General features: G+C 40.9%; 1 pseudogene; it reads left to right on the top strand.

Moving 5' to 3' along the window:
* Window positions 1-39,139: 39,139 nt before the first annotated feature.
* On the top strand, window positions 39,140-39,714 carry LOC144313320 (large ribosomal subunit protein eL21 pseudogene; annotated as a pseudogene).
* Window positions 39,715-72,089: the final 32,375 nt, after the last annotated feature.

Genomic DNA, 72,089 nt, shown 5'->3' with positions numbered 1-72,089 from the left:
CTGTTGTGAGGACCAGGTGAGTTAATTCGGGTGAAGCACCTCGTCTAGCACTGGGACCTGGCTGCCTCTTTGGCACGTTCATGGGCCACTCTCCCCGCAAGCAACCAATATCTAAACATACCCTTCTTTTGCTTTCTTCAGAGCCTCCCGACATGCATGTTCCTGCACAGAAACACTCTGTGCCTGGGAGCTTATGATCCTCCTTCACAAGTTGTCAGGCCGAGAATAGCAGAAAAAGATACAGGGGTCAAAGTTGACCCCGTGCACACACACACACAGAGCAGGTGAGCAGGTTCGTGCGTGCATATGCACACGTACACACACGTACACATATGGTCCAGGTCAGCAGACTGTGCTATTAGGAATAGAGGCAGCATCTACACGAAATCAGTGCTCCAAGAGGAATGACACAAGACCCCAGGATAGGAAGAAACCGTTTCCCTCTGTCGGCAGTTGGCCTTCATAAGAATATCTCATCCCTTGCTGGTTTCTGACATTTTGTCTTTTACACTTTGTTTTTATTCTTTTTTAAGATTTTATTTATTTATTTGGGAGACAGGAAGAGAGGGAGAGAGCCCAGGAGCTGGGGAAGAGGCAGAGGGAGAGGGAGAGACAAATTCCTCACTGAGCTGGGAGCCTGACACAGGACTTGATCCCAGAACTCCAGAATCATGACCTGAGCAGAAGGAAGATGCTTAGCCAGGCTCACACACACCACCCTCCTTTTTCTCATTTTGTCTTTTTTTTTTTTTTAAGATTTTATTTATTCATGAGAGACACACAGAGAGAGGCAGAGACACGGGCTGAGGGAGAAGCAGGTTCCCTGTGAAGAGTCCGATGAGGGACTCGATCCCAGGACCCCGAGATCACGACCTGAGCCACCCAGGTGCCCCTCATTTTGTCTTTTTTTTTATTAAATATATTTTATTTATTTATTCATGAGAGAGACACACAGAGAGAGGCAGAGACACAGGCAGAGGGAGAAGCAGGCTCCATGCAGGGAGCCTGACGTGGGACCCGATCCTGGGTCTCCAGGATCACCCCCTGGGCCAAAGGCGGCGCTAAACCGCTGAGCCACCCGGGCTGCCCTCATTTTGTCTTTTTTAATGCAACTGTGAATGTACTGGGGAGATAGACTCCTTAGCCTCTATATAAAACGCTTTTAATTCCGTGGTCTCTTGCAAAGCAAAGCTCCCTGGGCAGAAGTCAGTCTCTTACTCTCACCTTGAGGCCAACCATATGCTAAGTAAGGAGTTTACTGGTATCCTCACTGCTCAGGCCCCAAGGTCTCTGACTTCACATTAGACTTAATCTACCTCTTAATCTTCCTCTATGCTCCTCCTGCCCCTCCTCCCTCCCCCATCTGCCTCTCCCCACTTTTGATTCCCTTGAGCCACCAGGTCCCCATGTACACTTGCCTCTTCCTACCACCCCCATCAGCAGTTTGCTCTGAAGTCCACAGAGCCAATTCCTCAGTTGCTTAAACATCTGCCCCGCTAGCTACCCTACAGGGCTTCACCCTCATCCACCCGCCAGCCACACCCCCGGGACCTCAATCCCATACCTAAGGGCACCAGCGCCCCCTAACTACACCCAGTCCCCATACCAAGAAGGCAACATACCGGAGGCACCAGCGTGCTTAACATAACCATTAGACTTTTCTCATCTTCATCTTTTCTTGCCTTTCTTGGAAAAGGGATCTTTCACGGTAAGCAAGCAGGGTTTACGTTGCCTGTCTGTCCAAGAGAAGTGCCCACGAGACCACATGGGGACAAGACTTCATTAGGCAAGTGTGAGAGCCTCACAAATGTCAGGCACTGTCTTCACTGGGGCCTCCTGCTCCTGGGCCCTGGTCATCGGTGAGCCCCCTCGGCTCTGGACAGGCCGCTCCATCCCCAGGCACTGGCTGGCCCCGGGCCACCCCGCCGGTGGGAGAGGCCAGGCCGGTGGTCAGGTGAGCGCTGCCAGCACGGGGTACGTCTGAAGATCCTTCTGTTGTTTTCCTTCAAATAACTTCCAAAGGGGAATATCTTAGAAAAATCTGAGAGCATTCAAAGAACAAAGATGTGAAAGTGGCTGGGAAATAGGACCCGTGAGGAATGGGGGAAAGAAGGCAAGATTCTTAGTCTGAGGAAGAGAAGGCCCAGAGGCCATTTCACAATGGCGCGCAAGGTTTACAGGGATATTCCTCAGAGGCTGGAGACCAGCTGTTCCCTGTCTCCGTGAGGACCGAACAAAAGGAAACGCGCTTGGGCTTCCACATGAGTGATTTCAGTGAGAAAACAATCTCTGGTGATGAAGGTTTCGGACCTGGGATAACTTATGGAGGGCGAGCGGGGCCTCTCCTCCTCTGGAGTTCTTTGGAAGCCAGGGGGCCCATTCGCCTGGCCAGGTCGGGGCGCCCCCGCAGCGGGTGGAGGGAGGAGAGGCCCACGCAGGGTCTCACCGGCCCCACGGCCACACGGGTCCATGGCCTCCTCCCCCGGCGCCAAGACTCTGCTCTTTTGTCCTCACAGCATGTCCAGCTGCCTAACTGGGTTTTGGAATTTGGCCCTTGTACAGTTGAGTCAGGGGAGAGGTAAAGGAGAAGACGTGCAAGGAAGGAGAAAAAGGAAGAGAGATGGATTCATTGTCCAGGGGAGAGGGCAGGAGACACTGCAGATAACTAACTGCAGGGCCTTGGTAACTGTCCTTTTCCTAAGGAAGAGTCTCTCACTTTTTCATATGAAAATCAGCTTCCATATAAATATACTAATTGGCCATTCTTCTCCTTTCTTTCCCGGTTTGGTGGCATCCCTTTGTAGGCTCCCTTTCCACCTTCAATATTAGCCAATTTCATTTTCCCGAGCAACAAAAGCCAAAGACAGATTCTTACTGTTGCATTCAGCCCCAAATCCAAAGCCAAAATCTTTTTTTTTTTTTTCTTCAAAGCCAAAATCTTTGGTGTAACATTACCTGGCACCTAATTCCTAGATACTTGTCTTAGTTTTAGTTCCTTAAGACCTTCGAGGGTCTCTCCAGCCTTCAGCTTTCTTCGTTAAGTCCAAATCAAAGGGATGACTCCTATGTCCCCAGAGCCAGTGTCTTTGGTTCAGGTGAGCATCCAGGGATAGCAACACCGGCCTGCTACACTGACGTGTCCCCTCCCCATGGACAGCAGGGCCACCAGAGAGCTGACCAGTGATAGTGGCACTTGTCATGTGGGAAAGTGGCCCTGTGTCTGTCTCTGGGGTCTGCTCCCACTCTAAGCTGGCCCTGAGGGTGACTGAAAAGAAGGGACCTCTATCTTTGAGTTGCATCCAGTGTCCGATGGTCTCCCCCTGGAGTGGCCACCCTCAGAACCCCATAGAAATTTTAGGATTATTTATTTCAACTCTATGAAGAAAGTCCATGGTGTTTTGATAGGGATTGCATTGAATATGTAGATTTCTCTGGGTAGCATTGATATTTTCATGATATTGATTCTTCCAATCCATGAGCATGGAATGTTTTTCCATCTCTTTACATCTTCCTTGATTTCCTCAGGCAGCTGCACTCCCAGGTACCAGGCTGTAAACTCCACCAGAGCCGGGCCTTCTCTGTCTTGGTTATTGTGTGTGACCCTGGTGCCCAGAAACAATACCTGGCACACAGTGGAAGAGCAGTCAGTACTCATAGTCCCAGAACAGACACCTGAGCAGAAGCAGGCCTTGGAGACCATCCATTCTTGGCCTTCATTCCAGGCAAAAAAAAGGTCAATCCAAGGCCTTGCCCAAACTTGTCATGATCCTTGAAGACCTATCTGCAATGTCATATTTTCTCACCCTGGAAAGAAATACCTTTTTGGATGAATTAGTCCATACTGAAATATTACTGGGTACTAAAGGGATAATGTGTGTGTTTCTCTCTCTCTCTCTGTCTGTCAAGTGTGTTCCTTAATCCCCATTTCTCTCTCTCTCTGTCTCTCTTTCTGTCTCTCTCTCTCTCTCTCTCTCTCTCTTTCTCTCCGCTCCCCCGCCATGGACTCCAGACTTGAGACTGACCTCCCCGCCAGCCCCCTCTTGCACTAGCCCCTCCCTTGCTGGGCAGTGGGCACTCATCCCCAGATTCAGAGGAGAAACTCCACCATGTCTGAATTCTTGAGCTGATGCCAAGAAACAGCCAGCTGGAGCAGAACCGGTTGAGATTAGAGCTTCATGCATCTGCCAAGGATAGACTCTGCTGGCCGCCTCCAGATCTCATCGCCACAGAGCCCTACCCAAGTAGAGTGAACCCAGAGCTAGCCCTCACAAGACATAGGAAGCAAGAGAGAGATGCTCAGGGGCCCCAGGGAGCCCTGTCATCACCCCAACCTGGGACTGCGTGAGCCAGTGACCAAGGAGCCAGGCTCTGTTCCAGGAGTCTGTGCCGAGGTGAGAGCCAAGGCAAAAACAACCACCTGGTGGCACTTCCCCCAGTGGTGCTCCCAAAGTTGGCTGTGTGTGCCCTAAAACCACCCCAGAGCTTTCGCATATTGGACCTGTTGTGCTCTGGCCCAGATCTACGCACTGTATCAGCATCTCAAAGGGTGGACCCCAGAATCTGCATTTGTGATTCCGACAACTCCAAGTGATTCCAACAACAACGTTTGTGAATGGACCTCCTTTCTACAACTTTTTTCTGCCCATGAGGAGGGAATTTGGATCATCAAGTTTACCCCAGTTGACTGTCAGTGGCACTAAGCCTTATCTGTCATTTCCAGGATGAGCCTAAGTCTGTACTCCTGAGTCATAGGTGAGTGGACACCCCAAAGCAGAATCCCTGCTAAGATGAATTTGACTCTTCCTCTGTTATGAAGTAGGAGATGAAAAGCAATTGCAAAATTTCATTTATTCAAGAAATCCTAACAGCCTCTCTATCTTGGAGAAGGATAGCAAAGGTGTGCAAGCCACATTCTTAATGTCAGGAGCTGGGCATCATGGTAGGAAACTGGACACGTAGAGGGCTGAGCAAGAAGAGGATGCTGGGGGAAGCCACCATTCCTGGGGGAAGCAACTTCTACTGGGACTGTGCTCTGGGGGGATTATGCTCCATCAGAACCTGCAAAGTCTCTCTTTTTTTTTTTTTTTAAGATTTGTTTATTTACTTGAGAGAGAGAGAAAGAGAGAGAGAACCCATGCAAATGGGAAAGAATCTCAAGAAGACTCCCCACTGCAGGTGGAGCCCATCACAGGACTTGATCTCACACTCAGTGAGATCATGACCTGAGCCAAAACCAGGAGTCAGATGCTTAATTGACTGAGCCACCCAGGTGCCTCTTTATTTATCTACTTATTTTAAGATTTATCTATTGAAAAGTAAGGTTCTTCATACTGTACCTGCAGGCCTGGTCCCACGCATGTTCCAGGTGAGGAGGCATTTAAAGATTCCTGGGGTTGGCTTTCTGTTTCACCGCTTGGCTGGCTCCAGCCCTCTGCAGTACCTTTCACCCAAACCTGGGCTCTTGGCTGATTCATGGGATGGAGCTCTTGTTGTTTTACCTCCAATCTAAAGATCTGATCTCTTTCAGTGGCCAAGGTGTTTTAACACCTGCCCCTGACTCCAGTTCCTTCTCTGGCTTCTCTTGCCCCCTCTCCTGACCCTGAGTCCTCGTCCTTGTGCCCCATAGTCTCTGATCCACTGCTAGACTTCATCCACAGTCCACCACCAATTCCCTCTGTCCCTGTTCTCCCCTACTTGCCACAACCCCATCTTTTGCCTCTTGCTGGCTCTCCATGACCCTAGCCACCTGCTTGCACAAATGTCCCTCTTCCCTGCAGCCCCCATCTCCTGATACCACCCTCTCTGCCTGCTTCATTTCCCTCCCTCCTTCCTCCTTATTCTGCCTCTAATGGAACCCTCTGATGACAAATCATAAATTGAAAGGGAACACTTAGATTTTATGTATAACTCTGTGTTTTCTTTATTAATCGTTACTGCCATGCAATTAGTCGCCCTTTCAACCAATGATTTCTCCTAAAACAAGGCTCTTCTTTAAAAAAAAAAAAAAAAAAAAAAAACACAATGCTCTTTTAATGTTTTTATCTCTATAAGACTTCTGTTCCTTGATAATAACGGCCGTTGCTGCTTCTTTTTAGACTTAAGGGGTTAGAGGTGTTCATTTATAGCAATTCTCAACCTTCACCAGGCCTCATAATTACCTACGATGCTTTTAAAAAACACAATGCCTGGCCTCCACCTTCAGACATTTCAGTTCAATTGGTCTGAAGTTGGGTTCTGCATCAATATTTTAAACATAATTCCCAAGAGATGCTAATGCACAGCCAGGCTTGAGATTCACTGATTTATAAGAAAATCATTCATGATAAATGTATATTCAAACAGTCAATTCCTGGAAGTCTTGATTTAAAGCAGTGGCTCCCAACCACATCCTTTTGAGGCAAAGGGAAAGATCTTAAAGCCCTCCCTACCTCACCCCTTCTGAATTACCAGTAAAAGAGAGCTCTATAATAATTGAAAGGCAACAATCACATGATTTCACAGTGTAGCACACCACCTTACCTGAAAGGTAACCTAGAAATTTTTTTAATTTGTTAGTGTTTTATAAGTTATTTAAAGAACACAAATTGATTAATAGTATATCACCAGTGACCTATCCCCGTAAATGTTAGGAGAATTATATATTATCAACTTCAGTAGTAGACACGTGGACAAATAGCACCAGAGCAATAGCATATCCATGTGTGGATTAAAGATGAGTTACTGGAAAATAACAGGCCAAAAATAGTGTCGATGAAACTATGCACCATAAACACTCTTACCATCCCCAAACATCACTCAAACTAGCAGGAATTTATTACTTAAAAGCATGACTAGCAGCATTTGAAAGCACAACCACATGTACACCAACGACGTAAGGCATCTTTTCCCCAGTTTCCAGGAATTCCTTGAGTATCACCTCAGTACTCGGTTCATAATGTTACTTACATGATGCACGTAGCAGCCAACATCTTAGGATATTGATGTTGTACCGTCAGTAAATGCTAATAATGAAATAAATTTGACATTAAACATAGCTATTCCTTCTAAGCTTTTATTTTAATTCCAGTTAGTTAGCAGTGTTCTATTAGTTTCAGGCGTACAATAAAGTGATTCAACACTTCCATACAACACCTGGTGCTCATCACAACAAGTGTATTCCTTAATCCCCATCACCTGTTTCACCCATCCCCCCACCCTCTCCCCTTTGGTAACCATCAGTTTGTTCTCTGTAGGTAAGAATCTGCTTCTTGGTCTAATTCTCCTTTTTTCTCCCTTTGCTAGTTGGTTCTGTTTCTTGAATTCAACATATGAGTGAAACCATGTGGTATATGTCTTTCTCTGACTGACTTATTTCACTTAGCATAATACCCTCTAGATCCATCCATGTTGTTGCAGATGGTAAGATTTTATTCTTTTTGATGGCTGAGTAATAATTCATTGTGGATCTATCCCACATCTTCTTTATCCATTCATCAATTGATGGACACTTGGGCTGCTTCCATATCTTGGCTATTGTTAATAAAACTGCTATAAACATAGGGGTGCATTTATCCCTTTGAATTAATGTTTTTGTATTCTTTGGGTGACTAATACAGTAGTACAATTACTGGATCATAGGGTAGTTCTATCTTTAACCTTTTGAGGAACTTCTATACTGTTTTCCACAGTCGCTGCACCAGTTTGTATTCCCACCAACAGTGCACGAGGGTTCCTCTTTCTCCATCCTCACCAAGACCAGTTGTTTCTTGTGTTGTTAATCTTAGCCATTCTGACAGGTATGAGGTGATATCTCATTGTGGTTCTGATTTGCATTTCCCTGATAGTAAGTGATGATGAACATCTTTCCATGTGTTTAGGGGCCATTTGTATATCTTATTGGAGAAATGTTTGTTCATGTCTTCTGCTCATTTTTTAATTGAGTTATTTGGTTTTGGGGTGTTGAGTTGTATAAAAACATAGCTATTCTGAATTACTCAGTAGGTTAGTGGTAAGTAGCTCTAGAAATTAAACATAAAAATGAAAATTTACGGGATCCCTGGGTGGTGCAGTGGTTTAGCGCTTGCCTTTGGCCCAGGGCGCGATCCTGGAGACCCGGGATCGAATCCCACGTCGGGCTCCCGGTGCATGGAGCCTGCTTCTCCCTCTGCCTATGTCTCTGCCTCTGTGTGTGTGTGTGTGTGACTATCATAAATAAATTTTAAAAATAAAAAAAAAATGAAAATTTACAAAATGCTGCCTCATTTGCCCAAAAGAATTCCCCCAAAACACATATATTTTTTCATCTGTGTTAATCCATAAGAAGAACACACCTGATCAAGGACCACAGTAGGAGATTCCTAGTCTTTTGAGGGATAAGATTATCTGCCTTTTGAGACAGGAAAATACTGTTTCTTCTTATACATATTCAGGTACAAATCTGACCTGCCTGGTTACAAATACTTCCAAAAGCAAACATTTCATTCTAATGAATGTATTCATTTATTCACCTGATCTTTCAGACAAAAAAAAATCAGATCTTAAATAACTGAGAAGATATACATACAAAATGAGAGGAAAAAATAATTTTGAATAGGAAGTTTTTCAAAGGCAAACTTGGCATAGCCCGAATGACTTACCTACATTTTTGATAGAAAACAGCTTTTCCCCAAAATGGTAATTTCTTAACATTGAGAAATAGAAAACAATTAGCCTATCAAAAATAGGATCAGTATAAACTCAAATATCCAGACCAAACAGGACCAGTCAGATCTGAATATAAGAAAATCCAAGGGTGCCTGGGTGGCTCGGTTGCTTGTCTGCCTTTGGCTCAGGTCATGATCCCAGAGTCCTGGGATCAAAACCCATGTCAGGCTCCCCGCTCAGTGGGGAGTCTGCTTCTCTTCTGCCCCTCTCTGCCCCTCCCTGCCACTTGTGCTCTTTCTCTCAAATAAGTAATATCTTGAAAAACAGGATATCCAGAAAACCTTACAAAATCTAGTCTTTGAGTCCCTTTGCAAAGACACTTGAATTTTTGAGGCTTAGCCAAAATGGAAAAATAAAGGCTTAATTTTTTTTTTCATTCTCATTCTCTCAATTTCCAAAAACAAAATAGCTGCCAGTTCCTGGAACTTTAGAAGCTTGCAATTTGCACATAATTACTTTAATAAGTATAAAATACACCCTATAAATATAACATAATGTAAGATTATTCTAATTCTGCAAGTTTAAAGCTAAGATGAGAATGGCTATTTTTAAGTTTCTAGAGAGCAGGAAGTTCATGCAGTTTCTATCTCAGGATTGTCCGGTACCTGGCCCAATACTTTCTCTAATGCAGAAATTACCGAGTATATGGCTTCAACTAACTGATGTGCTTTGATGCTAGTAAAGCAGGCAAGACCCCTATGCATCTTCCAGAAGTCACTATGAGCCCAACAGCTTGGCAGCAACCCCATCCCTTTCCTTAAGTAAGAAACATTTGCAGTCAGTTACCAGCATTTAATAGAGCTTTGCCTTGACTTGCTCCAAGCAGGGAGCCTGATGTGGGACTCGATCCTGAGACAGTATTCATCCTTCTGTGACTGGCTTATTTCATTAGCACATACCTTCAATTTTCAACCATTTTATGGCATGTGTTGGAACGTCCTTCTTCTTTAAGGCTGAATAATATTCCATTGTATCCATAAACCACATTTTGTTTATCCATTTATCCATCGATGGATACTTGACTATTATGAATAATGCTGCTATGAACATGAATGTGCACATAGCCATTCAAGTCCCTGCTTTCAGTTCTTTTGGGGGTACATATGGTAGGTCAATGTTTAATTTTTGAGGAACCGCCAAACAATTTTCCACAGCAGCTGTGCTATTTTGTATTCCTTCCAGCAGTGCAGAAGGGTTCCAACTTCTCCACATCCTCATCAACTTTGTGATTTTCTGGTGGTGATGGTGTTTTTTTAATAGTCATCCTAATGTGTGTGACGTGATATCTCATTATGGTTTTAATTTGTACTTCCCTAGTTATTAATGAAGAGTCCTTCTTTTAGGGAACAAAAAGGAAAAATATAGTTCCAAAGATTTAGGCTGGAAGATGGTCCCAGGAAATGGAAGCAAACATACAGAACCACAATAGAAGAGAGAATGATGCAAGAATGCAGATGCACAAATGTTAATCTCTCAAACAGTTTCCAAAAATAAATATATTGTTATCTTAAACAAAACAAAATCAGGAAGGTATCACTGCCCCCAAGGTATAGAAAGAAACTGAATTGCCATGAAAAAGGTTACAATGCACACAAGCTATATGCAGGCAAAAAATCAAGAAGTAACTACGGCAACCGGTTCTCTCTCTCTCTCTCTCTCTCTCTCTCTCACACACACACACACACACACACACAGAAGGATCAATTTATTCATTTACTACTTTAAAAATTCAGAGGAAATTCAATCTACCATGAGATCACTTTCACAGTGATGAATCAAATTGATAAAAACCTTCTTGCAGCTTGCTAGAAGATAGGAACAAAAATTTTTTGGTCACTTTAAAAATCTAAACCTTGTTCTGTGTCAGCCAACATTCTTTGCCCAGAAGATTTACAGGTTTGAGGTTAAGCAAGACTCCTTAGGAGAGGGATCGGGATAAGGGATTAGCAGTAGGAAACTTGGCATCAGGTGAGGGAATGTTTCAGAAAAATGCCAGTGTCTAACTTCCCCATGTACACAGAGAGGAGTGTACATCCATAATACAGAGGCTTTAAGAAGGTGGACTAGTTTAACCTAACAGATAGGTAAACACAATTAGAAGCAGCATTTTAAAACTCATTTCTACTACTTCTGTACAAAATACAACATAAAAAAATGTTGCTCTGGTCACTGTATATACACAAACTCACCATTACTTTTTTGTTGTTTCTTTTATTTCTAAGGTGCAGCCACCTTGCAGGATACCACATTATTTGGCCAGAAATTTAACTCTTGTGTTTCTCCCTCCCTTCTCAAATCACACTATTGTCTGAAGAGGTCAAAAGTAAAGCCTTAAGAATGTTCCGGGGTTTGCATTTCCTGGCAAATTAAGAGACAGATGTTCCATAGGAATCGCCATTAGTGATGCCACTCGGTTGCAATCTGATGTTAAATCAAAATTCTCCTGTTCAAAAAGGCTGTTGCAGGGGTGCAGGGATCACACACCTGCGGTGACTCCAGTGAGCACCGGGACCCTGAGTGTGTTCTCACGGTGGCTGCACTGACACAGTGGTCTTTGTCTGTAAAATGAACCTCAACCCTTGAATGCTGGGCTAGGGGATAATTTTTTTTTAATAATAAATTTATTTTGTATTGGTGTTCAATTTGCCAACATACAGAATAACACCCAGTGCTCATCCCGTCAAGTGCCTCCCTCAGTGCCCGCCACCCAGTCACCCCCACCCCCCGCCCTCCTCCCCTTCCACCACCCCTAGTTCATTTCCCAGAGTTAGGAGTCTTCCATGTTCTGTCTCCCTTTCTGATATTTCCTACCCATTTCTTCCCCCTTCCCCTCTATTCCCTTTCACTATTATTTATATTCCCCAAATGAATGAGACCATATAATGTTTGTCCTTCTCCGATTGACTTACTTCATTCAGTATAATACCCTCCAGGTCCCTCCACGTCGAAGCAAATGGTGGGTATTTGTCGTTTCTAATGGCTGAGTAATATTCCATTGTATACATAGACCACATCTTCTTTATCCATTCATCTTTCAATGGACACCGAGGCTCCTTCCACAGTTTGGCTATTGTGGACATTGCTGGGGATAATTATGCTGAGAAGAGATACTAGGAGGTTAGGACCCTCCCAGCAGTCAAAGAGCTGGGTGAATGTGAAATATCAAGGAGAACCTGAGAACCATCCTACTGAAGAAGAAATGGTCTCTGCTTTCTAGGCAAGCATTAGAATCCATTTACCCGCCTCAAAACCAGCTCTGCTCCTGTTGAGTATTCCCTCCTTCCACAACCAAGATTTCTTTTGGGATAAACTTCCTCCAGCCAATGAATAATGGTTTTACCAGAGCTCTTTGAAAAGGGCTTTCCTAGGGTACCTGGGTGGCTCATTGGGCTGTGTATGGGATTCTTGATTTTGGCTCAGGTCATGATCTCAGGGTCCTAAGATTAAGCCCCATGTCAGCCGGCTCAGCAAGGAAACTGCTTGAGAGTCTCCCTCTGCCCCTCCCCCCATTCGCCCTCACTCACTCTTTCTCTCTAAAAACAAATATATATATTTTTAAAGCGCTTTCTTTGTACATGCCTCCAATGGTCACCATTAAAAGATAAACTGAAGCATACCAAAAATTTTAAGAAGTTATTGAGCATGAATCACTTGGAATCAGGTGGCACCAAACCAGAAGTGGTTAGGAGCACCCCTCTGACAGGAGCCAAGGGAAAGATTTTTATAGAGAAAAGACAGAAGCAAAGAAAGGAAATTATTTGATTGGCTGCAACTTAAAGCCTAGTTGGCTGTTTATGATTGGCTGTCCTGATATTTCAATTTCACACCCTTGAGGTGTTCACAGGCTCAGATTTTGGTTTGCTCAGGTAGGCCACCACGGCATTAGAGCAGCCTCAGCCAACTGGTCTCCTTGTGTAACTAACGTAACATCCTTGATATCAAGCAGTCGGAAAACAAAATAAATAACAGCCTTGTGTGTAGTACTATTTGAAATGCTAATCATTTAAGAGCCTATGCCTTTATTATAAGAATCAGCTAATAAGCTATTTTGACTGAGGGTGATTACCAGACAAAAAGTAGCTTGGTTAGAACAGAATTCAAGAAAAGGCTACATGCTCAATTTTGCCTTCTCTGCGCAGAAGAGTCATTGCTGTATTCATTAGGTAGGATTATCCCATTTGAGAATCCTTTTTTTTTTTTTTAAGATTTCATTTATTTTTTTGAGCGAGAGCGAGCACGAGCCGGGGCAAGGGGCAGAGGAGAAGCAAAGTCCTTGCTGAGCAGGGAGCCCAGTGTGGGGCTTGATCCCAAACCAGGAGATCATGACCTGAGCCAAATGAAGACGGTTTACAGACTGAGTCACCCAGGTACCCTGAGAATCTATTTATTTTTAAACAGTAGTCATTAGGGTTTTTAACCTAAGACCCAATGAACAGAGCAAAAGTATCGTTGGCACCAAGAATTCCATAAACACCAACTCATAGTAATAGGCAAGGTTACCTCCAAAACAATAATCCTCAAACTTCTTGCATGTTAGACTCAAGTGGTATATTGATTTAGAATTCAGATTCCCAGGTCTGGTCCCTGGAGACCCAGACTCAGACCATCTGTGGGGATGAGACCCAGGAATCTGCACGTGCATTCAGCACCCCCACCACACACACATGATCCTGATGCAAGTATTCAGAGGCTTACCCTTTGAGAAACACTGCTCTGAACAGATGGGATGATTCCCAGACTAGCCTGACCTAACCTGGCAGTCAGTATTCATGACTATGGTGAGCCATAGGATCTCTTTTCAGAGAGTAGAATGTCAGAGGCAAACATTGGCAGCAGCCCCTCAGCCTGGGCCAAGGGAAAGAGAGCCATGATCTCACCTTACAACTCTCCCTTTCTGGGCAGGATGACAAGTATCTCCCATTGTGGAGAGGGACTCATCAGATCATCGTAGCCTGGCACCATTAAACATCTGAATAACAGAACTCCCCTCTTTCCAATTTCTGCAGTCGCTAAGCTACTTCCTCTATAGAATTTGACTTTCCATGTAGCCTGCCTTTGCTATTGGCCATAGGTTGCTGGTATTTGGCCCAGCTTGGCCCTTTTAGTAATAATAAATTGGCAGTCAGTTTGCTTTCTCCGTCCTTCTCTGAGTTTGGTTCATGTGACTTCATCCTTGAGGAACGTTCTTCTCTCCACAACTCGTGGATTGATGAATGAGGCTTCCTTTTTTTTTTTTTTTTTAAGATTTTATTTATTTACCCATGAGAGAGAGAGGCAGACATAGGCAGGCAGACATAGGCAGAGGCATAATGCAGGACTCGATCCCAGGACTCCGGGATCACAACCTGAATCGAAGGCAGATGCTCAACCACTGAGCCACCCAGGTGCCCCTGATGAATGAAGTTTCTGCACTTCCAAGGCTTAGAAGCACACTCTCAACTATAAACCATTTTCCAATAAAATGACAACCTCTCAGGCCTCCTGGGAACATGCCTGGCCACACCTGATCTCACCGATGACCATTCCCTTCCTTCTGAAACCTCCTCACCAAGAAGCTGATGAGAGTGATCAAATCCATTTGTGAGGAAGGGACTCTGTGCCATTTAGCGTAAACTATAACCAAGGGCCAAACTAGGTCCTGACATTAGTCCCCAGTCGCCTCTCTGCAGAGCCAGGGTAAGGAGCAAGCCAGACAGGCAGGTGAGAATGGACAAATGTCAAGTTCTGGCATCAGCTCTGCTTCTCATTCAGGAACAGATGGAACCTGGATCAGTGTGGCCAAGAGAAAGGGCTGTTGCCGTCACCACTGTCCCCTGCCCCCCGACCCGTGCTTATGTCTTCCAGGGCTGGTTGCCACCCACCCCTCATGCACAGTATCATGGGGTAGGCTGGAAAGGGTAAGTGTATATGGAAAAGTTGAAGCAAGTTGTCATTTACTGAAAGCACCGATGACTCAGGGGTGCATGTTGGAGTCCTTCTCTCCTACATAACGCCCCACATTCCAGCCAGGTGCCCTCAGGGTGACTCCCCAGTGGTTATAGGCATGCCCTCCTCCTTTGACTCTGATCCAGCAACAGACTGAGATCTTCCCAGTGGATCTGGATGCTTTTGCCTTTTCTTCACCTCCACCTCTTGGAGGTGGGAGATACAGGATGTGGGGTGGAGGGTGCAGGGCAGGGAGATTTGCTCCCTGACTTCTGCCTATTGTCCTGCCAACTGTCTACAGCTTCTGCCTTGTGTATCCATGTTGGCCGCAAGGCGCTCTCAGAGGTTGGCTCTTCACTTCAGCCTCCCTTTTGCGGCCTCCCCTGGTCCCTACTTTCCTTCTCATTCTCCAGTCCACAGATACCTTTGCTAAGAGTCATAGTAGCCAAAGTGCACTGAGTGCAGACTACACGTCTGGCACTCTTTAAATGCTTGACATGCATTAACTCATTGAACCCTCATAGCCCCTTGAGGACATTTACTATCATTTCTCCATATTAAAGCTAAAGAAACTGAAACACAGATGTGCTAAGGCTCTTGCCTGAAGCTTCACAGCCCCCTGTTCTCCACAAGACAGCAGAAGAGCTTCCTCGTTCAAACGAACTCTGAGTTGATCACAGAAAGGAAAGACCTATCTACTGCCTTGTAATGGTTCTAGCCTGCTATTCTGAGGGTTGACCACTGTTAGAATAAGTCCTTTGAATTTTTGCTGGAAGGCAGGTAGAGGAAAGTGTGCATGGGCTCTGAAGTTGAAATCATGGTTAAGCCACTTGCCAGCAATGTGAACGTTTTGGGTTTTTTTTTTTTAAGATTTTATTAATTCATGAGAGACACAGAGAGAGGCAGAGACATAGGCAGAGGGAGAAGCAGCCTCCCTGCAGGGATCCCAATGTGGGACTTGATCCTGGGACTCCAGGATCACGCCCTAAGCAGAAGGCACATGCTCAACTGCTGAGCCACCCAGGCACCCTAGCAATGTGAACTTTGAGCATCCATGTTCTGATCTATAGAATGGGAACAATATGATAATACTTACATCACTGAGGTATTTGTGACTTCAAAAGATAGCGTACATAAGGCACCCAGTGCAATGCCTGGCACCTAGAAGATACTCAGTCACTATAAGAGGGATTTTTTCCATATATGCACACTAAAAAAACGCCCCTTGTTTAATCACTTTACCCTCTTGTTTTTTTTAAGATTTCATTTATTTATTTGAGAGAGAGAGAAAGAGAGAGAGAGAGAGAGCATGAGCAGGGAGAGGGGCAGAGGGAGAAGCAGAATCCCTGCTGAGCAGGGAGCCCAATGTGGAACTCAGGATCATGACCTGAGCCAAAGGCAGACGCCCAACCAATTGAGCCATACTCCACCCCTGCTCTTTTAAATAGCATAGCACATTGTGCCTCTGTCTCAAATGGTACTAATCATATACTCTAGATTTCAACTATTCATGCTCCTGATTTATCCGCCCCCTGCCATACTCCCAGAGGCAAGAAATATGTTTACTCATCTCTGATTTTTCAAGGCTATCCAAAATATATTATTGAATAAAAACTGCAAAGAGCAAGGTAGAAAAAATAGATAAATAACATTTATTTGTATTTTTAAATAATATACATATATATATAGACATGTGTTTATGCATTCAAGATTTTTGGAAGGATAAACAAGAGACAATTATCAGAATTCACCTCTGGGGATAAATGGGGAAGAAGAAACGAAGACTCGCCTTTTATATTTTCTGTTTTATTTTTTACCATGTCATGCATTAATTTTATAATTAAAAAGAAAGTCATATACATGATAATATATAAATATTATATATAATATATTATAATATACATAATTATATATTATTATATATTATATCATAAATTTATATTATAAATTTATATTAAATTAAATGTATATTATAATAATATAAATAATAAGAATATAATACAAATAAATAATATATACTATAAATTATATAATATATGATATATAATATAAATAATAATAATATAGTAATATAAAAATATAAAATATTATTCACTCGTCTGAAAATATAGCTCAAGAGAGAAAATTTGAGAACCTCCAAATCTAATTGAACTAACTAGGGCATAGGGAGCATGGTGGGGTATGACTCGAGCTTAGAACTCTCCGTGATGAGAATGTTTAGCAGAACAAGGATACTCAGCGTGGAGGCTGCTAAGATCAGAGCCCCATAGAGCAAGAATTGTCCGTATTCATCTAGTACTTTCCAGGTAGAGAGCCACTAGTTTTGAGAACATAAATATACTGGTTTCTGAAAAGCTGACCCCATGATGAAGGAGCGCTCCATCAGATTTACCACCATCTGGATGCAACATTCTCTAGGACAACCCAAATCCCTTCACTCTAATTTCATGCTTGCCAAGTGTATTGCTTAGTGTAAGTTATGCTGTGTAATGGATAACTCTGAAATTGTATTAGTTTAAAGCAATAATGTTTATGTCTCTGTCAGGTCACATTCCAATGATGGTTGACTGGGAGGGCACAAGTAGGCTCTGCTCCACAACCATTCAGAGACCATTTAATATTGTGACCTCCCCTAAATCCTTAGGGTGCTGTCCATCGAGGAGGGGGAAGGAGGGAAGCTGGGGAAGGAGAGGATGGAGAAAGTACACCCACTCTTAAGACTCGTGACCTGAAGATAATTCCTCACTTTTGCTCACATGACCCAAGAACTCCTCACATGACCCAGGCCAAAAAAGGGGAGGGGGGAGACATGGGTGCAAATGATTATCAACAGTTACTCTCCCAGCAAGCAATTTCCCAATGAATAATTTAGCTTGTCTAATACTCTAAATCTAGAAAGGAAGAGTCTTGAACAATTTAAAGGAGCCTTTCCATCTCTAGGGAGCTATGTCTCCTCTCTTAAACTACACGTTATCTTTATAGTTTATAATTCTCATCCCTTAAGAATGTATTCAACTCAGAGCACCTGGGTGGCTCAGTGGTTGAGTGTCTGCCTTTGGCTCAGGTCATGATCCCGGGGTCCTGGGATCTAGTCCCACATCAGGCTCCCCGCAGGGAGCCTGCTTCTCCCTCTGCCTATGTCTCAACCTCTCTCTGTCTCTTTCATGAATAAATAAATAAAATCTTAAAAAAAAAAAAAGAATGTAATAAACTCTTCACACACTAAATAAGATAAATGTTTCTGGATCTATAAACCTGAGGACATAACTTTGAACCATGGTGGTCTCACCAGGACACTGCAAACCTGTGAGGTCCCTTCTAGCTGGCCAGATGACCAACTCTGTAATCTCTCTGCCACTTCTTTCTAAAGCCTCAGCCATTCCAAGAACTGTCAGTTTCTACCTGTGGAAAAGTATGATTTGGGGTTTACCTGAACAGGGAAATAATCTTTCTGACTTAAATTCTTTGCAAGTGATAAAAGGGCAGGCAACGGGTGAAGTCTTCACACAGGCCAGGTGTATTGGTCTCCTTGGGTGGCTGTAGCAAATAACACAAACTCGGTGGCTTATTACAACAGAAATTTGTCCTCTCACTACTCTGAAGGCCAGAAGCCTGACATCAAGAGGCCAGCGGGGCTGCACACCCTCCAAAGGCTCTAGAGGAGAATCCCTCCTTGCCTGTGTCAGCTTCTACTGGCTCAAGGCATTCTTTAGCTCCTGGTGACATTGCTCCAGTCTCTGCCTCTGTCTTCCCACAGCCTTCTCCCTGGTGTCTCTCTGTGTTCCCCTTTTCTGTCTCATTTTAGGAGACTCATTTGATTTAGAGCCCACCTAAAGCAGAGTGATTTCATCTCCAAGTTCTTACCTTAATTCCATCTGCAAGGGCTCCTATTCCAAGTGGGGCCATACATACCCTGAGGTTTCATAGATGCATCTTTTGGAAGGACACCATATAACTCACTATATGAAATAAAAAGCTTTCTTGCCCACCATGATGTTCCAGGCAAATAGGCCCTTAGCAAACACTGATTGAGTACCCTGGGATTCTTGCTTAACTGATGCCATATTGCATCTGGTGCTTGGAGGGGTAGCTAGGGTTTGCAAACAGTCCTGCCTGGACACAGGGCAAACTTCAAATCACAAGTGCTTTCCCTTCAGTTCTAAATATTGAAATTGTTTTTCAGTCTCCCAAACTTAAAAGATTCTCCTGCACTTTGCTACAGTATCAAATCCCAACAGAGGACCCGGCAACCAGCCGTTTTGTAACTATGAGCTTCCACATTCACTTAAGACAGGAGATGCCAAGCAAAGGCCTTGAGTGAAGTAAGGGAGGAAATCCTGCATTGGACCACGCTTGGGAATTGGGGTTGTAAAGAGAACGTGGCAGGTGGCAAGGAGGCCAACAGGGCAGCATCCATAGACTAGATAGCAATCTTCTTTGTTTTTTAAGATTTTATTTATTTTTGAGACAGAAGGAGAGAGCATGAGCATGCAGAAGGAGAAGCAGACTCTCCATTGAACAGGGAGCCCATTGAGGGACTCCATCCCAGGACCCCAGGATCATGACCTGAGCTGAAGGCAGATGCTTAACCGACTGAGCCACTCAGGTGCCCTGGATAGCAATCTAGAACTCAAGATTTTGGGCTTTGTCAATGGAAGCTGAGAGGTCACCTGTCATCTATTCAGATATCAGATTGTCACCGCATGCAATACAGTTTCCCATGGCAAATGTACTCTTCCTCCCGTTTTGGTGTTATCACACCATCAGGAGTAAAGAAACCACTAGATCTGTACTGATACTCATGGTTATTGGAAATAGTAATGAGAAAGACAAACAGAATAAGCTTAACATGATGTGACACTTCTAATTGAATTGTATTGCTTCTTCACACCCCTCCTTTACCATTTAGATCCAGGAACCCTGATATATATGCAGACAGGAGGAGAATATCAATCTCCACATCCAGTGAATTCATGCCTTCTTCCATGTGTCACGAAACTTTTGTATTTCTAAATTCAACGCATGGCCACCAGCCCAAAAAAAGTTTGTCCGACCATGCTTTCTTTCCAAGAACCTTAATTCTTACCTCATGGAGCATGTAATTTCATTCTCATGGCATCCTAAAGATGCAACAGATTTCTGTGATCCTTAGTTTTCAAACAGAAAAATGAAGACATGCAGCGGGGCGGGGTAGGAGTGTAACAGAAGCAACTTACCCAAAGTCACACGATCAGCAGCAGAACCAGAACTCAAGGTTGTTCTCTTGGCCAAACTAAAATGTCTGCTAAAAGATCTGATACAGAATAAGTTAAATGATGCCACAACAAAGAAATCTGACAAATCCAGGGTGTATTTATTAGATAAGACAAATGACCTAGTTTAACCAACAAATCAATGAAAGTAGGGAATGGGAGATAAGCACCAATGTAGGAGAAAAAAATCAAATACAATGTGAGGACTTTGGACAGTAATTTGAAAAAACCAACTGTAATACATTTAAGGAGGGACCTCTGGGTTGCTCAGGGGTTTAGCACCTGCCTTCAGCCCAGGGCATGATCCTGGAGTCCCAGGGACAAGTCCCACAACAGGCTCCCTGCATGGAGCCTGCTTCTCCCTCTGTCTATGTCTCTGCCTCTCTCTCTTTCTCTCTCTCTCTGTCTCTCATGAATAAATAAATAAAATCTTTAAAAAAAAATACATTTAAGGAAAGACCAGAAAATCTAATACGGACTGGCTACCAGATAATATTAAGGAATTCTTATTAATTTTAATAATAGTTTAATAGATGTGACAATGGTATTGTGGTTCTTTAAGAAAATGTATTTAATTCATTTATTTTTATATAAATACAATTAGCCAACATAAAGTACATAGTTTCAGATGTAGTGTGCAATGATTCATCAGTTGCTTATAATACACATTCTGGCTGGTGTAAGGTGGTATCTTATTGTGGTTTTGATTTGTATTTCCCTGATGCCAAGTGATGTGGAGCATTTTTTAATGTGTCTGTTGGCCATCTGTATATCTAAACAAATAATCCAGCCAAGAAATGGGTAGAAGACATGAACAGACAATTCTCCAAATGTATTTAATTTTGAGAATAAAATTAAATAGTGCCAGGGCTTTTCTTTAAAATTCACTTCTTCTTACCTAGAAAAGCTTCAGTGAAGGAGCACTTTCCAAGCTAGAGAGGAGAATGCCTTGATCCTCAGCTTGGAAGTGACTGTATCAGGTTGTCATTTATCAGCTGTCAAGCAGATGGTGGCTTTGAAGAGAAAAGTGCCAAGGAGATGGTACCCAATAGGAACTCAAGACACGCATCTGGATAAAAAGTAGGTCAGTCTCAACCTCAAGCAGTGGTGTTAGAGAAAAATACTAAAAGACAAGAAATTGGGGGGGAAAAATGGGGGGACTCAACGACTGATTGTAAGTCTTGTTCATCTAAGAGTCCATCTGGGATGGGTGATGGCATTCTTCCACACATGGCCTCCAAGGTTGTCTGAGGTGTAGCCAAGCCAGACTGCAAGAAAAACGGAAAGAGCAGAGTTCAGGGCCAGAGATTTCCTCCTAAGCAAGTGAATGGGAAATTGTTACCAACATTTCTGGATATATTCCATTGCTGAGAGCTGAGTCACATGGTCACACTTTGCTGCAAAGTTGAGAGGGGAGCTGGGACATGCAATCCCTGGAAATGCACCACGATCCCACCATGATCCCACTATGAAGAATGAGACACAGTGGAGTTTGGAGGACAACGAATAGGTTCTCTTCACTTCGTGGATACCTTTATGGGTAATGCCTGACTCCCTTTTGGCAAAACAAAGTACCCAGCTTATTATTAGACCAGATTAGTATGTATTCCAAATTGGCATTAAGAATTGATTAAATACTGGGATCTGTGGGTGGCTCAGTGGTTTAGCGCCTGCCTTAGGCCCAGGGCATGATCCTGGAGTCCCAGGATCGAGTCCCACATCGGGCTCCCTGCATGGAGTCTGCTTCTCCCACTGCCTGTGTCTCTGCCTCTCTCTCTCTCTCTCTCTCTCTCTCTCTCTGTGTCTCATAAAAAAAAAAAAATTGATTAAATACTAAAAAGAAAAAAAAAAGAATTGATTAAATACTTACCCTAGCTGATGAAAATTACCATTATTCTGTTAACATATAATCTGTTTTCTGAATTAATTGATACCACATTAATACTGAAATAAATAGACGGGAATCCCTGGGTGGCTCAGCGGTTGAGCATCTGCCTTTGGCTCAGGGCCTGATCCTGGGGACCCAGGATCGAGTCCCACGTTGGGCTCCCTATGTGGAGCCTGTTTCTCCCTCTGCCTGTGTCTCTGCCTCTCTCTGTGTGTGTGTCTCTCATGAATAAATGAATAAAATCTTTTTTAAGGGATCCCTGGGTGGTGCAGCGGTTTGGCGCCTGCCTTTGGCCCAGGGCGCGATCCTGGAGACCCGGGATCGAGTCCCACGTCAGGCTCCCGGTGCATGGAGCCTGCTTCTCCCTCTGCCTATGTCTCTGCCTCTCTCTCTCTCTCTCTGTGTGACTATCATAAATAAATTTAAAAATAAATAAATAAATAAAATAAAATAAAATCTTTTTTAAAAAATGAAATAGACATTAAGAGGCAGTGCACATACTTGATAAACCTTTGTCTTTCTTCTGTTTTGGGGTAGAACTTAATTCTTAAAGTGTGTATGTGAGTGTAGGAAGCAAAATAGTAGTAAGCTAGCACAATGCCATATAAGAAAGAGAAATACAGGAAAAGATTGTATTTCATCTACTATAGTCCTACCAACTATTTTCATAGTGGTAGCACGCATAAAACAACTTTTTTAATTATGAAAAACACTCTGATAATGACTCACTTAATTACACTGTAGATTTTTTTCTCTGTGGCAATTATGATGTTTTACATTTTATTGCAGTAATTCTGTGTAATTCCCTTTTCCTTATATTTTTCCTTTATATTTTTCTAATGTGTTCTAAAATTATTTTTGCGTGTAAGATTGCTTTGTAAAGATACCTACATAGTGAGTGAAGATAACCATTATCTTTTTTCTCCACTATCTTCTCATCAAATAAAAGCAAGCCAAGAGTGATGGAACAGTTGCCAAAGAAACAAAAGACATCTTGGGTATTTCTGTGCCGGGATGGCTCACAGCTTGCTGTTGCTAAAAGCAAATAAGATACGGCCAAGAAGCTGTGCTGTCTTTGCTTAGCTGGGAGGAAAGTTCAGGGCATGTATAAAGTTCAAGGTAACCTTGAAGGGGAGCACAGTGTAAGCATCCTGCCCTGTCCCACGTACAGGAATAGAGTGTGCAATGAAAGAATCCATCTTCCCCAAACCATGAGAGACTCCTAACTCTGGGAAACAAAGGGTTGCGGAAGAAGAGGTGGGGGAGGGATGGGGTAACTGGGTGACAGGCACTAAGAAAGGCACTGGATGTTATACTATACGTTAGCAAATTGAATTTAAATTAAAAAATTAATTTAAAAAAAAGAATCCATCTTCTTGAGTAAAATGTGCCACCCCTGTCATAAACAGAAATAATACTATAGGAAATATTGCTCCAACCCAGCTAATTGATTGAGCTTCTGGAAACAGAGGATGTTTTAGAACTGTTATGATGAGAAGCGATATTTGTAATTTACAGGTCAATGAAGCAAGTATCATGCACGCTCAGATGTGACCAGGCCTCTGTCACACACATGCTGGCAAGTTAACCTGGCTGCGTCTTATCCTGTGAAGCAGCTAAGAATGCCCCAAGCACCCCGCAAGGCTGGGAGGCTCCAGAGCTGACCCCTGAGAGAAAGTTTGAGAGCAGATATGGGAGAAGTGCCTTAACCCGCAACGTTATCATTGCAGGTTGTTAACAAGATATAGTAAATATCTCTCTACATGCACTTCTCCATGAACCTACTGCACAGCTTATTGAATTAATTCCCTGCCACACTATGCAGGGTGCCCGAGATCCCATCATGAACAAGGCCCAGTTCAGCAGGAGCCTTCTACAGCCAGATGATGGCAGTGCCTGTGGAAGAGTCTAGGCCAGATGTCAGAGGAGGAGCCTGAACTTCCTGAAGATACCTACCTGCCTGAAGACCAGGAGAGGCTCCTGGCCACCGACGCTGGAGCCGAGGCAGACAGGAAGCAAGGCAATTCCTCTAGCATGCATGGAACCCCACAAACGACGAACAATTGGAGTGTGACTTGCTGGATAACCCTCATTTTTTTACAACTTCATTGAGAAAGGTGAAGAGTTATAAACAATGGCTACCATTCATCAAGCCAGGCCCTGTGCCTAGCATACGTATGTACATATACATACATATGTATTTGTCTGCTTGGGTGGCCATAACAAGATACCACAGACTGGGTGGGCCTCAACCAAGATTCCATTTCTGGAGGCTGCAAGTCCAAGATTAAAGTGCCATTGGGGTTCGTCAGAGGCTGCCCTCTCGCTATCCCTCTGTGCACACGTGGCCTTGAGGTCTCTGTGTCTTAACCTCTTCTAGGGACACCAGTCGCATTGGATTAGGGCCATCCTACCAGCCTCACTTTAACTTACTTCTTTAAAGGCCCCATCTCAGGGCAGCCCCGGTGGCTCAGCGGTTTAGCACCACCTTCAGTCCAGGGTGTGATCCTAGAGACCTGGGATCGAGTCCTGCCTCGGGCTCCTTGCATGGAGCCTGCTTCTCCCTCTGCCTGTGTCTCTGCCTCTCTCTCTCTGTCTCTGCATCTCGTAAATAAATAAATAAAATCTTAAAAAAAAATAAAGGCCCCATCTCCAAATATGGTCACATTCCGAAGGAATGGGCGTTAGAGCTTGAGCATATGAATTTTGGAGAAACACAATTCTGTTTAGAACACATATAGAAGTATGTATGTATTTCAATGTATAGTTTAATCTCGAACAACCCTGGAATGATCTGTTTGATAGATGAGGAACTGAAGCTTAGATAGGTTTCACAATTCACCCTATGTCAAACGGTTGTATCAGAACTGTACACCCAGGGGCACCTGGGTGGCTCAATTGGTTAAGCGTCAACCTTCAGTTCAGGTCATGATCTCAGAGTCTTGGGATCGAGCTCTAGCTACATCAAGCTCCCTGTTGAGTGGGGTGTCTGCTTCTCCCTCTCCCTCTCCCTCTGCACTCTTGCTCTCTCTCTCTCTCTCTCTCAAATAAATACAAAAAAAAAAAAAAAACTAAAAAAAAAAAAAGAACTGTACACCTGGGACTGTCTGTTATGTACACTGTAAACAGAAGATTTTAATGATTTGAATCTAAAGGATATGGAATTATGTGGCTACTTTCTTTAAGTTTTGGTGTCCCTGACAAAGGAATTAGGCTAGGGTCAGGGTCCTACCATGTTGCAGACATGAATTATGTTACATTTCCACACCCCAAAAAAATTATCTTGGGAAGGCAACCCCTAATCATGACTATTCTTTAGTGGGTAAGCATATTTAACCTCAGGAGGATTTAGAATTACGTACAGAAATGTTTGAGAAAATGAAACTTGTACTACTAATATCTTGATATTAACGAATATGTAGATATTAGTAGTGCAGTACTCAAAATACTTAAAAGAATTTGGCCTTTTAATTATTTGTCAACCTTGTAACTCCTATTAACACATATAACTGCATTAATTTAGACTTAACCGTTTTTTTTAAATAGTGTTATATTTCTTAGGGTGTTTTTAAAGTTTATTTATTTATTTAAATAACCTCCACATCGGGATCCCTGGGTGGCGCAGCGGTTTGGCGCCTGCCTTTGGCTCAGGGCGCGATCCTGGACACCCGGGATCGAATCCCACGTCAGGCTCCCGGTGCATGGAGCCTGCTTCTCTCTCTGCCTGTGTCTCTGCCTCTCTCTCTCTCTCTCTGAGTGTGACTATCGTAAATAAATAAATTTTAAAAAAAAATGTTTAAAAAAAAAAAAATAACCTCCACATCGGCTTGAACTCACAACCCTGAGGCTGAGTCTCATGCTCTTCCGACTAAGCCAGCCAGGCACCCCTAGACTTACAATTTTAAACTAAAATTTTATGAAGTTGGTACTTAGAATTAAGGCCAGCTATATTTATGCTTATATATTAGGCTTATAGGAACTAAACATTTAAGAAGGTTTAACAGACATCTGAAGTACTCTAGAAGGGAATCCACCTATTTATTGGTCATAATTGCAGTTTCAAATATATAATAGTTCAGAGCTGTCTATGGGACAAAATATTAATCAAAGCTTCCACTTCAAATGTTGAGATGGATTCATAAAAAGAATCATAATATTTCTAAATTGGCCTCCACAGAAAGAACTTGATTTTTTTTTTACATGTAACCTAAATGAATGAATGGACACAGGTACAAAAGAGGTCAGAGAAGTAGACAGAGGCCAGATCACAAAGGGACCCTGTTTTAACCTGTAGACACCCGTGAGACATTGAAGAATTTTCACTGACTTGATCTGATGTGCCATCAAGGAGCTCATGCCGGGGAAGCTAACATGAACCATGACCAAAGACAGGGAAACAACTGAAGTCCAAGTAAGAGATTTTAGAGAGTGAGGGGCACCTGGGTGGCTCAGTGGTTGGGCATCTGCCTTCGGCTCAGGTCATGATCTTGGGGTCCTGGGATCGAGTCCTGCATCAGTCTCCCCACAAGGAGCATGCTTCTCCCTCTGCCTATGTCTCTGTGTCTCTCTCTCTCTCTCTCTCATGAATAAATACATAAAATATTTTTTTTAATTTTTTAAAATAACAAATAGGGTATAAATGAGATTTTCCAAAGACAACATGTCCAAGGTAGGGGAAGAGAATAGGGCGAAGGATAAAATCAGGAGGAAAGACAACAGTGAAAGTAGAAGGAGCAGAAAAAGAATCAAGTCCAGAAAGTGTAGCCCGCGGAGTAGGAGGGAATCCAGGCAGTGAGGTGTCAAGCTCTCAGCCCAGGGAGGCTTTCCGAAGGTGCAAGAAGATGAGCCCAGGTGTCAAAGAGAGGATGAGAAGAAGCACGGTGCAGACCTGCTCAGCCAGGTATGGGAAGAGCATCCCACTCTCCCCTTTGTATCACTTCTGATAAAATAATGCAGGGCAAGGGGTTTTCTCTGCCTTCCAATTGCCCTGGGTTCTGCTCGCAGGCCCGAAGGCTGGTGACTCCCTGACCACCCAGTGGTGACCCCACTGGGATCACCTCTGCCTTGAAAAAACTCTGCCCTTTCTGGACTTCTGTGATTTGGCCCTTTTGCATTTATTCCTCTCCTCTCCCCCACTCTTCTCTTCTTCTTTCTCTCCCTCCTCACTGCCGGCCTCTCTTCAGGCTCAGGGCTCACCCCTCCACCGGCCTTGTTCTCTGCTCCCAGAATAATTCTGCTGGCCTGATTTAATTTCCTTCTTCAGTTATAATTTTTCAGCTGATGTTTCCTAGAAATTACAAAATGTTGCTATCGTAGTTGCTCAATACATCATCGCAGGGAAAGAACTGCTGGGTGTATGTGTCCCACATTCAGCATCGCAGATACAAAGTGCTACACACACCTCATCCATTATTCTCCTATTCTCCTTTTTCTATTATTTTCAAGTAGCTGTAGGCAGCTTGGTACTCCCAAGCCTCTGGGACCATTGGCAGGAATAATAATGACTTATCCAACTGCAGCAGCAAATCCAACTGCACAACCTCTATTTCTGCGAGGGAGTGGAAAATTGTGTACAGCCCTGCCTGCTTGAGCTCACCCCAAGAATATACTCGAGCTGCTGAGAGGTCACATGGTCAGCACGGCCCAGGCAGTGGGTTACACATCATTAGCCGCTTATTTCGATGAGAGATAGTTCTACAATTTTATCATATTTCATCGATTCTAAGACTTACATACTTTTCAGGTCATAACATCCCAGAAATTGAGGTGTGAGGGCACCTGGGGGGCTCAGTGGTTGAGCATCTGCCTTCGCCTCAGGTCGTGATCCTGGGGTCCTGGGATCGAGTCCTGCATTGGGTTCCCTGCAGGGAACCTGCTTCTTCCTCTGCCTGTGTGTCTGCCTCTTTCTGTGTGTCTCTCATGAATAAATAAATAAAATCCTAAAAAAATAAAAAAATAAAAAAAACGAAAAAAGAAATTGAGATGGATCTTACAGGTACACTTAGCAGCACATTTCTGTGTTATTGGAACAGGAAATAATAAGTCTTCCAATCTATGGTACCCTAGATTTAATGGAGTTTGGGTATTTTGAAAATAAGATGCAAGAGTAAATTCGTCTCAGTCTGGAAGACAGTAAAGGGCTGGGTTGAAACATCAGCTCTGCCACTTGCTAGTTCCAATAACCTGGAAAAGTTTCTTAGTCTCTCTGAGCTTCCAATTCCTAATGTGAAAAATTGGGTTAAGCTCTATCTGCTGCATAAGGTTTTGTGAGATTTGTGTGGTGAGCTCTCAGAACGTCAGCTACATCCTAGTCCTCTGGCTTTTTCAAAAGAAAAAGCTGTAAGAAGTGGAGGAACTGTATTGGATTTTTATTTTGGGATTTTGTTGTTATTGTTGCTTTTTAAAGATTTTATTTATTTATTCATGAAAGACACAGAGAGAGAGAGAGAGAGAGAGGCAGAGACATAGCCAGAGGGAGAAGCAGGCTCCCTGCAGGGAGCCCGAAGCGGGGCTCAATCCCAGGACCCCGGGATCACAACCTGAGCCAAAGGCAGATGCTCATCTGCTGAGCCACCCAGGCATCCCCAGATTCTCATTTTGGGTGAACTAGGCAAACAAATTTTTCATCACCATATGCAAAGAGCGAGAATAAATAAATAGCCTGCAATCCAGAGCTGAATAGAGTCTTGTAACAGGCTGAGGGAATTCTCATGCTGGTAAATCAAGAGCAAAGTTTCCACAGGCAGTAAGTAGGTCAGGGCTGCTCCTTCCTCCCTACCACATGCCATGAACACACACACAGAGTTGTGTGTTAGGCCGGGATTCACCCGGTAGGAGATCCACCTGCCCTCTGAGAGAGCCCCATCTGGTTTCTACTAAGATACTCTAGTCAGGCAAACTGAGGTGTTTACCAAAATACCTGGGCTTCTGGGTTTTGTTTTTTTTGTTTTTTTTTTTCAGTTGGCTGGTTAGGTTTTGTTTTGTTTTTTCTTTCTTTCTTCCTTCCTTTCTTCTTTTTTAATTATGTATTTATTTATTTACTTTTTTGTTGTTTTTTCCTTTAAGGAAGAAATTATAAAACTATACAATATAGCCTGATTTTAGTAAATATGCATAAATTCATAGAAAAGGAACTGAAAGGATATATGCCAAGTTGCTAACTGGATAGTAGGTGTGAGACTTTCCTATTGTCTTCTTTTCATTCCATTTCTTAATTTGTCAATAATTGAAATGAACTGCTTTTGTACAAAAAAAAATGTTTTTAGTCTTTCTATTGTATAAAAGGAGAAAAGGTGGCTGGTTTTCTTTTTTTTTTTTTTTTTAGGTGGCTGGTTTTCTTTTTTTTTTTTTTTAATTTTTATTTATTTATGATAGTCACAGAGAGAGAGAGAGAGAGAGGCAGAGACACAGGCAGAGGGAGAAGCAGGCTCCATGCACCGGGAGCCTGACGTGGGATTCGATCCCGGGTCTCCAGGATCGCGCCCTGGGCCAAAGGCAGGCACTAAACCGCTGCGCCACCCAGGGATCCGTAGGTGGCTGGTTTTCAACAGTGTTTAGGAGAGATTCTCTTCAGCTAGTGTTCCCTAGAGGTTATTTTTATGGATTTGAACACACTTAGGAGACATTAATTCTGTGTTTCTCATGAAGGCTAATAAGTAGTCCCCTGCGGGCGATGGCAGGACAGGCACATAGTGGTAGTACGTTCAGACTAACTAATGAAAAGTTTACTCTAGCAACTCAGAGCAAAATAGAACTTTGTAGGCAGGCACTAAGGAGCCCAATGTAGAAGAGATGAAATAATCGGCTTACACAGATACAACTTGAGAAAACTATTTTCCTTTGGCGTACATAGAAGAATTGTCTTTCAAAAATTGTCTAGCAGTGCAAAGCAATATGAATCTGCCTTCCAACATATCTAACCAAATAGTAAATAGTAGTAGTTGAAAACGAGAAATGACTCCTTTCCTAATCTTGTACGTGTATCAGTTCCTGTATAAGATACGCAGCTATAACAACAGGAACCCAGAATAAGGACTCAGATGATAACAGCTAATTCCCCTTTCCTATGGTTCCCAAGGTAAGCAGGTAGTTCAGGGTACTGGGTTCAAGGCAGCCATCTATCTCATCACTCTGCCATCTGGGAGGGTGGCATCTGTGTGGTCAGATTAGCTCACCATCACATCTGCATCCCTTCCCAGGGGAAGGGAAAAGAGAGGAAGTAGAAGGCAAGCAGTTTCTCAGAATATGATGGAAGTTGCGGCACCTGCCTGGGTGGCTCAGACAGTTAAGCATCTGCCTTCAGCTCAGGTCATGATCCCAGGGTCCTTGGATCAAGCCCCCACATCAGGCACTCTGCTCAGCAGGAAGTCTGCCTCTCCCTCTGCCCCTCCCTCCACTCATGCTCTTTCTCTCCCACTCTGTCTGTCTGAAGTAAATACATAAAATCTTTAAAAAAGAAAGAAAAAGAAAACAGTGGAAGTTGGCCACATCACTTCACTTACAACCCAGTAGTGAGAGCTCAGTCATATACTTTCACTGGCATCAAAAAAACCTGGACACTATGGTCTCTACCTGGGCACCATCATCTCTACGTGGGCTGAAGCTCAGGAGAGGGGTGTACACAAGGAAAGATAGGGCACACTTGGGAACTAGTAGACAGTTGCAGTCTCTGCTACATAGAGCAGTTTTTTTTTAAAGATTGATTGATTGATTGAGAAAGAGAGAGAGTACATGAATGCAGGAGAGGGAGAGGGAGAGAATCCCAAGCAGACTCCTATTGAGCATCGAACCTGACCTGGGGCTCGATCTCACAACCCCGAGATCATGGCCTGAGCCAAAACCAAGAGTCAGGTGTTTGACCAACGGAGCCACCCAGGAACCCCACGGTGGTATATTTCTATGTTGAAACTTTGCATTCTTTTCTGTCCACCCACTTTCAAAACTGCAGCAGGTAAGCAGTGCCAGCAGCCACCAGAAACCAGAAAAGGCAAGGAACAGATTCTCCCCGCAGCCTCTGGAGGGAGCAAAGTCCTGGCCAACAACTTGGTTTCAACCCAGTGACACTGATTTCTGACTCCTGGCCTCCAGAACTGGGAGAGAATAAATTTCTGTTGTTTTAAGCCATCCAGTTGTGGTAATCTTTATAGCAGCCGCAGGAAATGAATACAATGCCAATGCCTTTGACTTTAGTATCAGAAGTTTTTCATGGCCGTAGCCCTTGGCCAAAGTGTTCTGATTCTAATATTGTCTATAAATTGGAGTTAGTGATTTGATTTATTTTTTTTTAAATGGTTATTTTTTTTTTTAAGATTTTATTTATTCATGATAGTCACAGAGAGAGAGAGAGAGAGAGGCAGAGACACAGGCAGAGGGAGAAGCAGGCTCCATGCACCGGGAGCCCGATGCGGGATTCGATCCCAGGTCTCCAGGATCACGCCCTGGGCCAAAGGCAGGCGCCAAACCGCTGCGCCACCCAGGGATCCCTAGTGATTTGATTTAGCTGAGCATTTACCTAAGAAAAATAAATCTCTAAATCTCTCTAGGCCAAAGGAGAGGGTTATAACCAGTATTCAGAGTTTCCTAAAACCAGTATAAACAAGGGTGCCGTATTTGGGGAATTTGGGGTTGGAAAGAAGGCCACAGTTCATTTTCACTCATTAACTCATTCAGTAAATAGTCACTGGACACCTGCCATGGGCCAGGCACTGTGCTCGGGATTGGGGAAACAATGATGTATAAGATAAAGGTCCCCTCAGGGAGTTTGTCTGGCTCAGCTTTCAGTGACAGAGAAAAAGAAAGAAGACCTCAGATGGAATAAATAAATTTGAGAAGCCCATTTTATAAAAAGATGCAGGAAAAAAAAAAAAAAAAAACAGGTGAAATACTTTGTATTCTCCAAACATTTTAATACTGCCTAAGAACAAAACAAATGTCTTAGGAGAAAAGGAAGCCTTCCAGAGAGTGGAAAACAAGCCAGAAGAGGGCCAGCATATCACCTGACCCAGAACAAGCCCCCAGGGCACACACAGACACAAAACGTCCCAAAACACAAGATATTATGAGGGGGGAAAAAAATGAAGGCAGAGCAGATGCATTTGCTTCCTTTTACCTTGTGCTTTGCAAGGGATCTCAAAATCATATAAAAGACCAAAACAGATATAGAGTTTCTTAATTTCTAAAGCCAAATTCTCACTAGCAGCTGAGCCAAAGGAATTAAAAACTAAATTACCCTTTCCATCAAGGTAGATAAAACAATTTTCCTCTATTTAATGACTACCATAATCCAAATTCTTCTATAGGTTTAAAAAGTCTGAAGCTGACACAATTATCTTCACATATAGAGGGGAGGGAGGTCAGAATAATCTAGGGGGCAAAGCCAAATTGCCCACGGGAGCAGACTACATAATCAAATTATCCAGCTGGAAGGGCAAGTTGGATAATTCAAGACCATAACAGAAAAGAAAAGCCCTCCTGTATTGCTCAGTAAGTTTCCATGGCTTAATATTTTTGTGTGAAATTGCCTTGATTCTTCATTTCATTTTGCATTTTTAGACACAATCAGTGGGAATTTCTCCACTGGAGAGTGGCAAAGTGACAAGCATTCTTGCTAAAGAAATCTAATATCACACATCCTGACAAATCTCTTTGGACTTTCCTCACTTCATTCAAAGATTCAGAAGTGTCTGACAGACTGGTGGGCAGGCCAGCAGGAACCTTATTTGCCTGAATAGCTTCCTGGGAAATTCTACCCCCAAGGGAAGCTCGGAAAGGTCAGGCATAAGCTTGGCCCAGTAACAATGCCTCCCCGGTCCCAGAGGAAGGGTGATTCTGAGAGCAGCCTGGTCTGTGAATTAGATTTGTCCACCAGCCCAGCCCCCACAGTCTCAGGTCAGAATCCTAGAGAGAGACATTAAAAAAAAAAAATTTTTTTTTAAAGACAACAGTATTTTTTACTAAAATTTGCTGATCAATGGTAACATCACTGAAAAGGGACAGCCAGCCATTATGTGTCTCTTAATGAGCTGTGTTAGGAAGTACTTAGCACGAGCTACAGAGTGTTCTTGCCCTCCCCCTACCCCCCAGTCATAACAATAACTGAAGCAAAATCTCATCAAGCCCCTAGACCTCATTGTCACTAATTTCCAGGAAACACGGGGAGCAGAGGAGCATTATGAACCCCACAATGATGACATAATCAGCCAAATACAGAATGTGAACAATCCCATGGCATGCGTGACCAGCTTCCTCGAATCCATACTTTTTAAAAGGAGTAATGGGATTTATTACAGATAGCTTAGGAGAGACTTGGGAGGTACAACCAAGTGGACCTTCTTTAGATACCGATTCAAGCCAACCATCTGTACAAAGGAGACAATTGGAGAAAAGTGAACATGATGGAGAATACGATAATATATTAAGAAACTATTACTATTCTCTTAAGGTATGATAATCTTCTTGTGCTTGCACTAGGGAAATAAGTCCTTACTTCTTAAAGATCATAATGAAATACTTAAGGGCAAGATGAGATGTCTGGGATTTGCTTTAAAATATTCTGGTGGGGGCGGGAGGAAGACGATGAAGAGTAAAGTAGGTAGAGAAAACAAGAATGCTAAAATACTGATTATTGTTGCAGCTGGCTAATGTCTGCAGCTGACTCACTATACTATTCTCTCTGTGTTTGAATAAGTCTGAAGCCTCCATAACAGAATTTTCAAGAAATACACGAAGCGCCATTTTACCTTTCCACTCTTAGCTCCCACTACCCTGCAACAGAAAGCCTCCACCCTCAATATCCTTGCTGTATAAGGATTATCCTTCATCGTAGAGATCTTTGCCTAAATAACTTTGTAGACACACAAGTCTACACCCACTGCATGGCTCTACATTCATACAACGCTCTCTTAAAATTCTCTCCAACACTTTTCTGGACTGTCCTTCAACACCTGGCTCAAATCCTTGCCTCCTCCTCAAAGGTTCCCCCCTGAATACACCCAAATATCATGGGCGTGGTCTCCCTTCTCTGGACTCTCAGAGCACTTCAAGTCAGTTGGTATCTGTCCTAATTTGTTTAAATGTCTTGGTTATTTTTAGTATTTTGCATACCTGATTGGGTGTGAGGCTCTCTTACGGCAGGGCACATGTTTGTTTTTTATTCTCTTGGCTCAACAAATTTACACCAGAATCTACCCTAAATAATCTCAATTTATTAGGAAATCATGAGGATGTCTCTGAAAAGCCGACCTAAAGAACAACATATTGAAAAAACAAACAAAAAAACAGTAACACACGGAGCTAGAGTTTGGAAACCTGAGTTAGTCTGTGCATTAGTCAGGATTTCAAGTGACAGAAAATTGGAATGTATTCATTCAAATAACTGGAAAGTTGAGGTATAGATTCAGTGACCTAATGATCTTTTCAGACCCGTCCCCGCAGCCGTTAAGTTTGCCCTTGTCTTTAAGCTTTGCTAATTGTGAGACCCAGCTCTTATCAGCCTAGCTTAAAAACACCGAAAGAGGGGCGCCTGGGGGGCACAGTGGGTTAAGCCTCTGACTCTTGGTTTCAGCTGAGATCATGATCTGAGGGTCCTGGAATAGAATCCCAGGTAGGGCTCTCTGTTCAGCATGGAGTCAGCTTGAGATTCTCTCTCCCTCTCCCTCTGCCTCTCCCACTCATTCTCCCTCTCTTGCACTCTAAAATAACTCTCTCTCTCTCTCTCTCTAAAATAACTAAGTAAGCTTTAGAAGAAAAAAAAAAAAACACGAAAGAAAGACAATGTAGGGCAGCCCCGGTGGCTCAGTGGTTTAGCGCCGCCTTCAGCCCGGGGTGTGATCCTGGAGACCCGGGATGGAGGCCCACATCGGGCTCCTTGCATGGAGCCTGCTTCTCCCTCTGCCTGTGTCTCTGCCTCTCTCTGTCTCTCATAAATAAATAAATAAAATATTAAAAAAAAAAAAAAAAAAAAGGAAAAGAAAAGAAAAGACAATGTAATTTTTTTCCTCCAAAGCGCATCCACACAAACCTCAATGAAAGACTCTGATTGGTTTGGATTGCAACTCAGAGCCCATCCCTTAGCCAGTCACTGTGGTCAAGGGCATAGGGCGCTATGATTCACCAGATCTGGCTCACACCATGATCTCTGTGGCCAGTGCTTAGGCAGACCAGTGAGATGTGCATGAAGCAGGGGAGTGACAGCTCCCCAGGGGGAAGGGAGGTACAGTTACCAAAAAGATGGAGAAAGGAATGCTGGGAAGAACCCATTTCTACCTCCCCAAAGAAGACCTTCCCCACAACCCCATTTCTCCCCAAATGGTCCTGAGCCTGCTGTTTAACAACATAATAATTGTCACACTTTGTTGCACTCTTACTGCATATCAGATAATACACCAGTGCTTTGTAATGTAATTATAATTACATTTATAAAATAATATAATGTATATATATTATCTCCAGTTCTCTGAACAACCCAATAAGGTAGGTGTTATTAGACCCATTTTATAGATGAAAAAACTAAAACTTAAGTAGCCCAAAGGATCCGTGTCTTGGTTTGGACAGCCATAACAAAGGACCATAGACCAAATAACTTAGAAACAACAGAAATGTATTTCTCCCAGTTCTGAAGGCTAGAAGTCCAAGATCAAGGTGACAGCATGATTGAGTTCTGGGAAGAGACCTCCTCTGGTCTGGCTTGCAGAATGACAATGTTCTGTTGTATCTTCACATGGCAGGAAGTGAGAAAGAGAGCAAATTCCCTCATGACTCTTATCAAATCCCTAACCAGCACCTGGTTGGCTCAGTGGTTAGGCATCTGCCTTCAGCTCAGGGTGTGATCCCAGGATCCCGGGATGAAGTCCCACATCAGGCTCCCTGTAGGGAGCCTGCTTCTCCCTCTGCCTATGCCTCTGCCTCTGTCTGTGTCTCTCATGAATAAATAACTAAGATATTAAAAAAAAAAAAGGCCCTAATCCCCTTCTGAAGGCTCTACCCACATGACCTCATACTCCACTCTCAAGGCCCCACCTCCTAACACCATCACACTAGGAGGTAGGGTTTCAGTATGTGAATTTTAGGAAGATACATTCAGTCCCTAAAAACCTGTTCAAGGCCATCTATGCTTTTTCCCACAACTGTATCTTTGTGCTTCAATTTCTCTCTCTATAGGGATTCCCGATATCTCTCAACCTCACAGAAATGTTTTAAACATGAAGGAAAAAGAACTATAGCAAGGTTTTAAGACTTACTCGTTTCTCCCAGCAGGCCCAGCCTTCCATCTTTTCACGTGTTGCCTTCTATGACTTCAAGGCGATGCTCTCGTGACCCTTCCGCTGATACCAGCCCTATCTCCTTGCTCTGGAGTCCCTGGCAGTGTATGCACAGCGCTCTCTGGGCACCTACCATTTTTTCTTCATTATCATAGACATGGATGTTAGCTCCTCCACTAAATTGCAGGCTATTGAGAAAAGGGACTGGTACTGATTCAATTTTTTATATAGTATGTGTTTAGTCCATATGTAATAGATTTTAAGTAAACATATTTTAATTAATACATTTGCAGTGACTGGGTGGCTCAGTGGTTGAGGGTCTGCCTTTGTCTCAGGGCATGATCCCAAGGTCCTGGGACCGAGTCCCATATCTGGCTCCCTTCAGGGAGCTTCTTCTACCTCTGCCTATATCTCTGCCTCTCTGTGTGTGTCTCTCATGAATAAACAAATCTTTTTTAAAAATTAATTAATATATTTGCTTAATTAATTGATGTGTGGGTGAGGAGCTCCCCTGTAAATTCAAGGCACAGCTAATTGGACTTCAAATAAAAACATAGAACATTGGAACCGTAAGAGATCACTGAAATCAAGGCTCAATTTGTAACCTATTTGTTACAGATCCACAGCAAAATGGGTCAAGAAATTGAGATTAGCATTTAGCAACTTTTGTAGCAATTTGGCCAATTAGATTTATGTGTTGGATTAATAATAAAAAGTTAGACTTGTCTCTTACTGTATGCCTTTGCTTTTTAAGTTTATCTTTCTAAAAATTTATTTCCACTCTATTTTACCAAGTATCAATCCAAAATGGATTGGAAGTGAAAAAAATGAATTATTTGCCAGAGATCACTGGAGCAGCACAGATCTTATCTAAACTCCCAGTTGGAGCTGGAGTTTTTTCTCTATTTCTGGCCAACTAGCCCCTTTTTAACACTTTCCAGTGGAACATTCACACTATTAATTCCCACTTGCTGATTGTTCCATAACTTAACTATTTCTGACCTGACTTTGGAAGGTTCTCTGTCAGAGAAGGAAACAAACTTCTTCAGCTGATAGTGGAGTTGGGGGGATGACATGCTTCAGCAACGAGTACAAATGTCACTGACCTGATTTCTCAAGCTCAATTTTCTCATCTGCAAAATAAGAACTTCCCATTTCTGACATTTTATGATCCCACTATTCCTTCATGCACTTTTCTATATCTCTGAGATGTGAGGCAAGTTCCTGCCTCTGAAGAATAGTCCACTGTAGCCCTGTCTTTTGAAAAAACCTCCGTCTTTGACATTTAGTGACATGATCATACAATTAAGGCACACCCAATGTATCATTTACATGGGATAAATAATATATTATTCAAAATCCAAATAAAATAGGCTTTCTGTAGGAAGCAGATCTCTGCTTTCCTATATATTGTAAATTTAGTAGCAATAATAATAATATGGCTAACAATTATTGAGCATCTATTAATCTATTATATGCAGGGACACTGCCTTACATATATTATCTCATTTATTTACCAAAAAAATAATTAAGAAGCTATACTACTACACCCATTGCACAGACAAGAAAACTGAGGTATGGGGTGGGTTAAGAAGCTTGCTCAAGATGTGTGATTGAAGAGTGAGTGGACCAAGATTAGAATCCCACTGATGTGAACCCAGAGCCTACATTCTTAATCACTGTAGTATTAGAAGGAGGAAAATGAAAGACATAAACAAATAAAAATTATTATTATTATTTTTTTTTTTTTACAAATAAAAATTAAATCAGCATGCTGATTTTCCAAATCAGTGTCATATTTCTTACATGGTAGCTCGGGATCCCAAAGGCACAAAAACTGAAGGTCACTCCTGGTCTTCTTAAGACATGAGCCTAGAACTGGCAGAGCACTGATTCCACCACATTTCACTAACTAAAATGAGTCACAGGACTATCCCTAATGAAATGAGTCCACAGGGGAGTTATGGTTCACTGGGGTCATCTTTGGAAATGAGCTACTTTGTCAATAAATCAATAGAGAAGAGAAGATAGAATGCTTAAAAAATATCCCATTAAGCCAGAGAAAGCAGGAGAGGGAGGAAAAATAATAACAGAATAGATAGAACAAAAAAAAATGGCAAGATAGTAGATTCAAACTTAAGTATATCAATAGTTACTTTAAATATAAATGGACCACACACCCTAATTGTAAGACAGAGATTGTCAGACAAGATTTTTTCTAAAAAGCAAAGCCCTACTATACATAATCCACAAGAAACCCACTTTCTATTATGACATAGATTTGTTAAAAATAAAACAATCAGAAAAAGAAATTACAAGCACTAGTCACAAAAAAAAGGAGGAATGGCCATATTAATACCAACCAAAGCAGCTTTAGGTTATCAGAAATAAAGAGAGACAATTCACATTGACAAAAGGTCAATTCATCACAATGACAAAGAGATTCTACATGTATATGTGTTTATAAATAGGGCTTTTAAATACATGAAGCAAAAACTGACAGAACCAAAGAGATAGAAAAACCCACATTTGCCATACAAGATCTCAACACTCCTTATTCAGTAACTGATAGAACAAGGATCAGAAGATCAGCAAGGAAAAAAAAAGAAAAGAAAAGAAAATCAGCAAGGATATACAAAACCTCACTAACAAAATCAATCAAAATTGCAACAACTACATTAACAACTATAGAATACGGTTTTTTAAAGTGACATGGAACATTCATCAGTAATGATCATATGTGAGGATATAAAATACATATCAATAAATTCAGAATAATTGAAACCATAAAAAGTACATTTACCAACTATAATGGAATTCAGCTAGAAATTGATAACAAGGGACACCTGGGTGGCTCAGCGGTTGAGTGTCTGCCTTTGGCTCAGGGAGTGATCCCAGGATCCGGGATCGAGTCTCACGTCGGGCTCCCTGCATGGAGCCTGCTTCTCCCTCTGCCTGTGTCTCTGCCTCCCTCTCTGTGTCTCTCATGAATAAATAAATAAATCTTAAAAAAAAAAAAAAGAAATTGATAACAAAAAGAAACATGGGTAACATCCAATTATTTTAATACTAAGAAACATACTATACAATAATGTGTGGCTCAAAAAAAGAAACTAAAATCCTTTCGGCCGGAACCGCCATCTTCCAGTAATTCGCCAAAATGACCAACATAAAGGGAAAGAGGAGAGGTACCCGTTATATGTTCTCTAGGCCTTTTAGAAAGCGTGGAGTTGTTCCTTTGGCCACATACATGCGAATCTATAAGAAGGGTGATATTGTGGACATCAAGGGAATGGGCACTGTTCAAAAAGGAATGCCCCACAAATGTTACCATGGCAAAACTGGAAGAGTCTACAATGTTACTCAGCATGCTATTGGCATTGTAGTAAACAAACAAGTTAAGGGCAAGATTCTTGCCAAGAGAATTAATGTCCACATTGAGCATATTAAACACTCAAAGAGCCAAGATAGCTTCCTGAAGCGTGTGAAGGAAAATGATCAGAAAAAGAAGGAAGCCAAAGAGAAAGGTACTTGGGTCCAACTGAAGCACCAGCCTGCCCCACCCAGAGAAGCACACTTTGTGAGAACCAATGGAAAGGAGCCTGAACTGCTGGAACCCATTCCCTATGAATTCATGGCATGATAACTGTAAAGAAAATAAAAGACCTCAGGATTGTAAAAAAAAAAAAAAGAAAGAAACTAAAAGAAAGATTTTTAAATATTTTAAACAGAGTGACATTGAAAACACAGCATATCAAAAGTTGTGGAATGCAATTGTGCAACTTCAAACTAACATAACACTGTAGGTTAATTATACTGGAATTTTTTAAAATTCTAAATAGTTTAAAAACTAAAATTTTTAAAAAGTTAATATGAAAAGCAAATTCTCTTGCTTAAAATATCAATAGATGTTTTACATTAACTGTTAAGTTAGCATCAGTTTTGGAGGGATAATGTCCATATGCTTTTATTTGCTTTGGATCATAAGACCAAAAATATGGTATTAAAATTACAAAAACAGGGGATCCCTGGGTGGCTTAGTGGTTTAACACTTGCCTTTGGCCCACACCTGCTTCTCCCTCTGCCTGTGTCTCTGCCTCTCTCTCAGTGTCTTTCATGAATAAATAAATAAAATCTTTAAAAATAAAATGAAATTACAAAAACAAAAACAAAAAAAAAACAAAACACATTGCAAGACACAAACTAGAGCAATGTTTAGAAAATTTATAAGTTTAAATGTTTATATTAGAAAAGAAGTTTAAAATCAGTGATTTATGCTTCCACCTTAAGAAGCTAGGAAAAGAAAAACACATAAAAGTGATAACAGGAAAAAATTAATATGAGAACAGAAATCAGTGAACTAGATATAGGCAAAGAACTAAATAAAATCAAAACTTGGGTTCTGGGGATCCCTGGGTGGCGCAGCGGTTTGGCGCCTGCCTTTGGCCCAGGGCGTGATCCTGGAGACCCGGGATCGAATCCCGCATCGGGCTCCCGGTGCATGGAGCCTGCTTCTCCCTCTGCCTGTGTCTCTGCCTCTCTCTCTCTGTGACTATCATGAATAAATAAAATCTTTAAAAAAAAAAAAATAACCATTTAAAAAAAAAAAAAAAACTTGGGTTCTGAACAAGATAAATAAAATTGATAAACCTCTAGGTAGACTGATCACAGATAAAAGAAGACAAAACACAAATTATCAATATCAGGAATAAAAGAGTAAACAACACTATGAATCCTACAGCTATAAAAAGGAAAGTAAGGGAATATTATGAAAACATTTATTTCGGGGTGCCTGGGTGGCTCAGTGGTTAAGCATCTGCTTTCAGCTTAGGTCATGATCCCAGGGTCCTGGGGTTGAGCCCTGCATTGGGGTCTTTGCACAGAAGGGAGCCTGCTTCTCCCTCCTTCTGCCCCTCCCCCTGCTTATGCTCTCTCTCTCTCTCTCCCTCTCTGTCAAATAAACAAACAAAAATATTTAAAAAGAAAAGATTTATGCCAATGAATATGACAACTAGATAAAGTGGAAAATTTTCCTGAGAGACATAAATTACCAAAACAAACACAAAATAAATAATCCAAATAATTTTGCATCTATTAAAGCACTTGAATTTGTAATTAAAAATTTTCTCATGAGAAAATTCCAAGACTTTACTTGTGAATTCTATCAAACATTTACAGAAGAAATACTACCACTTTTATACAAACTCTTTCCGAAACTAGAAAAGGAGGGACTATATCCCGCCTCGTTTTATGAGGCCAGTATTACACTAACATCAAAACTAGGCAAAGACATTGTAAGGTAAAGAAACTACACATTAATATCCCTCATAGATACATAGGGACCATAGATACAAAAATCTTCAAAGGTTGGCACATTGAATATTAAATATTAAGGAATATATTAAAAGAGTGATATATCATAACCAAGTGAAGTTTATCTCAACAAAGTAAGATTGTTTCCGTATTTAAAATTCAGTTAGCTGGCTCAGTCAGCATGGGATTCTTGATTTTAAGATTGTAATTCAAGCTCCAATTTAGGGGTAGAGATTACTTAAAAATAAAACCTCAGGGGTGCCTGGGTGGTAGAATCAGTTAGGCAACCAACTCCTCGCTTTTCATGAGATCAAGCCCCACGTGGGCCTCTGTGCTCTGCGGGGAGTGGGGAGTGCCTCTGTGGGGAGTCTGCTTGAGATTCTCTCTCCCTCTCCATCTGGACCTTCTGCTCGTGCACACTCTCTCTCTCTCTCTCTCTCTCAAATAAATACATCTTAAAAAAAGTAAAAAGAAAATCTTTAAAAAATAAAATAAAATTCAATCGATGCAATTCCCCACAGTAACAGAATAAAGGAGAAAAATCATATGGTTATTTCAACAGACGCAGCAAAAGAATTTAACAAAATTCAACAACAATGTATTATAAAAAATGCACAAGAAAATAGGTCAAAGAATATCTATGAAAAAACTTGCAGTTGGGGTGTCTGGGTGGCTCAGTCAGTTAAACATCAGACTCTTGATTTTGGTACAGGTCATGATCTCAGGGTCATGGGATCTAGCCCTGCATTAGGCTGCTCACTGGGCCAGGAGTCAGCTTAATTGTCTTAATTTTCTTAATCTTAATTCTCTCTTCCTCTCCCTCTGTACCCCCCACCCCACAACTCTCTCTCTAAAAAAATAAAAAATAAAAAGAACTTTCAGTTAAGATCATATTTAACGGCAAAATGCTGAATGTTTTGTCCACTCTCACCAGTTCTATTCAACATTTTATTCAAGTTCTTAGTTGTTGAAATAAAACAAGGAAATAAATAAAACAGATTGGAAAGGGAAGATCTGCATTCATAGGTGAAATAATTATTAATATAGAAGTTGTGAAGAATCCATAAAATTCTCTCATTTCAGTGTTCCTTGGTTTTAAGTAAGTGGAGTTTGAAGTGTTGGGAAGGTATTTGCATGGATAAACTTAAATTTGTCAGGCATTCTCCTCTGGAAATCCTATTCTGCAGTGCAAGCCAATTGACCATATAAATATTTTTATCCCAGTTATCTTTACCCAGTCATCTGTATAGATTTGACTAACTTACAAGTGAGTAAATTATAATATAGTTTATATATATATATAGAAATATAGAAATAGAAATAAATATAGGATGCAAAATTATAGAAAAAAAACATAATCTCTCCTACATCTTCAAAAGAGGAGAAGGGTACAGAGGGGGAAAATGCAGTAGTAGAATATATATATATATAAATTTTGAGAAATTCCATGCAAAAAAATGAGAAAAAAATATCAAAGAAATCTGAATTTAGGAAACAAAATTCAAAGATTCCAGAGCTTTCCTAAGTAATATGCCCAAATAAAACTGATGGTATCAGGTAAAGCATGACTGAGCAGCAGGCTGGATCCTGTCTTGAGTTGTGACTCTGAATTTAAAAAAAGAAAGAAATTAGGAGAATAGAGTAGATTCTATAGTTGGAAAATTAATTAAACTCTTTCTTATAAGAGTTGAACTATTTCTTAAAATTTGAAGTTAGACATTTTAATACTTAAGTATTGGGGATCCCTGGGTGGCGCAGCGGTTTAGCACCTGCCTTTGGCCCAGGGCGCGATCCTGGAGACCCAGGATGGAGTCCCACGTCGGGCTCCCGGTGCATGGAGTCTGCTTCTCCCTCTGCCTGTGTCTCTGCCTCTCTCTCTCTCTCTCTCTCTCTCTGTGACTATCATAAATAAATTTTAAAAATTTTTTTTAAATTTTTTTAAAATACTTAAGTGTTTAAAAAATGTATGAAATAATTTAATTAATAATGTCATAGGCTTTACCACAATTAAAACTTTAAATGCAGAAAATGTATTTTAAAAAAATATATACATGCAGATTCAAGAGGCTACCTTTTGACCTAATACTTCTATTCCTGGGATTTTAGCTTATAGAAATACAAAATGTATAAATTGTTTATGTACAAAAATGTTCTTTAGAACATTTTTTTAAAGATTTTATTTATTCATGAGAGACAGAGAGAGAGAGAGAGAGAATGAGGCAGAGACACAGGCAGAGGGAGAAGCAGGCTCCATGCAGGGAGCCTCACGTGGGACTCTATCCCGGGTCAGTCTCTAGGACCAGGCCCTAGGCTGAAGGTGGCGCTAAACCGCTGAGCCACCCGGGCTGCCCTAGAATATTTTTTTAATAAACAAGTGGATTCTGTCTAGATGTCCAACCAAAGTAAACCAGAGTTCAACTATGGGGCAGACTATTACATAGATGTATGATATATGGAAAGATTTGATAATATGGAGAAAATAATCATTAATAACATTTACGAAGCATTTTCTCAAAGCCAAGAATGGTGTTAAAAGCTTCACACATATTAGCTCATTCCATCTTCCTATTAGAAAAGTCCTTTCATTGTCTTCTTCTTAGAAATGAGAAAGTTGGGGTGCATGGGTGGTGCAGTCAGTTGGGTATCTGACTCTTGGCTTCAGCTCAGGTTATGATCTAATGGTCTGTGGTCTCACCGGCATAGGATCTAGCCCCCCAACTGGCTCCACACTGAGTGTCTGAGGGTCTGCATGAGATTCTCTTTCTCTCCCTCTGTTCCTCCCATTCATGATCTCTCCCTCTCTAAACTAAATAAAGAAATCTTGAAAGAAAGAAAGAAAGAAAGAAAGAAAGAAAGAAAGAGCAAGAAAGCAAGAAAGAAAAATAAAGAAAGAGTAGAAAGGTTACTAACTTGACCAAAGTCACACAGATACTAAGAAGGAGGCTGGCATTTGAACCCAGGCAGTATGACTCTAGAGCCTGAACTCAACCACTGTAATAAGTAGAAAATATAGGATGCAAAATTATAGAAAAAACATAATCTCTCCTACATCTTCAAAAGAGGAGAAGGGTACAGAGGGGGAAAATGCAGTAGAAGATTAACGATGGCTTTCTCTAGATAGGATATCACAGGGTTTTTTTCCTTTTTCCTTTTTGCATATTCCAGTTTTTCAATAATATAGACATCTATTGGAATCCCTGGGTGGCTCAGCGGTTTAGCACCTGCCTTTGGCCCAGGGTGCGATCTTGGAGACCCGGGATCGAGTCCCAGGTCCAGCTCCCAGCATGGAGCCTGCTTCTCCCTCCTCCTATGTCTCTGTCTCTCTCTCTCTCTCTCTCTCTCTCATAAATAAATAAATAAATCTTAAAAATAAATAAAATAAAATCTTTAAAAATATATATATATATAGACATCTATCAAAGACATTCATTTTAATCTCCCTTCTAGTCCTTTCTTATGCCTGGTCTTTTAAGTTAAAGAGAAGATTGCCCTCTTCCAAATCTGCCCTCCAAACCCACATCTGGGAGGGTTGGCTTGTCACCTCACACTACCAGGGAAAATTTAGAGAGACAATATTAGAATGTAGTCCTCAAAGCTGAAGATTCATCCAGTTTGCCTGCACAAAGCCCTTCCCTCTAGCCTCACTTTCTGTGACCTTCTCCATCATCCCCCATTCCATTCCCTTCCTCAACTTAAGAATCCCTTTGAGGAAAACCACATAATGTAATTCACCTTTCTAGCCCTCTTCAAGCCTAGACCAGGGTTCACATATAATATAATTCCCAAAAAATTTAATAAATAAAAACTTGAAATCCAAGATGTTATGATCAGAAGAGAGAATTTCTTAGAATAGAGGATGTGACGGATAGACCTCAAAAGAGAGGAGGGTTTCTCTGACCGGGTTGCATCAGATTCAGCTCCAGGAAGCCATGAGAGCAAAGCCCTAGCCCAACAGAGCCCATTGTGGTGCTCATCCAGGTCCCCTCTGGTGGCGGGGGGGTGGGCATGGGAGGGCAGAAGAGCACAAGCATAACTCCTCCAGCTGCTGGGAGTGTTGGCTTCTAAAAGCTAAATCTGTGTTCCCTTCCCAGAGGAAGGACACGTGCAATGACTGGTCAGTGTACAGAGTTGCAGCCCCCACATGTCTCACTTTGGGACAACTCCAAAAGTCCATCCCAGCTTCTGAAGTCTCTTGGGATTGGCTGAGGCCTTTGTTGTTACTGCATTGTAGCTCAAATGCCCTCTCTGCTCAACTTGCTTCTTTCACTTCTCCGAGCTCTCCATACCAAGAGTACTGCTCATAGAACCTCTGCATACAAATCTCTGTCTGTTTCTCAGAAACCTGACCTGAGAGAGCCTCCAGAAAACAGCAGGTCCCACCACCGTCTGGTTGTTAATAAGATAAAGATGTCTGGGTGAAGATGAGACCAGGAATTCAGCCAAGTGACAGCTTTCCAAGTCTTAGGAAAGACTTATAAAGCAAGGAACATGTTGAGGAGGGTGAGGGATGGGGAGTGTTGGGGTACAAGTGCAAGGAGGAATGAGCAAGCGCTGAGAGATATAGGCAGATAAGGTAAGGTGGCTGAAGAATGAGCAAGCCAGTTTTAAGTCACCCTAGCAAGGTGATTGGTTAACCATGATCTCAAGATGAAAACAGATTTTATAGTGCCTGTTAGAAATCCACAACAGTGGTCCCACAAGGTCAAAAGCTTCAAGACAAAATTTGCCTCTATTTGAGGCAAACAGAGAAACGTTGGGATTGCCATTGAGAATAATCCCATAAAGATTGATTACAATGAGCATTCAACAGAAGATAATATATTTTTCCCATTAAATCCAAGTGCCAGCCATAATCTCTGATAATCCCTGAAATTACTATTGACACCTACCTACCTAGCACATCATCATTTCACACCACTCTAACAACACGTATGTGATGCACCAGTGATAGCACTCCATGGCTATGTCATGAAACCACAGCCATTTAGCTAATTGTGCCCCTGAAGTTTTCCAAACCCAGTATCCAAAGCATGTGATTATTTATATCTTCTGCCCCCAACTCAGGTGTTCCACACACTCACAGGCTGGTCCAGCAACACCCCAGGACTTGCATGATTGAAATTTGCTTGTCCAGTTGGGACTATGGCCCTTCAGAGTGAGCCCCTGGCAGCCAGAAGTTTCCAAGGTAGACAAAAGGCAGAACCCTGAAAGACTGTGGAAAAGCAGAAAATGTAGTAGGTATACAGGCAAAGCTATCAGATTCTGTCAACTAACTTAAAATCAACCAAACCAACAGCAACCAAAAACATTAAAATTGGGGTGCCTAGGTGGCTCAGTCAGTTGAGTGTCTGCCTTGGGCTCAGGTCATGATCTTGGGGTCCTGGGATGGAGCCCCATATCAGGTTCTCTGCTCTGCGGGGAGCCTACTTCTCCCTCTCCCTTTCCCTCTGTCAGCCGCTCCCCCTACTTATGCTCACACTCTCTCTGTCAAATAAATAAATAAAATCTTTAAAAAAAACATTAAAATCAAATACCCTTTGACCCCCACTTTCAGAAATTTAACACAGAGTTACTTGTGCATATAAGCCCGAGAAGATTAAGCAAGGATAGTGGTTTTTTGTGTCACCAGGATGTCAGCTAGAATTATCCAGCATGTTGGGATCCATGTAAATCAGATGAAATCCCCACGGAGGACCAAAGCACCCCTATATCCATCCCTCAAGATTCCTTCAAATTCCCAGTACATCTTATATTCTTCTGGCCATTTCTAGTTTCAATTTCCTACCTCTGTATTTGGCTGTTTCTTTATCTCTGCTCTGAAAACAACATAATGTGAGCCACAACCCCTTATACTGAGATTCCCTCTGAATCAACGACTGGTAAAATAAGCAAACCGTTGCTAAAGTTTTGTGAGTCATAAACAAGGATCACAACACTCAGAGCAAACAGCTTAGCTCACCTTTTATTCATTCTTGTTCTTAAGTCACCCTATCTGGGGAAAATACATTAAATTTTCCTCTATTCTCACATTTACAATATTTCTGGTGCCAGATGTGTGGGTTTTTTCCCACATCAACCAATTCTCTGACACTGGCTAGGTGTCCTACAACTTAATTCAGTTCTGACACTCTACTAGGAGTTAGCATCAGATCCGACAAATTAAGATTCCCACAAAACTGCCCTCATTTCAGATGCCAGTCTTAAGTACCATGCTGTTACCAACACTCTGACCAACCAGTTATAAATCAGGGTTCCCATGACTCCCTCCTCAGGTTCAATGATTCGCCAGGATGTCTCACAGAACCCAGGGAAATACTTACTTATAATTATTGGTTTATTATATAACAAAGGATATGATAAAGGATACAGAGGAACAACCAGATGAAGAGGTACATGTAGTGAGATCCAGAAGAGTCTCACGCATGGGAGCTTCTGTACTTCTGGAGTTGAAGTGGGCTACCCTCCTAGCACGTAGATGTGTTCACCCACCCAGATGCAATTTCCAGCTCCACCTCCCTTCTCAAGAAGTTTCAATTTTCTAATCATAACTTAGTCTTTCTGGTGAGTGACATCAATCCAGAAGTGCACCAAGAGTCACCTCATTAGAACAAAAGATGCTCCTATGATCCAGGAAATTCCAAAGGATTTAGGAGCTCTGTGTCAGACACTCAGGAGATTACAAACGTAGGAGTTCTGTGTCAGGAACTGGAGCCGAAGACCAAATATGAGCAGGAACCAGTGGCAGAGATAATATTTAATATAATTAAAATAATAAAATAATATTTCTTATTATTTCACACACCCCATGGCAGGTTTCTCACTGGTTGCCTCATTTCATGCAACACCCAGTCCTCAATTTCGCCTGGTTCAGTGAATGTGCCAAATCCCATGCTAATTACTTTATATATATTAGCTCATTTTGTCCTCACAGAAATGCTATGAAAAGAAAATCATTTTTACTATAAAGAAACCAAGGCTTAGGGGTGTCTGGATGGCTCAATCGCTTAAGCATCTGCCTTCAGCTCAGGCCATGATCCTGAGGTTCTGGGATTGAGCCCCATCCAGCTCTCTGCTCAGCAGAGAGCCCTTCCCCCTTGCTTGTGCGCATGCACTCTTTCTCTCTCTCTCTCTCTCTCAAATAAATGAAACCTTTAAATAAATAAAAATAAATTTTAAAAAAAGAAACCAAGTCTTAGCAAAATTATGTAATTTATCCAAGGCCACATAATGTATTAGCTAAGGGACTGGTTAAGCTGCTAAAACAGAAAGACCTAAATATACACTGGTTTTGAAAAGATGGAAATTTGTTTCTCTGTCACACAACAATCTGGAGATGAGAGGTGGGTCTGTTTTCCTCACCATGTAGCTTCCAAATGGGCTCCAATTACTGCCACTACCCAGCCAATGGAAAGGATGAGAGAGAGTTAGAGTCAAGTGTCACTAAGAAGATAAGTCAGAAGTTGTACATAACAGATCTGCCCACATCCCACGAATCTGAATTTAGTCACATGTCCAAAGCTAGCTGTAGCCTGTAGCTGAAAAACTATACCACCAGTAACACCTCCAGAAAATGCTTTTACTGAAAGGAAGAAGAGGAAGTGGATCCTGGGGAAAGTTAACAGTCTCAGAAGACCAATTAGTAAGTCGAGAACTATAACTGAAACCCTGGTCTATTTGGATCCAGAGACTTCTTTTTTAATCACATCAAAGTGCCTCTAAACATTTGAAAAACTTTCTTTCCTTGGTATCTGTACTTTGTCTCTGACTGTTCCTGCTGAGGCTTTAGGGTCCCCTTAGATTTGAGAGTGGGGGTTCCAGTCCCTCACCCTCTATTCTCTCCCACCTCTCCCCTCGCCGTGACTATTACTAGCTCCTCGAGGACAAAATTATCCTGTGGTTTTCCTATACCCTGCTCACACCTTTGTAAATAGTCCTTCTGACAAACTATCTGCAAAGTCCTCACTCTGAGTGCGCCATCTGTTTCCTGCCAGAACCTTGACTGATTCTCCTCATTCACAGTCCACCCCGCAGGGCAGTGTCAGACAAGGCTTTCAGGCTCATCAGAGTGACATGTCTACAAAACTCAGAAACGTCCCCTGCTAACATTGACCTGCCTTCCTCAATAGAAGCTCCGAGGGGGCTGTGCCCTCTCTTTCATTATTCTCAGAACCCGGTGCAATGTCTAGCACGTAGTAGGCTCACTAAATATTAGGTATGAATAAATACTGTGTCCCACATATAGTAGTTTCACAAAAAAAATGTGTGTCTGATGATTAACTGAATGGACCCAATCTTACTCAGAAAGCTTTAAACAGTTCCTTATGAAGCCATGGAGGTTTTTTTTTTTTTAGAGAAAATGCTGTGCAATCGTACTTTATTTAGCTATGATGGTCCTATAATCTCAAGTCCTCTTGCACCTTTATAGGTTTTAATACTTCCTGTCATTGCAACATGTTCACCAGATTTTTCAGTCCCCCTTTGTAATGCTTTGAAGTAGAGTGTGATTGAAAATCTGCAGTTTGAACTTGAACAAAGTTCGTAGTAAACAGATTGCAGACAATTTCCTTTAAATGTGCTCTTGGAAGCTAGGAATACATTAAGCACATCAGAACAAGAAATTTACCAAGAAAAGGACATGAGATTCAAATTTTCAATCTGAAGCAAATACTACCATATTTCATTACAGCTAAGATGCCATTAATCTACAGATATCCCACTGTGTACCACTAAAAGAGAGAAAATGATACCAGTTAAACCCTGACACAAAGCTCTTATCACTTAGAATTATTGTTTACATATGGAAAAAGGTCTTTCAGACTTATTTGAAAGAAGTCATAGATTTTCATTCTATATCACAATGTTCTTTCCATGCATTTTGGCAATTACAATAACTTTTTGTTTCAATGCCAAATCATACTGAGATTATTTTGAAGACATTGTAAATGGCAATTAAATGCATATAACTCAATTAAAGTGACAGCAATATGAATAGCTATGACCAGATTCCTGCAACCACATCACAACTACAACCTGAATACCATCAATTGTAAGATGTATCCTGATTTCAGAGATATTTAAAATGGGAGGGCAGGGATAGTAGGTGTTGGAATCAACAAAATAGGGAGACTTAGCTCAGAAGCAAGATTCAAGGGCTAACTTCTATATTTCATTGATTAAATCATTTGTGAATCTGTGCTAGAGAGGGACAGAGGAGGGGTGCAGGGAGGGGGGTTGAGGAACAGGGATTGAGTCAGGGAGACAATGATTAGAAAATGCAAATATTCTCAAATTTCAAATTCATCTTTAGCAGGTCAGTTTACAAAGTACTTTTTTTTTAATCACTCACTAAATATTACATGTTAAATATTTGCTAGTTAATGATTGCTTAAGTTGAGGTTGAAAACTGAAGAATGATCCAGTGAATTAATCAATAGAGAGATGAGCCTAGATCACAGGGAATGCTCCAAAATACCCAGTAGGAAATACTTCATATATTCAAATGCCAGCCTAGGTGTTTACAGAATTAACCCTCAAAAAGATGAAAAAATTATGTATTTGAGTCCTTATGAAGTCTTTCCATATTACTTTATTTTGAACTACAAAGTATTATAATTTTCTGCTTCTCACAGAAGACTCAGTTTTCTTAAGTAATCAGTGACCCAATAAAGACACAGGAAATTATTTTGGCAGGACACAAAATCTTCCTTTCTAGGTAGATTACTTAAAATGTAAAGGGAAAAACTTTTACAATCTCTTATCAAGAGACCAATAGTTCAAGAAAACTGTACCCTTTTAACATAGAGAAAACCAAATTCCAATTTTGCACCAGTTTACTTGTGATATTAAAATCCAATTAACTTAATTAAATTCACTCTAATATTGCCTATCTTGACTACACATCAGAATTTCTTCCCACAGATCCTTTTCCACAAACCTGCAACATTCTTTTTTACATTCAGATTCTGTCCTATGTGTTTCCTCTTTTCTCTTCTGAAATAACCAGCCTCACTTTAGGACAAAATTACTCTGTTTTCCCTCAACAGAAATGCATTCGTTTTTCTCATACCTTCTTTTAACAAAAACACGTCCTACTTTCTTTGCATACAGAGATATTTCCCTTATTATTTTTAGAAGTTTTAATTACATATACTAGAATTTATAACCTTTAGAAAGCTCTAATGCCCAGTGAAAAGTGAGAAGTAAACAATTATAAACTGTCTTTTACATTAGCATTCTGTAGCTTGGCAAATTTATAAACATATTTTATAATATCTAGATACATATGCTCTCTCATAGTAAATTTTTCATTTTTTTAATGTGTGGCACAGAACAGGTTGTACTAATATACCCAAACATCTTTAGTTTCTCTGTATAAAGAAGCCAAAAGTAGATAAATCTATATTCAGTAATTAATGTTTCAGTATTTTATCTTATTAGAAATTATCTATATATTTAATGACCATCATTTAATTTAATTTAGCAAAACTTTAAGTTTTCAGGTTATCAAAAATATTTGAAGAAACTATTTTAAAAATTCACTTAAAGAACTTTTATCCCACTTACATCTATTTGATTCACTCATTCTTAACAATTATGTTTAGTTTACTTATAAAAATTTTTATAAAATTTTACAAAATTACTTATAAAAATTCATAGCAAATTACTTTCTTCACTAAAAGGTTTTTATAACAGAGATTACATAAGTTTGTTTGATTAGTAAACCCAAGTAGAATAAAAGTTGGATGTCTACATTTTTAATGTTGATTATTCTAAAGACATGTCTATTTCAACTAAGCCAACAAACTGAAACTAATATATTTACTAGAGATTATCTCAGATCATATGAACCCAAAAAGCATTTGGGTAAGTTTTTGTTATATTTCTCAGAATCTTAGGAATCCTTAACATGTATAAGTGCTTAATTTTCTATAAGCCAATTAAATAGAGCTCTTTTATGAATTAATTTCAGTAATACTATCTGGAAGTAGAAAATACCACACATCTATAATAAATGATAATTATAGATAGATAGATAGATAGATAGATAGATAGATAGATAGATAATTGATAGATAAGCAGACACATATAAACAGACAGATGCAAACATGGATCTTACAGCTTTCATTCTGAAATTATTGCTATGAGATGGGTATAAAAATGTAAAAACTCACTAGCTTATAAGATAACATTTGAAATAAGTGAAGTTTATTGGCTAAAATAGACAAAGATTTTTATTAATATTTGTGAAGACACTTCAGATTTCTCATTTGCCCGAGTTCCAAAAACTGTTTTCCCCTTTTGTTTTTCTTCTGACAAGTATTACCTCTCTGTAGTTTGTAGACCAAATAGAATATTTACATCTCAAAGGTACAAGGAAAGAATGCAAGTTTCTCCAAGAAGGACTTTTGTTCCCTAAGGCCAGAATTTTTACAATACCTACAAATAGATATTTGAGACAAATAGGTGAAGTTAATTCTTAGGAAGGATAAGTGGACTTTGAATTGTTTTAAAAGCTGCATTTCAGCTCTTACAAAGATTTGTAAGGTAAGGATAGATGCTTCTAAATCCTCAAAGACTTGAGGTAGCCTAAACAATATAAGAGGACTAACACACCCATCCACCCATGTTGGGATGTTTTTCTTTTCCTCTGGGTAAGTTCAAATTAGGGGGAAAGGCCTAAAAAAATGCCAATCAGGCTCTGAATATCAGCTTCCAATTTGGTTGAATTTCTAACCATAGAGTCATTAAATCCTTTCAAAAATCTTGCCAGGTTTCATCTGAGACAATCAGTATTTCTGGCAGTAAATATTTAAACTACCTTATGGACCCAAAAGGAGTCCTCAAAGAGGGTTCAAATGCTATTTTATTTTCCTCTCTTTACCAGGTACTAAGACAGATCTGAGAGAGCTGTGTCTGGTAAGTGTTAGGTTTTTTCCAAAATGGATGGCGGAGAAATAAAAAAAAAAAAAAAAAAAAAAACAGCAGAGCCAGGCAATGGGTTCGAGAGTGCTTTTAATGGGGAGCGCTCCCGGGCAAGGTTCCGTGACTCAGAGAGGTGGCCCAAGTCAGGGAAGTCGCACCGGGGTTGGGGAGTGTGGGGGTTTTTAAGCCTTCTTGGTTCTGGGTCTGGATCCAGGTGGGTCCCTTGCCAAATTAGGCAAGGGAACACCGTGTCCCTAGGTGATTGGCTGGGGGTGGGGATAGTACAGACGATGGGGGGAGTCCCTGGCTGGAAAGTCCTGGATGGAACGTTTCGGTTTCCCATTTAGGCTTCGATTTACTGGAGATGACGTGGTGGTCATGGCTGCTTTGGCGGGAAGATCAGCCATTTTGCCCCAAGTTGAGACGTCTGCCATTTTGGGTGCCCCTGTCTCTCAGCCAGCCCAACAGTAAGAATTCTCATCCTTCATCAAATCTGCTGGTTTTTCCAGTATCCTATTTGTAGGCTCTAGGTGATCTAAAGTATAGAGGGTAGCTCCAGTATCTACCAGAATTTATCAAAGTTTTTCATTAATTTTCATTTTAGTTTCCCTTTGCTATGAAAGGGAATTACTGGTAGTGTTACCCAGAGGACCCTGGGAACCCAACCTCAGGGAAGGGCCCTATGAGAGCCCCTTTTCAAGATATGAGAGTGTCTGTAGGGCCACTAACTTAGCAGACTTGTGGTAACAGTCATACAGTCTCTTCAGAATGGAAGACAATTTAGACAGAGGATTACTAAAATGAGTATTCACAAAAAGAAGGATAGGAGGGAACAATGAGAGTTACATTAGTTTTACAGCCCTTTGTTTTAGGCACCTCTTGTGTCTTTAATTTTTCATTACCTTTTACAACAAATCTTTCAATAAGCTATTTTAGAATTTTGAAGATTTGTGGAGGCTTCTGCATGACAATTGAAATAGGTATCCCATTCTATTTGTTTGATTTGGGAGCCCTTGCTTTCAAGTACACTTCTTAAATGATCGTATCTAATTGGAACATTTGTCATAATGGCCATTGTAATTCTCAGTTGTTTTCAGTGAGATTTTTACCATTTTTTGTAGATATTTATAGCTTCTCGGACTATAGTTCTTAAACAAAAAAATAAGCAGGTGTGCCAGAAGGCAGCATGTTCAACTTTTTGGAGTACAGAGATCTCATTTATTCTTACTTCTGAGATTCCCATGAACAATAACCTTACCTACACAAAACAGAACAAACAAGCATGTGCACATTAACACACCAGCAGTAACCAGAGACATGTTACTGAAGACTGGCTTTCAAGGGCCCACAGGTACCAGTGATGATTCCCCCCATGGACCTGGGAATTGGGGAAAGGATTGAACCAGCAGAAGAGGGATTGAGGACTGTTTCCAAAAAAATGAGGAACTTGAGCTGCCACCAGCAATTCTTAACAGGAAGTTGGGACTCCAATCAAATGGAGAACTGGCTAGAAAGCCAATTAGATCAGAGCTTGAGGTAAAGAGAGCAGAGCTCAGAACCAAGAACTTAGCCACAGTCCTCAGATATGGTGAGCAAGACAGAGAACTCAAAAGAGTTAACAGGAACTATATCTATGTTTCCTGTTCCTGAAGCTATCAGAATTTCACTTCAGAGCCTGCTGTTGCCACCAAATCCATTAAAAAATGAAACTCAGGGGCACCTGGATGGCTCAGTTGGTTAAGCATCTGTCTTCAGCTCAGGTCTTAAACCCAGTGCCCTGGGATAGAGCCCCACATTGATTTCCCTGCTTAGCGGGGAGTCTGCCATTCTCTCTCACCCTTGTTCATGCTCTCTCTCACTATCTCCCTCTTTCTCAAAAAAACAAAAACAAAACAAATGAAATTCAATTGAATAAATTGAAGATCTAATTGGCTTTATTCTTTGATCATGAATGGGGCAGCAAACAGAAAGGAGCTCTGAGAAGCTGTACAAAAATGGATGGCTTTCATAGGCAGGAAAGGGGAAGGAGCAGAGGATGAGGAAAAAGCAGATTATTTCAGGCAAGATCACCTATCAGGGACAAAAAGATTCTATTGGGCATATTACCTCATTAGATACTGACCAGGTAATTCCAGATTGACTAATTGAAGGTTACATTCTTAGGAAAGTTTGAAATTGGAATTAGGTGTGAAGTCTTGGTTTGCCAACATGGAGCTTAGCACAAGTGACTCCATTTGGGGCCTGTTGTCTCTTTTTTAACACTTTAAATATTACATTTGAAATATGTAATTAAATTAATAATTAAATATTATGAGTAGACATTGGGCTATTTCCTCTATATTCCTAAAACTTTATATATTCAAGTTGATGAAAACAAAGCTTCTATTGTAAAAAATGGAAACATTACATTCAATGCCTTATATTTAAACACATGATTTTTGTACTGAATTAGCCGGATAATTTTCCATATCCTTTCTTTCACAGGTCTGGTTAAATGTCCCTCTCCCTTGAATAATTATAGTAAAGACTATAAAGATAATGGGCATGAAATGATTAAACAGGAAAACTCTTAAGTGACTGTAGTTAAAGCCACATCGATTTATCATAGCATCCAATTTATCATAGCGCAGAGCTTCCCTAATGGGAAATGGTTTCAGGTCTAACTCAGGTCAGAAGTTTCTCTTCCCACCAAAATAAGCAAGTACATACCCTTCTCCCTATGCCCCAGTGTGGAAGAGACTCATTCAATAACTATTGATCAAATGCCCTCTGTGGGCTAGATGCTGGTCTAGATGCTGCAGATACAAGAATGAACAGGAGAGACTTGCCTTTGCCCTCCTGGCACATTTGTATAAGAGACACATGCCAGGCACATCAGCAACATAATAAATGATTTGATTACAATACAGGCTGAACTAGGAAGGCATTTTGTAGGGTGGGTCAGAGCTCATGAGAACATGAACAACCGGAAAACAATATCAAGAGGTGAGAGAACACATCTGCCTAGAACTTAGAGCTCTAGCATTATTTCTAAAAGTAAAAAGTTACTGAGAAAGGCCCTTCCAAGCCTAGACAACAGACAATGCAACAGTGATGCATGCCTAATGCCTTTTGCTCAGCTAATAAGGGCTATGTTATTTGAGCTCTAAACTGAGCATTTTTGCAGTATGAGAGTTCAATTAGTAGTAGAAAAAGAAAAGGCCCCTGATAGATTGAAGCAACCATTCTAGTGCAAACTGGTACAGGATAAGAGTGGCATGGGATATTCTGAAAAGGTCAGCAGACAAAACACAGAACCTGGCTAACAAAAGAGGAGAATAGGCACACAGCAGAAACCCTTCTCTTAGGCACACAGCTAAAGGTTTCACCAAGTCCCCAGCAGCGAAGGATTATAAATTAATAGCAGAACCACACTGTAAGGTATTTGTCGTTGTTATATATAAAATGATGCTTACATTTAGTGACGAGTAAGTAGGAGCTAGGTCTCCTTCCACATGTGGGTTTTTGTGTTCTTAATTAATGCCTTTATTAACTATAAAATTCCAAACTAATGAACTCTCCAGGGACTGTTACAGCCATAATCAGGGAAAAACCCTGACAATGATGGCCTAGATTCTGGTGCCTTGGAGGAGTAGGCTAGGTAAGCATCGTCCCTTACCCTACACAACGCTCCCCTAATAAGCTGAGTGAGCAGCATGTAACAATTACTTAGAAATACTTTTTCAACTAGTACTCTAGAAGAAAAAGAAGATGGATTAATCAAAGGTTTTCAGTGCTACCAACTGTTCAGGAGAAATCTGTCACTTTCTAGATCTAAAAAAAAAGATATCGTAGACTTAAAATTATTTTGGTCTTCTCTTTGTCCTCCCTCTGTTTCTGATTAACATGATATTTCTAACACACCCCAGTGGCCTTCAGAGTACATACAAATTTGCCTGACATCACTCAGCTCTCCAATCCTCTGTTCTCCTGCAAATTTACTTTATAAGTTTGCTTTATAAGTTTTTTTTTTCTCTCTTGTTCCACTCCTATTTTTCAACATAAAAAGAACAAACACCCCCACCCCACCCCATCCTTGTTGATCTGGACTCCCAAATTCCATTTCTGGCTCTACTAATGCTTTCTTTTCAAGGAAAGACTTTTACCTCAGTAAAATAGTGATGCCTCTCAAATGATAGGAACAATTATGAAGAAACAGGGCCAAATCTCTCCAACACAAAATAAATTATCTGGTGAATTTAGAAAATTCAGGGCAAAGGATAGCAAGAGAATCATTCATTTATTATGCATATATTTATTGATTAGCTACTTTACACCCTGTCGGAAATTGTTGGAGAAAGTGATCAAGAAGAGATTGACCACAGGTTGACCAGCATGCTGGACCTAGCCAAGTGAAGGCTCCCACCCACTCCTTCATCCTTACAATGTGTGTTCTACTGGCCTTCCCCACTCCTAGATGCTGCTCCAAGGATACAGCCTTGAGATAGAAACATGGTATTGTGTTGAGACTGTCTGGACTGGTATATGACTAAATCTAGTTAAGGCCTCCTGCCTGCATGACTGAACCCCATTAAGTCTTTATATAAACTATATACAAACTTTTAAGATTCTGGAAGTCAAGTGTGGAAATCGACTTGTTTTAAGGCTGTCCAAGACAAGCCTCATAAGCAAGCCCTTGCTTATTAAATCTGCCACCTACCAATCTAGAGTGGTCTCCCTCTTTCTTTAATCTGTCCCTGCCCTCCACATGTGGGGGCTGATTTCAGATTATATGCTCAAAGAGGTTGTGAGCTAAAAAAAAGACACACAAGTAGATAGTACTTATGCTCAAGAAATGTAAGATCTAGTAGAGGATATAAAAGAAAAACATTTTTTAAAGTATGAGTACTTAAAGTGCCAAAGAAGTTCAGAGGAGGGAAAAGAATGAAAACTTTCTGGCTGGCTCAGGCGGTAGAGCATGTGGCTCAGGGTTGTGAACTCAGGGTTGTGAGTTCAAGCCCCATGTTGAGTGTAGAGATTACTTAAAAACAAACAAACTTTCTTGTAGTTGCTTTTCTCATTCTTTTTGATTGGCTGCCTAACAGCTGTAGCAGAATATAATAGGAGTTCAGGACGCAATATGCCAAAATATGCCACATCGGTATATTGATTATTTTGAGTTGCAAGCGCATGAAAAACAGCAAATGCAGGAAAGGCTTTCCCTGCATTCTCTTTATCTGCTTAAAAAGAGATCCTCCAAAAAAAAGAGATCCTCCAAAAGGACCTCAGTTGTCAATGATCCCCTGCCAGGCAATTTCATCAACCTGCAAAGATTGATTTTTATCACAGGAGAGAAGACTAGACAAGCTTTGTCACAAAGTTTGTGACATATCTCCAATGTATTCTTCTAAGGCCCCATTCATCTTTCCTAAAATTATTTACTCTTCCCTAAGAGACCTGCATCTCGTCTCCTCTTTCCCTATTAAGATTGTACTTAAGTTTGAATTCTTAGCCACCTTGGGGAATTACTTATCTTTCCCTGGGTTTCTCCCACGTATACATGAGGTATACATGTTAATAAACTTCTGTTTCTTTTTCCCTTGTTAATCTGTCTTTTATTAGAGGGGTCTCTGCCAAGAACTCAGAAGGGTAAAGGGAAAATTATTTTTCCTCCCCTAAGGCCCAAATGTGCCAAATTTAATCCAAACTAATTCAATAGTCATCAAAGTCATTAAATACAAAAAGTTTGCTGTGAAGGCTATAAACATCATGATGAACAATAGTAGCCAGAGCCAACATTTAATGAACACTTGTTATGTGCCTAATACCATGCTACACGCTTTACATACATTATCTACTTTAATTGTCACAACAATCCTAAGAAGTAGGAAAAGTTGCTATCCCCATTTTACAGATGAAGTAAAAGGAAGTTCAGACAGGTTGAGTAATTTAATTAAGCTAGATGGCAATGCAAGAATTCCAAAATACTCAGCCCTGTCTCTCCAAATCTTTACCACTACATATACTGCTTATTCTTTTACCAGGAAGAAATTTACATTGAGAAGAAAAAAAAAGATTTTTTCTCTATCTTCTTTGTGACTGGGGGCCTGCAAATTAAGCTGACAAAAGGTAAATTAAGAGAAAAGAGTGAAATTTGTATTTATATATGTACACAGGAATTCTCACATACACACACACACACATACACACTTACACAAAGACTCAAGGAGGTGGTTAGAATGGGGATGGAAAAGACTAGAAGAGAGAATAAATGACTTTTTAGAAGGGGAGCAGAAAAGGCACTTATGAAAACATAAGTGAATTTTTCAAAAGACAAATGAGATATTAAAAGAATAGATGGGAAATATGATAATTTGAATACGATGCCAACTTCTAGATCTCTGTCTCCAAAAAGAGAAGAATAGAGTTGCTCTAGGGGATTAAGACAATTGAGTCATTTTAGGAGTTTCTGTTTTCAAGCAGATAAGGGATTTCAGGAACTCAGTCTTCAGCTCAGAATAATTCTTAGGCCAAAATGGCATACTTTTGGATAGCATTTGGTTATCCATGTAAATTATAGTCTATTGGAACTTAAACACAAATGCCAATAATACAAAAGACAATACGTTAAATGCCATAAAAGAATGCAGTGAAGTTGAAGAGAAGAGAGAAATCACTATACTAATTAGATCAAGAGAGACTGAACCAAAGCACAGGCAAGAGAGATGCACCTTTTCAAGCAGAGATAAGAATTGCATTCTAGTAGGCTGAAACAACATTTTTTCCAATAAGCATAGTGGTAAGGGTATGAATCTATCAAGAGTACATTGCATAATCTAGTCTGGCTGAAAAGCATAAAATATTTCAAAAGTTTGCATGTCACACTGTCAACTCCTCTTCTTGAAACTAATATAAAGACGGGTCAACAAACATATTATTATTATCAAATCAAGATGAGGACTTGGGTGGCTCAGTGGTTGAGCCATCTGCCTTTGGCTCAGGTTGTGATTCCCGGAGTCCTGGGATCAAGTCCCGCATCAGGGTCCCCACAAGGAGACTGCTTCTCCCTCTGCCTATGTCTCTGCAAGTCTCTCATTAATAAATAACATATTTTTTTAAAAATTAAAAATAAAATAAGTCAAGAATGAGTCTTCACCAAGACTAGAGTTATTTTTACCTTTAGAAACAAAGAACAGGGATCCCTGGGTGGCGCAGCGGTTTAGCGCCTGCCTTTGGCCCAGGGCGTGATCCTGGAGACCCGGGATCGAATCCCACATCCGGCTCCTGATGCATGGAGCCTGCTTCTCCCTCTGCCTATGTGTCTCCGCCTCTCTCTCTTTCTTTGTGACTATCATATAAGAAAAAAAAAAAGAAACAAAGAACAGGTTATCCCTTAATAGCAAATGATTTCCTGTGAAATAACAACAACAACAAAATCCATTCAATCATAATTGATTGATCCAATTGCACTGGACTGTTTGGCAGCAAAAAGTCCTTAATGGAAAAGTCCTGACACGTGGGGTACTGGCATCGGTTGTGAGATACCTCACAAGGAGTTAGTCTTTAGCACCTTTTTCCAAATATTTCTTTTTTACAAAAATAAATGAAAGGAGGACGAAATTCTGGAAAGATGGTGGAGTAGGAAGCACAGGGACTCTCTCACCTAGACAAAAAAAATTGCACTTGCCAGAATCTGTCTGATGTAACCATTTTTGGAACTCTGGAGTCTTTTGAAGGCTTGCAAATTTCAGGGGAAGTTTGGCTAGTAACCTGTAGCTAATTTCACTCAATTTCATCTCTTAGCATAGTAACAGGTTTCCATCTCTCTCTCTCTAAAATAACTAAAATAAATAAATAATTTTTTTAAAAAAACTGCATATATGGGTTAACTTTACACCTCAAGCTGATCCTCAGCACAGAGACAACTTACAACAATCAAATGATCAAAAATAATAACAAAAACAGCCATCCCTGGAGAAGGAGGAGAATCTGATCTCCAGCATTACCACATTGTTAGACTCACATGTTCAATTTTTAACTCAAAATATCACAAGTCACCCAAAGTAACAGGAAAATATGGCCCCTTTAAAGGAAAAAAATAAGGGCACCTGGGTGGCTCAGTCAGTTGAGCATCTGCCTTTGACTCAGGTCATGATCTTGGGGGTCCTGGGGTCAAGCCCCATGTCAGGCTCCCTGCTCAGTGGGGAGTCTGCTTATCCCTCTCCCTCAGGCCCCACCCCATTCATGCTCTCTCTCTCCTATGTTTTCTCTGTATCTCAAATAAATAATCTCTTTAAAAAAATAAAGGAAAAAATAAATCAACAAAACCTATCCCTGAAAAAGTAAGGCAGACATACTAGATAAATACTTTAAAATAAATATATTAAAAATAAATAAATTAATTAATTAATTAAAGATGCTCTGAGAACTAAAGAAAGATGCAGAAACAATCAATAAAATGATGTATGAACAAAATGGAAATATCAATAAAGACAAAACCTAAAAAGAAACCAAAACTGGAGTTGAAAGTACAATAGTTGAAATGAAAATTTCTCTAGGATTCAAAAGTAGATTTGAGCAGGCAAAAGAATCCGTGAACTGGAGGTTGGAGGACGGAAATAATTTAATCTAAAAAAGAGAAAGAAAAAAAAATTGAAGAAAAAAAAGTTAATAGAGCCTAAGAGACATGTGAGACATAATCAAATGGATCAACATATGCTTGTGGGAATCCCCAAAGGAGAAGGGAAAGAGAATGGGACAGAGAATATTTGAAGAAATAACTGAAAAATTACAAATTTGATGGAAGCCATGGATAGAAACATCAAAGCCCAGCAAATTCCAACCAAAACTAACTCAAACAGATTCACATCAAGACACATTATAATCAAACTGCTGGAAAACAAAGAGAGAATCTTGAAATTAAAGAGAAGTGACTTATCACAAAGGGATCCTCAATAAATTATCAGCAGATTTCTCATCAGAAATTTTGGAAGCCAGAAGGCCCATGTATTCAAAGTGATAAGAGAGAAAAAAAATGTTAACTAAGAATATTGTACCCAGCAAAACTGTCCTTCAAGAATGAGGGAGAAATTAAGACATTCCCAAATAAACAATAGCTAAAGGAGTTCATTACCACTAGACCTGCCCTTTAAGATATGATCAAGGGAGTTTTGATCAAGAGTGAAATTAAATGACACTAGACACTAACTTGAAGCCCTATGAAGAAATAGAGATCTCAATAAAGGTAACTATATGGGCAATAATAAAAGCTAGTATTATTGTACCAATGGTGTGTAACTCCATGTTTTGTTTTGAACATGATTTAAAAGTCTAATATATGTTTTAAGGAATAATTATTTGTCTAGTTTTATTACTATTAAACTTTATTACTATTTAAACTTCAGTTTGGGGGTACTTGGGTAGCTCAGATAGTTGAGTGGTTGCCTTCAGCTTAAGTCCTGATTTCAGGGTCCTGGGATCCAGCCCTGCATTGGGCTTCCTACACAGCAGGGAACCTGCTTCTCCCTCTGTCCCTCCCCCAGCTTGTGCACTCTTTCACTTGCTCTCTTTCAAATAAATAAATAAAATCTTTAAAAATAAAAAATAAAAAATTATACTAATCTTTGCTTTGTAACTTCATATGCATTTTCAACATAATTTAAGGGACTAACATATTTAAAAGAATAGTTTATATTTTGGGGAACACAATGAATAAAGATGTAATTTTGTGGCATTAGCAATCAAAAGGGGTGGGGACAGAGCTGTAAAAGAGCAAAAATTTTGTATCTTATTGAAGCTAAGTTGGCATAAATTCAAATTCAAGTATTATAAATTTAGAATGTTAAGTGTAATCCCCATGGCAACTATAAAGAAAATAGTTATAGAATACACACAAAAGGAAATTAGAAAGCAATTTAAATATTTCACTATAAAACATTAAGTAAATAAAAGAGGACAATAAAGCAGAAAATGAGGGGGGAAACACTGTAAGGCATAAAGAGAACAAACAGCAAAATGGCAGAGGTAAGTCCCTCTTTTTTTTTTTTTAAGATTTTTTTTCAGAGACAGAGAGAGAGCGAGAGAGCATAAGCAAGGGTAGGGGCAGAGGCAGAGGGAGAAGCAGACTCCCCACTGAGCAGGGCTCAGTCTGAAACAGGGCTCAATCCCAGGACCCTGGGATCACGATCTGAACCAAAGGCAGACACTTAACTGCCTGAGCCACCCAGACACCCCAAGTAACTCCCTCTTTATTGGTAATTACTTTAAGTGTAAAAAGATTAAGCTCTCCAATCAAAAGACAGGGATTAACAGAATGACTAAAAACACATGACCTGAATATATATACATATATATATGAGATTTACTTTAGATCTAAAGACAAAAAGATTGAAAATGAAAGGATGGAAAAAGATATTCTGTGCAAATAGTAACCAATAGAGAGCAGAAGTGGCTCTGCAAATATCAGACAAATAGACTTTAAATCAAAAAAGTTCATGAAAGAAAGAAGGATATTATAATTTAATTTAATAATTTACCTACGACCCAGCAATTGCACTGTTGGGGATTTACCCCAAAGATACAAATGCAATGAAACGCCGGGACACCTGCACCCCGATGTTTCTAGCAGCAATGGCCACGATAGCCAAACTGTGGAAGGAGCCTCGGTGTCCAACGAAAGATGAATGGATAAAGAAGATGTGGTCTATGTATACAATGGAATATTACTCAGCTATTAGAAATGACAAATACCCACCATTTGCTTCAACGTGGATGGAACTGGAGGGTATTATGCTGAGTGAAGTAAGCCAGTCGGAGAAGGACAAACATTATATGTTCTCATTCATTTGGGGAATATAAATAATAGTGAAAGGGAATATAAGGGAAGGGAGAAGAAATGTGTGGGAAATATCAGAAAGGGAGACAGAACGTAAAGACTGCTAACTCTGGGAAACGAACTAGGGGTGGTAGAAGGGGAGGAGGGCGGGGGGTGGGAGTGAATGGGTGACGGGCACTGGGGGTTATTCTGTATGTTAGTAAATTGAACACCAATAAAAAATAAATTTAAAAAAATTTAATAATTTATATTTAACAAATTTAACAAAAATTTCAATACAGTAAAAAGTTATAACAATTATAAATATTTAAGCACCTTAATGAAAGACCACCAAAATATATGAAGTAGGGCAGCCCTGGTGGCTCAGCGGTTTAGCGCCACCTTCGGCCCAGGGCGTGATCCTGGAGATACGGGATCGAGTCCCATGTCAGGCTCCTTGCATGGAGCCTGCTTCCCTCTGCTTGTGTCTCTGCCTCTCTCTCTCTCTCTCTCTCTCTCTCTGTCTCTGTCTCTCATGAATAAATAAATAAAATCTTTAAAAAATATATGTATATATATATGAGGCAAAACATAACTAAAGATAGAAAAAGACAGTTCTATAATAATAGTTGGAGTTCTTAATACCTCACTTTCAATAAAGAATAGAAAAATCATACAGAAGATATAAATAAAGAAATAGAGAACAAAACACAACAAATCAACTACATTTAACAGACATACATACAACACTCTACCCAATTACCACAGCATACCAATTCTTAACCAAAGAGTTGAAAGACTTATGCAATGAAAACCACAAACATTGCTGAAAGAAATTCAAAAAGACATAAATAAATGAAAATGTATCCCATGTTCATGGATTGGAAGACTTCCCAGGTTTATTGAATAGAAGTTTTAATACTGTTAGGATGGCAATAATACCCAAAGCAATCTACAGATTCAATACAATTCCTATCAAAATCAGAAGGAATTAAAAAAAAAAAATCGGAAGGAATTTTTTTTTCAGAAAAAGAAAAACCTATCTTAAATTTCATGTGTAATTTCAAGAAACCCAAAGAAGCCAAAACAATCTTGAAAAAAAAACAATGCTAGAAGATTCATATCTCCTAATTTCAAAACTTACTAGAAAGCTACAGTAATCAAAACAGTGTGGTACTGGCATAAAGACATAGAGACTAATGGAAGAGAATAGAAAGCCCAAAAATAAACTTTCAAATATATAGTGTCAAATGATATTCTACAAGAGGCTAAGATAATTCAATGGGGGAAAGGACAGTCTTCAATAAATGGTTCCAGGGAAACTGGATATGCACGTGTGAAAAAATGAAGCTGAACTCTTACCTAAACCATATACAAAAATTATCTCAAAATGGATCAAAGACCTAAATATAAGTCCTAAAACTATAAAATTCAGGAAAAAACATGAATCAAAATCTTCACATTGGATTTGTCACTGATTTCTTGGCTCTGACACTAAAAGCACAGACAATAAAGATAATATCAACCCAGAGAATGAGAGGAAATATTCGTAAACCACATATCTGATAAGGGATTAACAACCAGACTATATAAAGAACTCCTACCACTCAACAACAAAAAACAAAGAAGCCAATTCAAAAATGGGCCAAGGACTTGAATAGACATTTTTCCAGAGAAAACAGACCATTGTCCAAAAAGCACATGAAAAGATGCTTAACATTACTATTCATTGGGGCAATGCAAATAAAAACCATAATGAGATACCACCTCACACCCATTAGGATGGCTACTATCAAAATAGACAGATGATAGATGCCTGAGAGATGACGGTTAAATAGATGATAGAAATAAGTGTTGATGAGGATGTGGAGAAATCATAATCCTCATACACTGTTGGAAGGACCATAAGATGGTACACCTGCTCTGGAAAACAGTATTGCAGTTCCTCAAAAAATTAAAAACCAAACTATCTTCTGATTCAGCAATCCCTCTTCTAGATATATACCGCAAAGAAACTGAAAACATGGTCTCAAACAGCTATCTGTACATCCATGTTCATTGCAACATTATTCACAATAGCTACAATATAAGAGCAACCCAAATGTCTATCAAGAGATGAATGGATAAGCAAAATGTGGTCTAGCCATAAAACAGAATATTATCAGATTTAAGAGTAAAGGAAATTCTGGGGGCACCCGAGTGGCTTAGTCAGTTAAGTATCTGTCTTTTGCTCAGGTCTTGATCGCAGAGTGCCAAGATCGAGCCCTGAGTCAGGCTCCCTGCTCAGCAAGAAGTCTGCTTCTCCCTCTCCCTCTGCTCCTCTGCCCCTCCAGCTTGTGCTCTCTTGCTCTCTCAGATAAATAAATCTTTTTAAAAAGAGTAAGAGTAGGGCAGCTCCAGTGGCTCAGTGGTTTAGCCCTGCCTTCAGCCCAGGGTATGATCCTGGAGACTGGGGATCAAGTCCCACATCAGGCTCCCTGCATGGAGCCGGCTTCTCCCTCTGCCTGTGTCTCTGCCTCTCTCTGTGTGTGTGTCTCTCGTGAATAAATAAATAAAATCTTAAAAAAAAAAAAAAAGAGTAAGAGTAAAGGAAATTCTGGCACATGCTAGGACATGGACAAAACTTGAGGTCATTATGCAAAGTGAAATAAACCCTTTACAAAAAGACAAATACCATATGATTCCACTTATATGAAGCACTTAGAGTAATTAAGATCATAGAGACACAAAGAATGGTGGTTGCCAGTGGCTGGGAACAGGGAGGGGGGGGAGTTAGTGTTTAACAGGTACAGAGTTTCCATTTCACAAGATAAAAAGAGTCATAGAGATGGATAGGAGTCATGGTTATACAACAATAGGAATGTATTTAATACTACTGAATTATACACTTAAAAATGGTTAAGAGTAAGTTTTATGCTATGTGTATTTCTTCCCCTAATAAAAAATTAGAGAGGGGACACCTGGGTGGCTCAGTGATTGAGTATCTGCCTTCGGCTCAGGGTATGGTCCTGGGATCTGGGATCGAGTCCTACATCAGGCTCCTTGTGGGGACCCTGCTTCTCCCTCTGCCTGTATCTCTGCCTCTCTCTGTCTCTGTCTCTCTCTCTCTCTCTCTCATGAATGAATAAATAAGATTTTTAAAAAGATTTTTAAAAAATTAGAGGAAGACAAAAATGAACCATTTTAAAAATTTGAGGGGGAATGAGAGAAGAGTCAACAGTAGCCCAACTAATTCTACTCTCACCTCATCTATTTGTGCTTCCACAAGCTTTCGTTGGTGTCTGAGAATAGCAGGTAATTGCACGGATGGCAAAGAAGCACACACAGGGGCTCATCTTCCATCAGTAGCAGTAACATCATTCTCATGTGTCACCGCTACGAAATGCTTGGGGACCTCTGATGCTTTAACCTCTATGCAAAGTAAGAGCTTTTCATTCCCAACCACAGAGTAGATATAAAGGAAGTTCTTTAAGCTATTATGAGAGAAAGGCACAACACAATTGTTAAGGTGTCAGTACTGATGATCCCATCTCTAAGTGACTTTTTACAAGCAGGTGCATAGTATCCTAATCTTCCAGGAACATGTAAGGGAAGCATCTTTCTGAGTGGTTGAGGGGTGCATGTGTGTATGTGTCTAATTTCATCTCTACTGCATGGATTCACACTACCTAAAACACTGGCATGAAAAGACCCCAATGACTGGTATAGACACCACACCTGCTACCTGCTGCATGATCTTGGGCTTGAATGCCTGAAACGGGTAAATAATTCACGAAAACACCCAGGCAGTGTTGCACCACGTATCTCTGCCTCAGCCCCTCCCGGTGTTGGGGATGTACCTAGAAACAAAGTGATCTCTTCACCTATTTTCACCTGGTCCTCACTTATGAAGAAGGCTTCTTAGTTGCATACATTAATTTACTTAGTGAATCACTCCAAGGACTATTCAAGATGTAGGAATGACAGTGGTTCAAAATGTGCCAGTTTAGGAACAGGGGTTTGTTTGGGGTTGGGGGAGTTGGTAGCATAAGAATATTCCTGGCTAAGTCAAAGGGTAGCAGTAACTACTGTCATAAATCACACTGACTTTTCCCAGGTTGTTAAGGCAGGATGGAAATTTCAGCCAGTCCAAGCACCAGCCTGGCTCTTTATTCCACACCTCATAAAATGAGTACAAGGTACCTTTGCAAGAAAGCAACCAGGACTGTACAATGCCAGAGTCACTGGGGAAGAGAGAAAATGTGAAAAGCAAACTATAGGCTTTAAAAAAAATGCAAATCCAGCTTATGTTTGGATTCAGCTATTTTAAAATACGATCTCTCAGCCCGCTAGCTACCCCACTTAGAAGGAAACTCTTAATTTATTTCTAAGGAGTAGCAGAACTCATTAGAATCACAGTCTCCTCATCCAGCCTTATGGTTTAAGAAATTGCCTTTGGGAACTTGCCTAAAATAACTTTTTGGAGTCTGTACTTCAATAAAGAGTCTTTTGCTGAGACTTGGATCAGATGTTCATTTATTGCCCTCACCTTTTAATCAATTAAAAAATATATCATAAAGGCCCATTCCTTATAAGAGGAAAAACATAGGAGTTATTCTCCTTGCTGTGCTCACAGCACAATTTTTCTAGAATGAAAGAAAGCTGCACGTGTGTACGGAGTGTAAAAAGTGTGCCTGCATCATGGGGCAGCTACATGAAATATTATTATATTATCAGAATCAGACAGAAACTCATGGGTAGTAGGTAATAACTTCCCCTTGCAAGTGTCAGCTCCAAAAGGGGGTGGGCATGGCAGTGTTTAAGGGACTGGGGAAACGACTAGAAAAACATACCTTTATTCAATTTTTAAAACTGAATATATTCTAAGTAAAATGAATCTCACTTTAACTGTCTTAGAATTGGGATGATCACGAAAGTACTTACGGTGAGAGTTTATTCCTACATCTGCCTTCTTGGACAAAAAAAAAAAATACTTATTTTAAAGCTCAAAGACTGGGAGCCCCTCACCATCTTTCCACTCTTTTTTTAAAAGGCTTTATTTATTTGTTTGTTTATTTATTTATTTATGTATTTATTTATTTGAGAGAGAGAGCGAGAGCATGAGGGGCGAGGGGTAGAGGGAAAGGGAGAAGCCGGCTTCTCAATGAGCAGGGAGCCCAACATGGGGCTTGATCCCAGGACCCCGGGATCATGACCTGAGATGAAGGCAGATGCTTAACCCTCTGAGCCACCCAAGAGCCCCTCCATTCTTCATGACACAGCTGCAGTGCACTCAGTCAGCTGCCTCCTGCAGTCATCAAGACATGTGACATCACAGTCTAGGGTGCACGTTCTTCTCCCCCCACACACACACTCATATACACGCATACACTCATGAAGAGAGGAAACAGGGGCAGCCCAGGTGGCTTGGCAGTTTAGTGCGGCCTTCAGCCCCAGGTGTGATCCTGGAGATCCAGGATTGAGTCCCACGTCTGGCTTCCTGCATGGAGCCTGCTTCTCCCTCTGCCTGTGTCTCTGCCTCTTTCTCTCTCTCTCTGTGTGTCTCTCAGGAATAAATAAATAAAATCTATAAAAAAGAAATAAAGTTAAAGAAATATATAAAACCTGGGACACTTGGTTTAAAATAAAAAAGTGGAAACAGCTCTTAAAATTATGTGGCTACATCCCCCAGGGAAGAAAGAAACAGAAAATCTAGACCGTAGAGAGAAAAAAGGTGTTATCACACAGGGGTTATTATCCCTGATGAGAATTTTCTGCTTTGGGGCAGAAAATTGGCAGACCCCTGAGGCCCCCAGGAAGCAGGCCAGACTTCCCATGGGGGGCAGTAGGAGGCCATGGCAGGGTCTAAGCAAAGGATCCCCCAATTCCTCATCAGCTTCCTTCCTACCTGCTGAAAACTCACACTGACAGATAATGTAATACCAAATTTTCTCTCTCTCTTTCAGATAAATAAAATCTTTATTTAAAAAAAAAAGACTAAAAAAAAAAAATAAATAAAATAAAAATAAAAAAAATAAAAAAAAAAGACTTTTCTGCTCTACATCAATGAGTTGACCGCTAAACAAATGAAAACAAACAAAATCAAAATAAACCAAGAGCTCTTGACTGTGGTTTGAAATCCTCTTGAAAGAGGTCCTTTTGGGGTTTTTTTTGTTTTTGCTTTTTTTTGTTTTTTTTGTTTTTTTTTTTTTTGAAAGAGGTCCTTTTGAAGCGCTGGAGCTCGGTCCGTTTAAAACAGCCACATGTGACGTGTTAGACTTAGCTTGACTTTGTCCCTCAGCTGGGAATCGGCCATCAGGAAACACATCATTTTGAGTGATCCGTATGTGCTCACGCTGCAACCGGGATTGGGACTGGATGCCAGGGAAGGGGAGAAGTCTACTCATAGGAAGGCTGTGGTCTAGTCCGAAAGCGGCAAGTCACGTGAAATAGTTCCATGTATCATAAGGTGTGGACGTGTGTGACCATCGTGGGTGTTATGAACTCCACTGGGTGTGCTGCAGGTTGGGGTCCTCAGGAGGCAGACTCTGAGGTAGCCGTTAGGGTGCTGGAGGCTCTGAGGGAATGTTCTCAGGGCCCACCTCCAGAGGGGAAAGAAAAGGCTCAGGCCTAGGCCGACAGGGAAGTTGAGCTGTGGTGCTGGCCCTCTGTGGGAAGCTCTGTGGCGAAAATGTCCTCTCACAGCTGCTCACACTGACCTTCAGGCAGCCACTCACATTCCCACCAGTCCCTGGGTGCAGGATGCCCGGGCGCAGACCGAGATCTCGAGCAAAGTGGCTGCTGGCGCAGAGGCCATTCCCGGGTGCCCTGCAGCAGGTGGCTCCCTGTTGGGCCTACAGCTCTCCCAGCAGCTGGAAAATAAATTCTTCAGCCCCGAAGGGGGAATGTGGGCAGCACAGCGTCCAAGGAGATTGGCTCCAGGTCACGACAATTTCCCCTGCCCTGGGAGAGGTCCCCACTCACAAGGGAAGGCCCTAGCTTCCTCACCACAACCACCGGACTGGATGATCTAAGTCACCGGACTCACGCTTAAACATTCCAGTTTTTTTCTGGGACTTGAAACTTGGCTTCTATGCAGGAAGGAGTAGTTATTGAAGCTGAGGCTGTGGCTTCAAAGCCTAAACATTTCTGCCATTGAGACCCCTGGAGGGACTCTGCCCGCCAGCTGGAAGCCAGGGTTTCAGTTCTCCCTTTGGTTCTTTTCTTTTCTTTTTTTTTTTTTTTTAAGATTTATTTATTTATTTATGAGAGAGAGAGAGGCAGAGACACAGGCAGAGGGAGAAGCAGGCTCCATGCCGGGAGCCTGACGTATAGGACTCGATCCGGGGACTCCAGGATCTCGCCCTGGGCCAAAGACAGGCGCTAAACCTCTGAGCCACTCAGGGATCCCTTCACCCTTTGGTTCTATGTGGTACCTCAGGACCTTCCCCCAAAATATCCACATGTGGGCCTGTATTCCAGAACTGAGTTTTGTTGGTTCCCCCCACCACCAAAAAAAAAAAAAAAAAGCAAACAAAAAACCTACCCTGATTAATAAAGAGGGATTATAAAGAGTTCTGAAAGGGATCCCTGGGTGGCGCAGCGGTTTGGCCCCTGCCTTTGGCCCAGGGCACGATCCTGGAGACCCGGGATCGAATCCCATGTCGGGCTCCCGGTGCATGGAGCCTGCTTCTCCCTCTGCCTATGTCTCTGCCTCTATCTCTCTCTCTCTCTCTGTGTGACTATCATAAATAAAATAAACTGAAACTTAAAAAAAAATAAAGAGTTCTGAAAAAATCTATCATTGTGTGATTTTTTACATATGTACAATGCCTAAATTCTCAGCCCCATGAAGTCAGGCAACCAGTCTGCCTTATTTGCTGTGGGATTTCCATGTAGTCATGATGACTGGTATGACACGAGCATCTAACAAACACTTGTTCAGTGAATGAATGAATGAATGAACTTGGAGGACTTCGATGTAGGCTGGAATCCTCAAAAAGCTTCATGAAAGAGGTGGAACTTTCTTGCAGGGTTACATGGAAGGAGTCAGCTGAGCAGAGAAAAGGATCCTGCCA

The sequence above is a fragment of the Canis aureus genome, chromosome 5, assembly GCF_053574225.1.
Source record: "Canis aureus isolate CA01 chromosome 5, VMU_Caureus_v.1.0, whole genome shotgun sequence".
Lineage (NCBI taxonomy): Eukaryota > Metazoa > Chordata > Mammalia > Carnivora > Canidae > Canis > Canis aureus.
The sequence above is the reverse complement of the archived record's forward strand: the minus strand, read 5'-3'. Positions and strand labels throughout refer to the sequence as shown.